The sequence below is a fragment of the Malania oleifera genome, chromosome 5 (genome assembly GCF_029873635.1).
Source record: "Malania oleifera isolate guangnan ecotype guangnan chromosome 5, ASM2987363v1, whole genome shotgun sequence".
Classification (NCBI taxonomy): Eukaryota; Viridiplantae; Streptophyta; class Magnoliopsida; order Santalales; family Ximeniaceae; genus Malania; species Malania oleifera.
In genome coordinates, this window is record NC_080421.1 from 28,296,687 (window position 1) to 28,357,634 (window position 60,948).

At 35.1% G+C, this 60,948-nt stretch overlaps 2 protein-coding genes across 2 annotated transcripts; one reads left to right on the forward strand and one right to left on the reverse strand.

The window, feature by feature from the left end:
* Positions 1-33,692: 33,692 nt before the first annotated feature.
* Positions 33,693-40,096, forward strand: LOC131154861 (uncharacterized). Its single transcript, XM_058107655.1, has 4 exons — positions 33,693-33,898; positions 38,177-38,340; positions 38,498-38,794; positions 39,219-40,096. Exons 2-4 carry the CDS (start codon positions 38,203-38,205, stop codon positions 39,882-39,884), a joined length of 1,101 nt encoding a protein of 366 aa, XP_057963638.1. The 5' UTR covers positions 33,693-33,898; positions 38,177-38,202; the 3' UTR covers positions 39,885-40,096.
* Positions 40,097-42,890: 2,794 nt separating this feature from the next.
* LOC131154862 (replication protein A 70 kDa DNA-binding subunit A-like) lies at positions 42,891-54,861 on the reverse strand. Its single transcript, XM_058107656.1, has 2 exons — positions 54,256-54,861; positions 42,891-45,633 (listed from the first exon to the last, which is right to left on the reverse strand). The coding sequence occupies exons 1-2, from the start codon at positions 54,534-54,536 to the stop codon at positions 43,260-43,262; spliced, it is 2,655 nt and encodes an 884-aa protein (XP_057963639.1). The 5' UTR covers positions 54,537-54,861; the 3' UTR covers positions 42,891-43,259.
* Between the last annotated feature and the right edge of the window lie 6,087 nt (positions 54,862-60,948).

The following is a 60,948-nucleotide window of genomic DNA, read 5'->3' on the forward strand; positions in this document are numbered from 1 at the left end:
TACCTATAACAACATTCGTTTTATATTAGATTTCAATTGTCATGCCCTTTATTCCCCAATAGCGTTTTTTTTCCTAGTGTAAAATTTATTTGTATTAGATTTCAATTGTCTATAATAACATTCATCTATATCAAGTTTCAACTAGCATACCATTTCATTTTTTTGATAGCCTTTTAGTTCTCCTAGGTGCTTAAACCTTTGGGCCCCCTTATATAGAAGAAAAAAGTTTAAAATACTATGTATTTGATATTGATTGAACTAATGACTATTTATGATTACATAATTAGATAAATTTCATATAGGTTCCAAATTTTGTTGTAGTAAACCTTTGGTTAAAGCAATTTGGCAAAAATCAATGTGCAAATTGAAGGACATGATTGGTTGTGGATTCTTTTATCCTCCATTTTCATTTAGTGGAACTGTTCTTAGCTCAACATCGTATGTTCAGTTAACCGAAACCCTACATACAAAAGGAAAAGCTTTTTTATTTTGCATTAGATGTGCAAATTTCATTTGACTCTCTGTGCAAGGTAATTCTTACTTGTGAATTTAAAATTTTTTCACTATATTCTTTTACAATTAAACATAAAATGACATTCTAGGGAGAATTTAGCTAGTCCATATTAAAGTTTAATGTTTAAGAATTTCTTTATTAATTGTGTGAACTCGAAAAAGGTTTTAATTTTTTTTTCATTTACATACTTTATCTCCAATTTATTTAAAATATAATTGATGAATTACTTTCTTTGTCTTTTTATTTTTTGCAAAGAGTACATTAAAATAAATATAAATATTGTTAGTTCCAAACCAATTTTTTTTTTTAACAAAAAAAAGGTCCAAGTTTTTTTTTTTTTAAAAGCTCATTTCTGGAAGCCCATTAAGGCTAACCACTTACAAAAATTACGCACTGCTTGTGAGAATTTAAGAGAAGAGGCAAAATAGTTTGACAATTTTAGAGTAGAGAGGGGTTGTAGAACTTTAGTTAGAGCAGTTTTGATCAAGGGGTCAATTAGAGAGTCATTTGTGGTCCAATTTTGCTGAAATTTTGATAGCACATTCATGACTCGTCGACCTTCAGTCTGAATGGGAGAGATTTGTTTTGGAACTTTGAAGACCTAGGTTTTCTGGTTGGAACAATAGCTGCGCTTTTTGGTTGATCTTTTGCAAACTTCTTGCTATTTGTTTGTGATTCCTATATATATGCATTTGGGAATTTGTTTTGCTCTAATTTTGTGAGCATTTTGTGGTGTTTGAGCCGCTATAAACTTGCCCTTAAATTATAGTGGAGTTTTTTATTGGGTCTTGTTGGGGATGTGACTCATATTATAAGTGAAACGCATGTATCGGGGAAAGCACCGTGAAGCAAGGGACCCAAAGAGAGATGCAGGGTGCAGTCTTAAGGGAACACCATCTACGGTTTGAGGTGTAACTGTTGACGATTTCAAGCAGTGCTACAGAGGTGTTCTTCTTGGCTTAAAAATCGTTGATAGTTTTGCTAGCGAACGTCATGGATTTTCGAATCTGAGATCAATAAATTAAGAGTTTTTGGAGGAATTTCCTCTAAAGGATCACTACAAAAGTGTTTTAGATAAACTAGAGGTCTTCTGTACGCATTATATTGATATATGTTCATTATTATGTAACCTTAGATAGATTAAACTTGGTGTAAGCTTCAAGGGCTTTGTAAGTTTCATTGAGATAGTGAAAACAGTTGTTGCTCCCGTGGGCGTAGGAAAATTACTGAACCATGTAAATTCTGGTGTTTTTATTGTTGCTTTTTTTTATTCTCATTGTTGAGTGATTGCTAGGTTCGTATAGTTCATCATTGAGTGCTTGCTTGCTTGCTCCATTGATTGTTTTGTGAGAGTTTGTGTGAGGTCTTCTGATGCGCACACTCAACACCGACATTCGATTTTTGATGGCTGATTTTTGAGAACAAAAATTGGTATCAGACCCAGGTGATTATTGATGTGGTGAACAACAAGTGGTATTAAATCCATTGGTTCGCAATGACTGGGATTTCTTCTGCCAGGTTCAAAGTTGGTAAGTTTGATGGAACAAGGAACTTCGGGCTATGGCAGAGGAGGGTGAAGGATTTACTGGTGCAACAAGGGATGGTGAAAGGTCTATACAGAAAGAAACCAGAAGGCATGGACGACGCAAGTTGGAAGGAGCTAGAAGCAAAAACTGTGTCACCATCAAGTTATGTCTAGATGATGAGGTGTTGTATCACGTCATGGCTTAGGACTCGCCAGCAACGGTTTGGCTAAAACTGAAGTACCGGTACATGTCCAAGTCATTGACGAACAAGCTGTATATTAAGCAAAAATTATATTGTCTTAATATGGCAGAGGGTTCAGACTCGACTCGGCATATCAACACATTTAATTAGATCATTAGTGATCTAAGGCGACTTGATGTGAAGTTTGAGGAACAGGACAAAGTGTTGATGCTGCTAATTCCCTACCTATGTTGCCTACATAGGAGAATCTGGTTACGATGCTAACTTGGGGGAAAGAAACCTTAGAGTTGGAGGACATCACAAGTGCATTGTTGGGGTTCCATCAGAGGAAGAAGGCCAGCGATGAGGGTTCACATGGTGAAGGGCTAATGGCAAAGGGTGATTAGGATCGTGGGAAGGCAAATCCTAGAGTGGATCGAGTGGTAATTAAACTCAGTCCAGGAGGAGGAAGGATGTTCGCTGTTTTAGGTGTGGGAAACTAAGGCACATAACATCGGAATGTTTGGAGTGGGAGAAGGGGAAGGCAAAAGCTCAAAAGGGTTCATCCAAATTTACTAATATATTGGAAGATGGGGACTCAGGGAGCAGTGATTGTAAGATGCTTTCTATTTCATTATGAATGGGTTCTTGGATCCTAGACTCGGGATGTTCTTTTCACATGATGCCCAATAAATCTTGGTTCACCACTTACAGATTAGTGAATCCTGGTCCCGTTCTAATGGGAAACGATGTGGTCTACAAAGTTGTAGGAATGGCGGATATCAGAATCAAAATGTATGATGGTGTGGTAAGGACATTGTGTGGGGTAAGGCATGTACTTGATCTACAGAAGAATGTGATATCATTGGGTATTTTGGATTGTAACAAGTATAGTTACAAGCCTAAAGACAGGACGATGATGGTGTGTGATGGAATATTGATGGTGATGAAGGGACAGAGAATAGAACGGAATCTCTATGCATTGTAGGGTAACACAGTTATAAGTGGAGTTGCAGCTGAGAGTTCTAAGTCAGATAATGTCGCCTTGTGTAATACAACCACACACAAAATGGTGGGTATTCTTGACCACATTGTTATGGATGTTTAGGGACCGATGAGGGCAGCATCATAGGTTGGACATGGGTACTTCATGAGGTTATCATGAAAGGTCTAGGGGTATCTCATGCGACACAAGTTGGACATGTTTTCCAAGTGTAAGTTGTGGCTGAGGTGGAGTACCAGATCAGAAGAGAGTTCCTCAGGTGAGATATTGGTGTTGAGTACGCTGGTGTTCAAGGAGTTTTGTGAGCAGGGCATGGTGTTTGCAGGGCTTACAAGGGACTTCTTGGTAAAGTCAGCGAGTGTGGCATGTTTCTAGATCAATCAATTGCCAAAGGTATCACTTGATTAGAGAGTTGCAGGAGAGGCTTGTATAGGTTATGCGGTAGACTTCTCTAGTTTGAGAGAGTTTGAAGGTCCAACAATGCACGTTTCTAGTGAGGTGGGATCTAGGCTTGGTGTGATGTTCTGATAGTGCATCTTTTTGGTATATAAGAAAGATAGGTTCAAGCTGAGTGATTCAATGACAAACAAGGTGGATATTGGTGGAGACATAGTTTTAGATGTTAAAACCATAGGACAACGTACTTAGGTAGATGAAAAGAAACGGGTGCCAGAAAGCTGCAGTAGCAGCAATGAGCATGTTGTGCAGGTGGAGTTAGAGACTCAAGGTAGAAGTGTAGGGGGTTGTAGCTCAGGAGACTTGCAGTATCACAGTATAAACTAGAGTAGAAAGAGATTGTGATGTAGGTGGAGTTTCATACTTAGGGCAGAGATGACATTGGTTATAATGCAGGGAGTTTAAGCTCTAGAGACCAGTAGGATCAAAATGGGCTCATATGCACTATCAAGCTACCGCCCTGGTATAATTTGATGTCTTATGCATCTATTACTTACTACCAGGAAGGATCCTACTACCTTTCAAGAAGCAGTGCATGGTCAGGAGAAGGGTAGGTGGATAGGTGCCATGGTAGAGGAGATGAAGTTACCATATAAGAATTAGACATGGAGGTTGGTGGAGCTCCCAAAAGGGGAGAGGGAGATAGGCTACAAGTGGGCAAGTATTCTGTTAATTTAGGTGTAATCTCGAGAGGGGGGGTGAATTGGGTATTTTCAAAAACCTTTTAGATTATTTACCACTTAATCCTTATTTCTAAATTTAATAAATTGATTTCAGGGGTTTAAGACTGATTTAAATTATTATACCAATGAATTCTTTTCACCCAATTAATAGTCAAGTGTGTGTGGGGTTATTCAATATACACATACAAAATATATATTGAAATGCGTTACAGAAAATAAAAGGAGTAAAGGAAGAGAGAAGGCAAACACAATTTTTACGAGGTTCAGCCAACCCGGCCTACGTCCTCACCTTGAGCAACCCACTCAAGGATTCCACTAAATCCCTGCTCCTTTAACCGGGATGGAGCTTCCCTTATATCCGATGCTTACAAGAGGCACAGTTTCCTCCTCACCCGGTTCACAACCCGAACCGTGATTACAATATATAATGTCAAATCTGCAAAACAACTCAAGACTCGCTTCTAACAAAGCTTGTGAGTACAATTGAAACCTAACACATATCCATATGATGAAACTTGAAGCTCAGTATGTATGTAACGATACAATCGTTAGATGAATGATATGCTTCAACAAACAGTTTCCCTTTTTATCAAATCTCCCAAAATAATGATATAAGTAAAAGCTTTGGAGAAATTAGGGTTCTAGTTCAACTTGCTAAATGCACGAATATCAAATGTGAACTTATCAAAAGATTTGTCTTGAATATTATAACAATCAAAATCAATAAGCTTTCTTCCAAACATTCAACCACAATATGATCTTTGTAATATGCAAATATGTTATATGGTTTCCAAAGATCAAAAACCTAATATACTATTTTTCAAAAAATATCCCACAATAGTATATATAATTATGAAACCTATGGATATTTAATCAAGTGGTTTTGTAATATCGAAAATATTGAATCTTTAAATGAATACACACTTGAATCAAAGATATTTAACCAATGCCTAAACTTTTCTCAAGTAGTGATCTTGTCAAAACAAACTATACGTATATGAATGCACTCAAGATCAATCGCTTAAATAATATGCAATAATATACTTTGAGATGAAAAACACTTTGAGAAAAGGTATTAACAAACAAACCGATTTGCCAAACCTCAATACCAAGTTGAATCCACAACAATCACAAGAATGTCTTTTGAAGGTCAATGTAGCCTTAACTCAGATTTGAAGTATAAACTTTGAAATCTCAATCAAAAGATTCAACAGTGTGTTCTCCCAAGTTGTGCTAATCGTACAATATGCTCAATTATTTGCCAAAGGTTCTTTCTCTTCTTTTTATTGGGGGGCACTAGGGTTCAGATGTTGATTATATAGGTAACCTTGCCCTTAGAATGAATCTTAACCGTTGGATCAAGAATTAACTCGCGTGTTCTCTCATTAAAAATCAAAATTTTAACTTTCCCTCAAGTTCAGACAACTGAGGGTTAGAGCCCAGATAACTGAAGTTCCTTAGAGTTTCAGAAAAATTAACCTAGACACAAGGTCAGACGACTGAAGTTGGGGTTCAGTCTTCTGAAGTATCGGGTTCAGATGACTGAAGTTTGAGTTCAATCTTCTGAAGTGCTTCTGCCAGGTTCTGTATTTAACCATTAATTCTTCAGACGACTGAACTTAATCTTCGATCTTATGAAGAAATTCCTCAGACGACTGAGCTTAACTTCGGTCTTCCGAAGTTAAATCTTCAGACGAATGAATGTGGAGTTCGGTCTTCTGAACTGTTCATTTCCTGGATTTTTCCTTTTTAGTTTCAAAAATCTGCTTTGCTCTCTTTCTTTGCTCTTTTATAAAATATTTTTCAAGATTTTAAAAATATCTCTAAGTCCATAAATATCCCCTAATGATGTTCATGAGATGCATGAGTCCTAAGGTCAGTCTAGGGTATATTTTGAGCCTCAAATTAAATCATATGAAATATGTGAACACATTAGTTCTAAATACTCATTCCCATTATGATCTTGAACTTGCCGCTTGCATCTTCATTCTTCAACTCTTTTAGTTCCATGGATTGTGCTAAGTTGTGTATGCTTTAATCTTCATGACTTCCATGACTTATTATCCTTCCGTTCATGCTAAAGATTGTTCATGTTCATGATCTCAATGCACAGATCAAATACCAAGTGATTTGTCATTATCAAAATAGGATTGGACTCATAGATTCAACAATCTCCCCTTTTTTGATGATGACAAATACATGAACAAAAATATAAAATGGGTTACGCCTAACAAGGCTTCCCCTCAAATAATGCATCAAATATTCAACAAGTGAAATATGCTCATGCCAAATAAAATATGCTTATACTCATACACAATTAGTTTTGCCAACCATTTTTGCCCATTTTTGCTAGCCTAATTCTTCTCCTACACATTTAAATATGCTAACCATTTTTGCCCATTTTTGCTAGCCTGATTCCCCCCCCCCCCCCTTTTGATAGCAACAAAAAGGTGTATAATAATACATGAGTGGACATAGTCATATGTTCTTCTCCCCTTTTAGATCTTAAAGTTTGAAACTTATTCAACCATCGAATTTTAAAAATTGTACTGTGAAATGCGTCTCCCTGTGTTAATTCAATTTACTTTTCCCCCTTGCTAATGTAGAAAACTGTGTTGTTGAATGTAAATTGCAATGTGAACATACACAGTGTCGCAAATTTCATAGACATGAATAAGTAAACACAGTCACTAAAGTTCAATGATTATGTGAGGATTACCATGTGTAAGTTAATATGCTCTTATCATGATATGAGTTTAATGCCAAATGTTAACTAATGTGATACCAACAGGAAACAAATAAGCCGAATTTGAAATTTTTTAACCAATTGTGAATATTAAATGGCTTTGCTCCCCTTGAATTATGTCATCTAATATAATTCTAGGCAACCTCTCGACTATGCATCAAACCTAATTCTCGCTTAATTTGGATAAATCTATCCTCCACAAGTGGTTTCATGAATATGTCTGCCCATTGTTCATCTGTGCATACAAACTCAAGTGTTACATCTCCTTTTTGCACGTGATCACGAAGAAAATGATGTCTTATTTCTATATGTTTAGTTCTTGAATGTAATATGGGATTCTTTGAGATGTTTATTGCACTCATATTGTCACATCTTATAGGTATTGTGTCATAGCTTAATCCAAAATCGGTCAGTTGTTGCTTTACGTATAGTGTTTGAGCACAACAACTTCCTGCCGTTGCGTATTCAGCCTCAGCTGTGGAAAGAGCTACTGAATTCTGCTTCTTGGAAAACCAAGAAACTAACAAATGTTCTAAAAAATGACATGTACCACTCGTGCTCTTCCTATCCACTTTACTACCAGCAAAATCAGCATCTGAATAGCTGATAATCTCAAAAGATGTATACTTAGGATACTATAACCCAAGTACCATGGTTCCTATTAGGTATTTAAGTATTCGTTTAATAGCTAACAAATGTGACTCTTTTGGTGCAGTCTGAAATCTTGCGCACAAACATACGCTAAACATTATGTCAAGTCTGCTGGCAGTCGGTTATAATAAGCTACCGATCATTCCACGATAGGACTTGACATCTACTAGAATACCTTGTTCATCTTTGTCTAATTTCAAAGCAGAGCTCATAGGTGTCCCTAGTATTTTTTTCATCTTCCATATTAAACTTTTTGAGCAGATCTCTGGTATGCTTCAATTGATTTATAAAGATTCCATATTTCGCTTGCTTAATATGAAGTCCTAGGAAGAAATTTAGTTCACCCATCATGCTCATCTCAAATTCATTTTGCATAGTGTTTGCAAACTTATTACACAAGTCTTTATTTGTAGCTCCTAATATGATATCATCTACGTCTACTTGAACTAGGAGCGTGTTATCTTTCTTAGACTTTATAAAAAGTGTTGTGTCTATCCTTCCTCTGATAAATCCATTGTCCAGTAGAAAGCCACTTAGTCTCTCATACCAATCTCTAGGAGCTTGCTTTAAACCATACAAGGCTTTTTTTAGTCTATAAACGTGATCTGGATTCTTATGGTTTTCAAAACCTGGAGGTTGTTCTACATATACCTCTTCACTTATGTAACCATTTAAAAACGCGCTTTTGACATCTATTTGATATAACTTGAAATCCTTAAAAGCAGTATAGGCTAAAAGCATTCGAATGACTTTCATTCTAGCTATAGGTACAAAGGTTTCTTCAAAATCTATTCCTTTTTCCTGGTTGTATCCCTGAGTTACTAGTCTTGCCTTATTTCTAACAACTATCCCATGTTCATCTTTCTTGTTCTTATATATCCATTTTGTTCCAATGATTATCTTATCCTCAGGTCTAGGAACTAATGTTCATACTTTGTTTCTCTCAAACTGGTTTAACTCTTCTTGCATGGACATCACCCACGATTCATCCTCAATTGTCTCACTCACATTCTTAGGTTCTTCTTAAGATAGAAAGGCAAAATGACTAATCATATTCCTAAGTGAGGATTGTGTGGCTACTCCACGTAATGGTTCACCTATTATTTGATCAATGGGATGATTCTTTGTGTACTTCCATTCTTTAGGTGGTTCATTAACCTCATTTTCAATTTGATTAGTTTCAGCAGATGGTTCCTTACTTTCATTTTTCTTTCCTGAATCATCTTTAATGGATAGTTTTTCAAATTTCTTATTTATCTCAATTTCATCTTCATCAGTCCTTTTTGAGAAGGGATTTGACTCATCGAACACTACATGAATGGATTCTATAACGGTTAATGTTCGTTTATTGTATACTCTGTAGGCTTTACTATCTAAGGCATACCCTAGGAAGATAATTTCATCTGATTTCACATCAAACTTTCCTAAATGTTCATTGTCTCTAAGTACAAAACATTTACAGCCAAAGACATGAAAATATGATATGTTTGGTCTATGGCCATTCCATAATTCGTATGGAGTCTTATTTAGAGATGGTCTAATCAAAACTCTATTTAGAACATAGCAGACGGTATTTACTGCCTCAGCTCAGAAGTACTTAGGTAGTTTATGTTCGTTAAGCATAGTTCTAGCCATTTCTTGTATAGCCCTATTCTTCCTTTCAACTACACCATTTTGTTATGGTGTTCTAGGAACTGAAAAATTATAAGCAATTCCTAATGAATTATAGTAGTCTTCCATGCTTTAATTTTTAAATTCTCTACCCCTATCACTTCGGATTTTAGTGACAGTATAACCCTTTTCATTTTGAATTTTCTTACACAGATTTATGAATTGTTCACACCTTCATCTTTGTGACCTAAAAGTAGGACCCATGTATATCTTGAATAATCATCAACTATGACGAATGCGTATGATTTTCCTCCTAAACTCTCAATTGGGTTTGGACCAAATAAATCTAAGTGTAGCATTTGAAGTGGCCTAATAGTAGAGATTTCTTTCTTCTTCTTAAAGCTCGTTTTTGCTTGTATTCCTAGTTGGTATGCATGACACATTTTATCTTTCACGAATTTAGTCTTAGGCAATCCCTTAACCAATTCTTTCTTAACAAGTTTAGATATTAAATCCATGTTTGCGTGTCCTAGTCTCCTATACCAAATCCAACTAATTTCATTTATAGCAGAGAAACACGTAACATGTTGAGAAGCAAGGTTATCAAGGCTAGTGATGTATACATTTTCATGACGATCAGAAGTAAACATTATTTTTTTTTTTCAGATTTGTTCTCTACAGTGCATTTGTCATGTTCGAATGAGACTTTATAACCTTTATCACATAGTTGACTTATACTCAATAAGTTATGTTTCAATTCATCGACTAACAACACATTATCAATGACAAGTGTAGGTTCCTTACAAACTTTACCAACTCCAATGATTTTACCTTTAGAGTTATCCCCAAATGTAACGAATCCTTCATCTTTGGATATGATAGATGCGAATTTAGTTTTATCTCCTGTCATGTGTCATGAGGATCCGCTATCCATATACCACTTGTCCTTCGAGGAGGACAATCTCAAGCACATCTGCAGAACATAATCAAATAACTACTTTTGGTACCCAGATTTTCTTGGGTCCATGGGGGTTAGTACTAGTGTAATGACCCAAATAGTAAAAATGGTATTTAAATAGAGAGGAAGGGAAATGGAAACAAAAACAGAAGGAACCAATAGACTTCATCGATGACATTGCATTTTAGGAGTAATAATTGAGGAAATTTATCAAGTCCTCGTCGACAAACACAAGTGATTCGTCGACGAGGATATAAAAGGGCCTCGTTGACGAGGATATAAGAGGGCCTTGTCGACGAAGCCAAGTTTCATCGACGAGAAGATACCGAGATAGGATTTTTTTGAAATCTGAAATTCGTCGACGAGGGTGCAAGTTCGTCGACGAACTTTCTATAGGACTTGTCGACGAGGTGACGTGTCTTGTCGACGAGGTGACGTGTCTTGTCGACGAATCGGGCTCTATAAATAGCCTAAAACTCGGATTTAATTGCAAAAAATTAGAAATCTCTCACTCCCTCTGTCCTCTCTCTTCTCTCTTCGATTTCGGGCCGGATTTTCGCCAATTCGACGATTTGAAGCCACCACGACGCTCCTGGAGAAGTTCTCTCCATTTTTACCGGAGCGGATCGTTGGTGGGAGCAAGTTGAAATTCGTCCCCAAATCAAGGTAAGGCTTTTTATGCCGAATTTAGTCTTACTGTAGTTATATGAAATGATATTCACGTGAAAATACGGAAGTTTAGTACTGAGAGTTTTCATTTTTGGGGTATTGATCAGGAAATCCTACGAGTGTGAGTTCAGGAATTCATAGGGGCTTTTTAGTTGTCAGGTAAGGAAATAAACTAAAGCAGTTATTTTCCACGTATATTATTATTATTTATCAGTAAATTAATTTTCAGGAAAGCATGCATGATATTTCAATATTATTCAGAAAATGTATGTTATTGGGAAAATACTACTATTATACGAAAAATGTGATTTTAAAATGAAATGTACGGAATTATTCAACTTGTGTGGTATGAATGTTATTTTTTATGAAAAGTAATGATATGACAAATTTTAAGAATAAAGCATGTTTTCAGGAGTTATGAAAAGATACAGTATATTATGATGATTTTGATAAGTATATGATAATTGATTATTTTTAGAATAATATGTATGAAATGATTTCGGCGCGAGGCTATATTTATGAAATGATGTTCGGCGTGAGGCCGTATTTATGAAATGATTTTCGGAGCGAGGTTGTATTTATGAAATTATGAAAAATGCTATAATATCATGTATTATATGTTATCAAAACCCGGATGTTGGTTTAGTTCAGTTTCAGGAGCTCAGTACCGTAGCTTATAGATTAGATATCTATGATCAGATTGGTGCTAACCACCCCACGAGGGGATGGGAGATAGATAGTCGATGTGGCTTTCAGTGTAGAGTGTAGACGTCCACCTAGTAGTCCGGACCAAGGTGTGACAGGCCCATCGTACTTACAGACATTTTTGACTCGGCAGTGGATGGGTAGCCATTATCGGGTCCCGCCTTCGGGCTGCACAACCTGTCATGGAGGGTAATACATGACACCAATTAGCTATTCATCCTGGGTATGTTTTCAGTATTATCAGCTATAACAGACGTTTTATGAGCGATATGATTTATTAGCAAATATGAAGGTATATGATTATTCAGTACGATATGATGAATGTTTACAGATATATAAAATGTATTATATATGTATAATTGCATTAAATGTTTATGTTGCCACACAGCTATATTTAGTTTATTTTTCCTTACTAAGAAGTGTCTCACCCCCGAATTTAATTAAATTTTCTGGAGACCCTGAAGGACCGGCGTGTCATGGCCGCCGTTGAGTTTGTTAAGTTACCCTACTAGGAGGGTAAGATTTTGTACAAGGATCAGGATTATTTTGTTGTGAGATCCTAGTTGTATTTGGAATGTTATGGGAGACTGAACATATATGTATGTTATTTTGGTGTAAGCAAACTCTGGTATTATGTTTTATGGTTGGATGGTTGTAATTTTATACTTACTGCTGCTTAGGTTTCTGTTGTTTATGACTGGTCTATCCCCATTGCCCATAGGTTGGGTTGATCATATATTTAAATATACTTATTATTTGATAAGTTAATCAGGTCGTTACAACTAAATTCTCTCTTGACTTTCCAAACTTTCTTAAGTTTGACATCTTTATTTTTGAAAGGATAATCAAATTTTATGTGACCCAACCTCTTACATTTAAAACATATAATATTTCTATGATAGTCTTTAGTTGGAACATAAGATTTTGACTCTCTTACAAAATATCCCATGTAGAAATGTTTCTATTTTAGATTTTCCTATTAAAACCAAGACTTTCCTTCTCTAGGGAATTTCTTTGAGCTCCTAGGAGTTTTTCAAAATTATTTTGACCTTCAGTGAATTTACAAATAATCTTAGTTTTATCTTTCAAATTCTTTTCTAACTCCTCAATTTTCAAATCCTTGTCTTTCATGAGAGATGCATGAGATTCATTTTGACATTCAACTTACTTCGAAAGTTCTTTCAATTTTAATTTCAAACCAAAATTTTTCTTGTTCATTTTCTCAAGCATTTTAAGGGTGTACAAATATTCCTGATGCAATTCATCATACGAAAGCATGCTAATTTCATTTTCTGAATCACTTGAATAGTAAGATGAAGCAGAGCAAAAGGATTGTACCTCGTGGTCATCATGTGCCATCAAACATAGATTCGCCATTTCATCATCATTGGATTCAAATTCCAAATTATTGGTACTGTGTGTGTCCCAACCCACTTTTAAAGCCCTCTTCTTCTTTTTCTTAGACATTTTCTTCAGTTGCGGACAATCCGGCTTGATGTGTCCAAATTATCTACAATTATAACACATGGGGGGGATCATCTTCTTGCTTCCTTCTGCTTGACTCTCCCTTTTCCGCTTTTGAACCGTTGAATTTTCTAGTGTATATCTTGTTCTTTCTCATGAACTCTCCAAATCTCTTAGTGATAAGTGCCATGTTGTCATCCGATTACGAGTCACTTCCCTTAGTGGAGCAGTGAGATAATGCCTTAAGTACTGTGGCTTTCTTTGTTTTACTTTGCACATTCTTCCTCTCATTTATTCCAAGCTCATATGTGATGAGTGATCCAATTAGTTCGTCAACAGACATCTCCTTGAGATTTCTCCCTTCTGCTATTGTAGTAGCTTTAGCTTCCCAAACTGGAGGTAGTCCCCTGAGTATTTTCATGATCAACTCATAAGTAGGGTAAGATTTTCCAAGTGCATTTAAAGAATTTGTGATGTGTGTGAATCTAGTGTACATGGATTGAATAGATTCATCAGCAGTCATTTTAAATGTTTCATACTCACTAGTGAGCATGTCTATCCTACTATCTTTTACTTCCTTAGTACCTTCATATGTAACTTCTAATCTTCTCCCAAATCTCTTTAGCAAAGTTACATGCCATTACCCTATTAAATTCATTTACATCTAGTGCACAGAAAAGTAAGTTCATCGCAATAGCATTTATTTGTACCGATTTCCAATCTTCCTCTGTATACTCATCTTCAATTTTAGGTACATTTACCTTATCAATTACTTTCATGGGAACATGATTTCCCTTTGTAACTATTTTCCAAACCTTCCAATCAACATTTAACAGGTATATGCTCATCCTACGTTTCCAATAGGTGTAATTTACACCACAGAAAATTGGTGGTCTAGTGGATTAGTGTCCCTCACCGAATGGAGTTACACCGATGTGTGTCATGTGATCTTTTTACAAATGAACAATTAAGTCTATGTAAACCCTCTCTGATACCAAATGTTAATTTAGGTGTAATCCCAAGAGGGGGGTGAATTGGGTATTTTCAAAAACCTTTCAGATTATTTACCACTTAATCCCTATTTCTAAATTTAATAAATTGATTGCAGGGGTTTAAAACCGATTTAAATTATTATACCAATGAATTCTTTTCACCCAATTAATAGTCAAGTTCGGGTGGGGTTATTCAACATACACATGTAAGATAGATATTGAAATGCATTGCAAAAAATAAAAGGAGTAAAGGAAGAGAGAAGGCAAACACAATTTTTACAAGGTTCAGCCAACTCGGCCTATGTCCTCGCCTTGAGCAACTCACTCAAGGATTCCACTAAATCCCTGCTCCTTTAACTGGGATAGAACTTCCCTTATATCCGCTGCTTACAAGAGGCACAACTTCCTCCTCACCCGGTTCATAACCCGAACTGTGATTACAATATATAATGCCAAATTTGAAAAACAACTCAAGATTCGCTTCTAACAAAGCTAGTGAGTACAATTGAAACCTAACACATATCCATATGATGAAACTTGAAGCTCAGTATGCATGTAACGATACAATCGTTAGATGAATTATATGCTTCAACACACAATTTCCCTTTTTATCAAATCTCCCAAAATAATGATATAAGTAAAAGCTTTGGAGAAATTAGGGTTCTAGTTCAACTTGCTAAATGCACGAATATCAAATGTGAACTTATCAAAAGATTTGTCTTGAATATTATAACAATCAAAATCAATAAGCTTTCTTCCAAACATTCAACCACAATATGATCTTTGTAATATGCAAATATGTTATATGGTTTCCAAAGATCAAAAACCTAATATACTATTTTTCAAAAAATATCCCACAATAGTATATATAATTATGAAACCTATGGATATTTAATCAAGTGGTTTTGTAATATCGAAAATATTGAATCTTTAAATGAATACACACTTGAATCAAAGATATTTAACCAATGCCTAAACTTTTCTCAAGTAGTGATCTTGTCAAAACAAACTATACGTATATGAATGCACTCAAGATCAATCGCTTAAATAATATGCAATAATATACTTTGAGATGAAAAACACTTTGAGAAAAGGTATTAACAAACAAACCGATTTGCCAAACCTCAATACCAAGTTGAATCCACAACAATCACAAGAATGTCTTTTGAAGGTCAATGTAGCCTTAACTCAGATTTGAAGTATAAACTTTGAAATCTCAATCAAAAGATTCAACAGTGTGTTCTCCCAAGTTGTGCTAATCGTACAATATGCTCAATTATTTGCCAAAGGTTCTTTCTCTTCTTTTTATTGGGGGGCACTAGGGTTCAGATGTTGATTATATAGGTAACCTTGCCCTTAGAATGAATCTTAACCGTTGGATCAAGAATTAACTCGCGTGTTCTCTCATTAAAAATCAAAATTTTAACTTTCCCTCAAGTTCAGACAACTGAGGGTTAGAGCCCAGATAACTGAAGTTCCTTAGAGTTTCAGAAAAATTAACCTAGACACAAGGTCAGACGACTGAAGTTGGGGTTCAGTCTTCTGAAGTATCGGGTTCAGATGACTGAAGTTTGAGTTCAATCTTCTGAAGTGCTTCTGCCAGGTTCTGTATTTAACCATTAATTCTTCAGACGATTGAACTTAATCTTTGCTCTTATGAAGAAATTCTTCAGACGACTGAGCTTAACTTCGGTCTTCTAGAAGTTAAATCTTCAGACGACTGAACGTGGAGTTCAATCTTCTAAATTGTTCATTTCCTGGATTTTTCCTTTTTAGTTTCAAAAATCTGTTTTGCTCTCTTTCTTTGCTCTTTTATAAAATATTTTTCAGGGTTTTAAAAATATCTCTAAGTCCATAAATATCCCCTAATGATGTTCATGAGATGCATGAGTCCTAAGGTAAGTTTAGGGTATATTTTGAGCCTCAAATTAAATCATATGAAATATGTGAATACATTAGTTCTAAATACTCATTCTCATGACGATCTTGAACTTGCCGCTTACATCTTCATTCTTCAACTCTTTTAGTTCCATGGATTGTGCCAAGTTGTGTATGCTTTAATCTTCATGGCTTCCATGACTTGTTATCCTTCCGTGCATGCTAAATATTGTTCTTGTTCATGATCTCAATGCACAGATCAAATACCAAGTGATTTGTCATTATCAAAACAGGATTGGACTCATAGAGTCAACATATTCGGTTGTTTTGTGTGAGTGACATGCATATTACTGGCAAGGTTCCGACTGAAGTAAATCAGTCGAGGACTCTGTTGAGAATGGAAGTTGACATGAAGGTTTTGGGTGCTGCCAAGAGCAATTTTGGGTTGGAAATTCGCAAGGATAAAGTTACAAGGATATTGGGATTTATCTTGGCGTGATTTTGTGGTCATAGCTACAAGGAGATTGGGAATATTTGAGGGTGGCTGTGTGGACAAAACTACATGGAGATTGGTTATCTCAGGGTGGTTTTGTGGATTAGGTGTTGGGGAAGTTTAACATGATTGATGTTAAACCGACCACCGGTACACCATTGGCGAATCTAAGTAAACAATCTACCGCTCAGTACTCAAGGATGGACGGTGATGTTTGGGATGTGTCAAAGGTTTCCTACACCAGTGCAGTGGGGGTACTTTGGCAGGCAACAGAGTGATCTGTCAGTGGTGAGGTTCGTAGATGGAGGCTACATAGGGGATTTGGATGATAGAAGGCTTACAATGGGGTCTGTTGTGGGAAGGCCTAATTTTTGGAAGTCTAGGGTATAGTCTCAGGTTGCGCTATTTACAACTAGATCGAAGTTCTTGGTAGCAACTGAGGCTACCAAGGTAGCATTGTGGTTTAGGGGATCATTCAAGGAGTTGGGTGTTCAGTTAGGTGGAGTTCTTGTTACCACGGTCAAGTTCAAGCATTGCTTGGACTTGGTTTACGTCTCCAAATGTTAGACGGGAGGCAGGTCCCAATCTATTAACCCGAGTGGAGCAGCTGGGTTATGCATTCAAATTTCTCCTAAGTGGTGAATATTCGCCAAGGTGGAGATTGTGGGGGATGTGGCTCACATTATAAATGGAACGCATTTACCGGGAAAATCACCGTGAAGCGAGGGACCAAGAGAGAGATGAAGGGTGCAACCTTGAGGGCAAACCATCGACGATTTCGGGTGTAATCATCAACAGTTTCAGGTAGTGCTGTAGAGGTGCTCTTCTCGGCTTAAAACCATCAACAGTTTGGCCTAAACCATCGACGATTTCACTCGCGGACATCACATATTTTCAAATTTGAGATTAGTAGATAGGGATTTTTTGGAGGAATTTCCTCTAGGGGATTGCTGCAGAAGTGTTTTAGATAAACTAGAGGTCTTCTATACGCATTAGATTGATATATTCATTATTATGTAACCTTAGATAGGTTAAGCTTGGTGTAAACTTCAAGGGTTTTGCAAGCTTCATTGAGATAGTGAAAACAGTAGTTGCTCCCGTGGACATAGGCAAATTTCCGAACCACGTAAATTCTTGTGTTTTGATTGTTACTTTCTTTGATTCTCATTGTTAAGTGATTGCTTAGTTCGTATAGTTCATCATCGAGTGTTTGCTTGTTTGTTCCATTTATTGTTTTGTGAGAGTTCATGCAAGGTCTTCCTTTGTGCACACTCAATACTGACAATTAATTTCTAAGGACTGATTGTTGAGAACAACAATTGGTATCATACCCGGGTGATTGTTGGTGTGGTGAACAATAGGTCTTACATGATTTTTTACCCTTCACATTGGAGGGGTTTTTCACGTTAAAATTGTGTGCCATTATTGGGTGTGATTTTTCGTGTGCTTTTGGCAGATTCTTAGTTGAATTTTTGCTAATATTATTGGTTGTTATTGTTGGATATTTTTCTCTTCACTAGTTTATTGGTAGGGAAAGATTTATTTGTTGCATTGGTTTAGTTTGTTGCCTTGTTTCTTTCCTAATAAAGTGGTATCAAGGCTAGGTTCATTTATTATTAGGTATATCAACACAAGTAGGATGATAAATTTAAATGGAACAAATTATTAGTTGTGAAGTAATAAGATGAAAGATCTTACATTTGTTGCTATTATAACAATTGATAATAGAGTATGCATAAAGATAACTAAATTAAGGAATAAGAGTCATTACAATTTTTTAAAAATTTTTTTTTTAAATACCCTTGAATATAGGTTTCTTCACCTTCACCTTGTTAGTAATCTTTATGCAATCCAACATATAATTAATCAAAACCTATATAAACTTTTAAATAAGGCATTGTATCCTTCAAATAGGACTTCTTGAAACATCAAAATGTCCTTTATTGGTTAATAGCGATCATAAAATTACTTTGTTCATGTTATTATTCACATCTCTCCCTTTCCTCTTTTCTACCACCACATCCCTCGAATGTCGTGATATAAACTCATGGTGCTACACCTTCCATATCACCAACCTTGCAAACATTTCATGAGACACCTCTCCCTATGCACTCAAATCAAAGTTCGATTTCTACAAAATGACATTCTAAACTACAATGGGTCGGACCATCAAGACCTAGCGATACCTTCTTCAGTGTGGATCCTCCTATAAAAACAATTAGCCAAAAGTCACTTTGAAAAATTGCTTGAAGCTACTAATGTCACATCCATGCAGCAATGCAGTAGCTCGAAGGATAGGTTGAGGGACATGATGTTTGTGATATATAAAGGGGGTTGGGATAGGACTATATATTTCTTTATATTGAATAAGCAATAGGTGAAGATGAACCTTCCTTCATTGAGTAGGTAATGGTAAAAACATATTATAGATTTTCCTAAATTGAATGGCCAACGGATGAACATGAAAGAGTTGTGTATTCAATTTTAGATTTTGGAACATATATGGAATTTCAATTTTCATGAATATATAATAAATGGCAAACTTGTTATTATAATTTTTGTTACTTTAAGGACTACTAATTTTTTTTCCTTTAAACTTTTAAATGCAATTAAATTATTGGCAAATTTTATATGTTACAAATTAAACTATTCCTAAAAGCAAATTTAAAAAAAAAAAAACACGAGTCTTCAAGTGAGCACATTGAAATGGTAACCTTACCCTTAAATATGTAGTCGTCTAAAATAAAGTCCTTTTCATCTTCACCTGACTGTGAACTCCCGCTTACTAAAATTTCACCACTCCTTTTGCTATGCAATGCCTCATCTATCAATGCATCTTTATACGCTTTGCATTCTAAGGTTGGTGGTTTGTCACTCGTTTTCGAATAAAAGATCTTCTAATTTATATTAGATCCGAACATAATGACTACATCGGATACGCAACCTTTTCTTGGTATTCCCTCTCCAAAACCAATTGAATTTAGCGATAAATGTTAAAGTCTGCTTTAAATTTCATTTTTTAATTCATGATAATTAGTCATTGAAATAATCTCGTCCCAACAATAGCCTTCTCCCCTAGAACTCATAATAAAAAAAAATACATGTGCAATCGTACAAGTAGGTTAAAAAGTGGAAGGGGAAAAGTTTTGAGAAAAAAATTGAGTCATGGAGAGAGAGATTAAAAAAGGAGAATTCGAGGAGATATTTGGGGAATGAGATTGCAATAGATTAGGAGACTATTAATATTATACATTAATCAAGTGAAATATGAATGGGTAATTTACTTTTTAAGACAAAGGTGGAACTTCAAATTTTTAAAATTTATAATGAAAAGTAGAATTGAAATATAATTTTTGTCACTTTGAGTACTATCATAATTTTGCCTTTAATCTTTTAAAAATAATTTAATTTAAACAAAACAAAAATAATGTTAAAAACATCAATTTTGAAACTTAAATTTAGTAAGACAAGTGACTAGTGTGGAGTTTGTTTGAAACATTTCATTAAAATTAACAATTAAATAAAATAAATTTATTTTTAAAAATTTATATTTATTAATAAAATAAATTAAAATTCAAGAAATGAGTTATTGTTTTGAAAATACGAGTGGCTATGACTGCAAATAAGTCGAGCTGCTCGTAAGCTACTCCATGCTTGACTCGATATTGGCTTGATTGAACTAGTTTATTAAATTAAACAAGCCAAGCTTGAGTTGGTTCATACTCAATTTGTTTGGCTCATGAGCCAACTCGTTAATTAGCTTATTTGTCAATTCACACGTAACTCGAGAACTAACTCGATATTAGGCTAGTGACAGGGCTGACTTGACCATAAGGCCATTGAGCCTTTGCTTAAGGCCCCAAAAATTATGGGGCCCCCAAATTTTTTTAATGTTAACATTATTTATGATATCATCTCTTCTCATACTTTTTTCTCTCATTGACAATGAACTTTCCCACTATTTTAAAAGTAAATGAAATTGTATTTTGAAAAGTAAAGTAAATGCAATTTAATTCTTTCTTTTTCAAGTCTCAATGTCTCATGATCGTTTGGTACAACTTTTGAAAGTTGAAATTGACTACATCTATTTTGTCTTTAAATATTTTATTGATTATTACACTGCCCCTCCCTCACACGGTCTTAGGCGCTCTCTCTCAGTCATTCTCATCTCTAACTCTCTATTACTGTCATCTCTTTCTCTCTGTCTCTTTCACTCTCTGTGATATTTTCTTTGCACTTCAAGTTTTCGATTCTCTGATTTTTTGTGATTTTGCATCTCAAAAAATTAGAAAATTTAATTTTAAATAAAAATAAAAATTAAACTAAATATAAAGAGGTTCTAATTAAAACATTTGCCTAGGACCCCATATTGTGAAGAGCCGAACCTGACTAGTGAACTAGCTCGACATTAGACTCGTGAACAAACTCAAAGTTATTTTCATTAAATATTTGATTTTAAATTTTAAACTTTAAAATATAATCCATTGAAAATTGAATGGAGTTTTCTAGTATTTTGATCGAAGAATCTAACAAAAACATTACTGTAAAGACTTTTTCTCAAATTATATTTATTAATTATCAATTATTTTAATTAGCTTAGTGACTTAGTTCGTTTATTAATTTAAAACAAATTTCAGTCAAGTCAAGTTTGAGATTGAGCTCGAGCTCAAGCTTGGCTCATTTAAGATTTAATTGAGTTGAACTTGAGTTATATGTATATATATATAAATATATTAAACAAATCGAGCATGAACAAAAAACTTTAAACTCGAGTCGAGCTCAATTCGATCTTCAATTCTCTTATACATAAATGAGCCAAACTGGAGCAGCTAGACTAAGTTCAGATCGTTTACAGTCCAATAGGTGACATGAAAAACATGACATCCACTAGAGCTACAAATGAGTCAAATCGCTCATGAGCTGCTGGTGCTCAACTTGATAATAACTTGCTTGAACTCATTTACTAAGTTAAACGAGACAAGTACGAGCTCAAATTTCAAACTCGTCAACTAGATGAACGGAGCTTGACATGATTCATACTCGATTGACTTGCGAGTCAACTCTTTTTAACAGCCTGTGAGCCGACTTGTTTATCAACTCGTTTACTAGTAGCTAGTAACTTGTGAATGAACTCAATATTAATCGCATTAAATATTTTATTTTAATTTCTTTTTACTTTAAAGAGTTATATTTATTAATTATCAATTAATTTAACTAGTTTAATAACTTAGTTCATTTATTAATTTGAAATAAATTTCAATTGGATTAAGTTTGAACTTGACTCATTTATATGTGAAATGAGTTTTAGTCGAGTCAAAATTGAACCAAACTCGAGTTGAACTCAAACCAAATTAGCCTTGGGTCCATGACTCAAATTCCACGAGTTTTTTCCCGTTTTAGCTTTTTTTAAAAAAAATATATTAAATAATACCTCATTTTGAGAAGTATTTCCCAGAATGACTCTGACATAATCTCGCTACTCCAAGTAGCGATATTTAACCAAATCTCACTACTTGGAGTAGCGAGATTTACTTTTGACTGAAGGGCTCGTGCTAATGCGTGGCAAATCTCGCTACTCCAAGTAGCGAGATTTAATTGGGATAATTAATGCTCTGCCAGCCGCCTTTCGACGCATGGTAAATCTCTGCCAACCACCTTTTGACGCGTGGTAAATCTCGCTACTTGGAGTAGCGAGATTTGCTTCAGAATAACCTCGCCCGTTCTTCCTCCTTTTTTACGCGAACAGAGTACCTGTTGCAGAGCCAAGCAGGTTACCGTTGAAGGAAGACTCCGGAGCAGGTGACCGTTGCGGGCTTCATCAAATTGAAAGTTATATAAGGAGATGGGGTAAGTTATGTTTTTCATGTTCAGTGCATAGATTTTTAAATTATTTTTATTTCATCCAAAGCTTTGATAATCGGAGAGACAGAGTTTGTGATTTGTGTAAAAAGATTCGTAGATAAACATTACTCTTAAGGTTTGTATTTCATTGTTTTGGTATTTGAATTTAATTTTTTGCCAATAATATTTTTTTTTTCCCATTCAAACTGTTGTTCAATATTTATTTTTATTTTTTTGGATTGTTGTTTCATTGTAAAATGCATTATCTTTCCTGCCCTAGAATTTGTTGAAGTTTCCTCCACTCACTAAATTTGTTGAATTTCCTTCTACTCTTTTGAATATAATTGTGCAATTATAATTAGATCATATGGTTTACTTTCAAAATGGGAAATTTTGTTATTCAATCCTTGAATTTTCTTCTACTGTTTTTAATATAATTGGGCACATCCACTAAAGTTTTTCAAGAACATGTAAATTGTATGGTTTTAATTGATGCTTTGAGTTAATGTGAATGCACATTGTAATTATAAATTGTATTGTCATTTATAGTATTAAGTGCATATACTTTTCTATGAGTTAACGAAATTTAGAATTTAAATTTTGACTTATTTTATTTCCTACACAAACTTTAATAATTTTAGCTCATTTAAGAATGTAATGCCTATGATATATTTCATAGATAACGCATAGAGTATATATATACACGTGCCTTTGATGTTTCTTATATTTAATTTCAAGCTTTAGTTTTCCTTGAATTTTAGTTTCAATTCCTAATGAATCAAGCTCATACCTTGAACCAACCACATAATAAAGTTCAAGTTGAACTGCATGTTTGAAACATTTGGGATAGATTAGAATAGAACTTTATAAATATAATATAAGGAGTATCATTTGTGAATTTTTTATTGTCAAATAAGAGGTCCTAGTGACGGGATTAAGTCTCCTCTCCCTCTCTTATGATTACTAGAATACAATAATTAATAGGATAAAAGATATTCATTTTTTTTAAGTTTGCTTAAAAAACAAATATCTTTCCTGAAATTTCAAAAATGTCACAGACGTCTCCTAAAGTATCAAAAATGTTAAAAACCTCATTTGATGTTTGTCAAAAGAAAATGAAATTTATCTTAAAAAAAAAAACTTGTCTTTTTGCAAATTTTAAAGTGAGATTTGTGCATTTTTAACAAATCTCAAGAGAGATCATTGAAATTCTTGAAATGTCAGCGGACGTTCTACAAATTCTTAAAACGCCTAGTATAATATTTAAAATTCTTGAAACCTTAGGATATGTGATTGCCTTTTTATCAAATTTTTGGGAAGATTAGTGTCTTTGTCTAAATTAATATACTTTATTAAAATTACCTAATAATTTAGTTCACCAATCACACTAAAAAACTGAAACTTGCAAAAATTATATTTAAAATAAATAAAAATAAATAAAAATATACAAAGGAAGTAAGAGCAGATAAGGTGGGGAATTCATCATGAGACAAGCCCCATATGTATAAGATCCTAGGGTGGGGGTGCCTGAGGAGGCCACAGTCGACAGAGCACCATTAAAGATCCAACGGTACGAGGGCGAAGCCGGCCTCGACTAGTCACCATCGATGACGCTGACTGGGAACACCGTAGAGATGATAGCTAAAAGGTCACATTATTAGAGGAGAGTAGTAATGAGTTTTTTCCTCCCCGAATTTATGTATTTTTCACCAATATATCGATATAAATGTAGTGTTCACATTTTAAAGCACTTGCCATAAGACGATCCCATTCCCATCTCATGAATCGGGATGTTATACGTCCTAAGTAACATTTTTCCAAAAGATCCCTTCAACTCCTTTGAGTATGGCTGTTCGGATTAGCAATGAATCCTCAAAAGGCTACTTAACAAAATTGAACTTCAAAATAAGTGGCAACCCAACCCATAATGAGGCAGAGTACGAAGTACCATTTTGGAAAAATTACTATTAAGAGCACCATTTCATAGTTCTTTGGATTCTAAGTTGAATTACAATTTTGGGAAAATCTGAAGTATATGTCATATGGGGAAAATCAATACATATTCATGTTGTTTATTCATAGACGTTGAATTCATCTATTTATTTTCTTGGTGGGAAACTTAGGTCCAAACTCTAAGTTCATTCATTCATTAGAATTTCTATACATCTATTTGGTTTATAGTTATTAGTTATTTCGTCTCATTTACACATCACTTATACATACAATTTTGTCTTGCGTAGGTTTTTTTTATTTCCCGATCGCCGATCTCAATGGCAAGAACCTCAAGCAGTGATCCAGTCACAGTATTTTTATATATAGAGGCGAACATTATAATCGCATTAGATGGTGTTAGGTATAGTATGCGGCCAGTTTGACTTATTTGAATTGGCTGTAGGTATAAATTAAGTAAATTATATACGAAGATATATAAATATTTGCATATTAATCCAGATCAATATGCATTGCGGGTGACCGCAAGATACCCTGCGCGAGAGTTAAATAATACAGCGTTCTACGAGGCTGTTCCGATATCAGATGATTATGGGTTGCGCATTGTATTGGACGCACATTGTGTCGGTGAGACATATTTAACGATGCAATTGTATGTCAAGACCATTCCTCAAGTGGGTGTAATCGCAGTTAGGCTCGCGGAGCAATTAGATGAAGTCAGTGAAGACACCGAACAAACACATCAGGTTGATGTTGGTGGGGAGGTTCGTGCTATGTCCACGTTCAATTTTAATGAATATCTGGGATCGTCATTCCAGCCGTCAGAGTACGAAGCACCTGTTCCTCACACGTTTCCGCAGGGAGGTTGCGAAGACATCCCGAGTGCGGGACCAACATCGTTGTTTGCCATTGTGAATGACGCATTGGACGAGGGCATGAACATTACGAATGATGTTCATATTGAAGACGAACATATGCACGAGCAGGAAATGGGTGAAGGGTTAAATGATGTCCCCAATGATGTGAACTTACGTCACCATGACACGGACGACGCAACGTGTGACGCTCAATTCATCGGCGAGCTTCCGATGTACGATCATATTGACCTAGCTGCTGCAAATTTAACTACAGTCGATGAGCTTCCCATACGCGTCACTCGTTGGGAAGAATCCTCTGAGTTAAGTAAAGGGATGCTCTTCGTTCAAAGGATCAGTTGATCGCCGCAGTGCAAATATATCACGCTCGCACCCACCATGACTTCCATGTGGTGCGATCTACTCCTGAGTTGTAGGTTGCTAGGTAGTCTCGGTTATGTGTTTTGATAGTATTTTTCAATATTTGCATATATTCCCGTCCCACCTCTAACATTTACTATGTGTATACACGCAGTTCGTATGGGCGCCCTACACTGATGACATTGTTGCCGACCTACCAACTGGTTATGCAGTTATGTCGGACCTCTGGGTTGCCCGAGTGCCACTCATATGTTTTCATATTGTCGAGTGGCATCTCCCAGACCGAGTGATGCTCCAGTTTGGCTTTCGACAGGGCATCCCCGGTCACTTCTGTACTTCGGGGGTCGATGTACGTGGGGAGGACTTGCACGAGATTGATGGTCGCGGTCGGGGGAACACAGATTGGGCTGCGGAGCACGCCATGTACGTGAGTATGTGGGTACATAAGCGCGAGTACATCGTCGAGGGAGTGCCGGCAGATGGCCCGATGCGTCCGGAGGATCCGTATTACATGTGGTACAGGTCGATCACATGTCGCTTTGTAGATAGGACTGCGGTGGTCTACATGAGCCTCGTACGCTTACTCAAACATATACCTAATTTGTTACCGTTTACATTAGTAGTTCAATGTTGTAAGCACTATTTTTGTATGCTGCAGGCTAACGTATTACACCAGGTCGACTCGCTATTATCAGACCCCGCTGTGAGCAATTTAGCGAGAGTTGGTTTGGACATTGTCTACGAGGACGGGCGACGAATCCCTACCCCATGCCGGACCCCGGCCCCACGAGGTGGTCGAGCAACTCTAGTACGAGGGGGTCGAGCAGCTACCTCCAGCCGTCCATCGAGTTCGGCCTTCTCACCGCCCATTGTACATGAGGAGTATGTGTTTGGGCCGTCCGCACCGTATGCCCCATCGACAGCTGCTAATTTTGCGGGACCCTCTAGTAGACCGGCGGATTATCGATCTGACTCTGCCGCGATGCCATCGATGTCGTACTTACTAGACGACCCTCTCGATGCGGAGGAGGTGGACACACCTAGCTTGCCAGCTCGAACTCATCCAGAGACTACATACGACATAGCTCCCCGTCCGCTTCACCTAGAGAGGGATTATCCAGTACGTATGGGCGGAGACGACAGACATGTAGCCCCTCGACGTGACCGGACGCCAAACGTGGACGAGCAGCCAGGTGAGGACAGACGCAGACGGCAGCCACCCCGACACCGGAGACGACCTCCATGCGGTACCGAGTAGGCGATATGTGTATTTGCTAATTAGTTCATACTTTCATTTGTACATCAGATATATGTTTACAACTTCATTTGTACATAATGTATTTATTCATTATTCATTTGGGCATAATGTATTTATTAATGACTTCATTTGTACAGCATCTATTTGTATAGAATATATCATTTGTCCTTTATTTCTACTTGTTTGGAGTATCATTTGTAATTGTTTGGAGTATCATTTGTACATAATGTAATTTTCTTAATTCTGAATCTATAGAGCAGCAATAGGTAAAGTGACAAGCAGGTATCATTTAGTGTAGTAATTTGATATATTGAATGTATATGAATCTGATGAATGTAACGTTGTGAACATACTGGTATCAATTGTATTTGAAGAATGTTTTCTTTGCATAGGTGCGTGGATGGATATGCTCAATTTGTAAATAGGACTCTGCCGAAATTAGTGTAGTATTTTGATAGGTTCAATGTATACGATTCTCGTGAATGTAACGTTGTGAACATACTTGTATCAATTGTATTTGAAGAATGTTTTATTTGCACAGGTGCGTGGATGGATATGCTCAATTTGTAAACAGGACTCTGCCAAAATTAGTATAGTATTTTGATAGGTTCAATGTATACAAATCTCGTGAATGTAACGTTGTGAAATATAATTTAGTCTCTCTATGTATGCTTCTTAGGTTTTATTTCTACTTTTAATTTCACAATATTAAAAGTAACACCAAACGGGCCCCCGAGGAAAAAGGAAAGAATTCAATTAGGTGCAATTCAACTTGAATAGGGTTGAAATGTATACTCAGTAAAAGAGCTGTATTTTGGAAAGGTATTGAATTTAGAGTTGTACTGGATTTGAAGAAGGTACAGTATAAAACTGTATAAAATTTGTCTAAATTCATCAAAATTCAAATTAAAGGTCCGAGATTCATATTCTCAAACACTATCTTAGAATTTTTTTTGCACATTTTTTCTATTTTTAAGATTGCACATATACAAAAATAAAAAATAATTAGAACTTTAAAATTCCCTAGATTGATCTGAACCCACTAAAATATACATGTTAATTTTCGTAAAATGCTCAACCACTAGATTTATGAGAAATTGCATAATACAAGTAAAATAATGACAATATTTTATGTTTGCAAGCTAGATATACAAAACTATAGTATGATTTTCCTAACGAATAAAATAGATAAAAGGAAAGTTACTGAAAGTAATAGTTACCAAGCACTATATATACATGCTTTATTCCCTATTAAATTCATACTCATATGAAGTTATTTTGATGTCCATTTTCCAAACGACGCTAATAAAAAATAAGGATACCATAATAAAGAAAGGAAATAAGATTATCACAAAAATGCAAGAATTACATAATTCAGGATTTTAACTTTGACATTTACTCTCCACATCACTTTCCAATGATTTAATGCCCCAAATAACATAGTTGTTTGTTCATTGATTGAAACAATTAAGAAAAAAAAAAAAGTGGTAGACAAAGCATTTAATTACTAAATACTTCCATTTATGCATTAAATTCATTATTATTTTTTTGTTTGCATTTAATACATCACTCGAACTATAAAACAAATCATTAACAACTTCCATCACATTATATTTTGTTAAAAAGCTCATCCTTAAAACCTAAGTGTTAAGGAAAGAGAGTTAAGAGGTTTTTATACTGGCTTTGGAACTGCTCACATAGACGATGTGGGACTCGACGGACATTAATACTCCCCTTCGAGCCCATGGGGGAAATGAAGCGACGAGAGCCCATGAGAGGAAATGAGGCGAGGAGAAGTCCAGCCCACGGAGGAGCTAAGAAGCCCAAGACCCAGCCCTGATACCATGTTAGAGAATTCATCTTGAAAACCTAGGTATTAAGGAGAGAGGACTAAGAGGATCTTATACTGACTTTGGAACTGCTTACAGAGATGATGTGGGACTGGATGCATATTAATACTCGCCCTCGAGCCCTTGAGAGAAATGAGGTGAGGAGAAGTCCAACCCATGGAGGCCCAACTCTGATACCATGTTAGATAGCGCTTCCTCAAAACCTAGATGTTAAGGAGAGAGAGTTAAGAGAATCTTATACTGACTTTAGAACTGCTCACAGAGATGATGTGGGACTAGACAGACATTAATATCTTTGAATAAAATGAACTCTCTCATGAAATACATTTTATTTTTATAATTAAGATATACATTTAAAATATCTTTTGATAAGTAAAAATATGTACTTTGTTTGAGTCCCTTCTTTAATAGGTGGATTGGAGCAAGATGAAAGATGAATACAAAAAATTAAAAGTTGACTCGTTACATTAAACTCGATAGAATATTGTTTATGAAAAATTTTGCAGTCGTGTTCAAAATTGTACATAAATTAATGTTTGAATTCAACTTTTTAATATTGTATTTAATTTTTTTAGATTTTTTAGATCTGTAAAGGAGGAAGTTCTATTAACTCCTATCGATAATGGATACATATATGATGAAGAAGTAAAAGTTAAAAAACATTAAATGCAGGATAGTGTTGTCCCAACTCTATATGCTAGAACATGTTAATAACATAGAAGAAGGAAATAATTTACAAATTTTAGCTCATTTTGTATGATTCATGAAGGGTGAAACCGTTTAACATTCGGAAATGTAAAGACAATCCGAAGGGGGATTGTCGTCTGAAGGAGAAGCAGAATCAGAATTCACTTTCTCTCAGCTACTTGCTGCCTTCTCTTCATTACCACCTACCCTGCCGAACACTGAACTACTCTTCTTCTCTAGTGAAATACATGGATTCTCTGCAGGCATCAAAATGTCCGTTAGCAGGTTCTGGCCTACTAGCTGAGGCTGCTACTTATTATCTTGTCCTCTTTTCTTTCATGCAGCTGTTGCTGTCGATTTAGCATTTGTTGCTTGTTTTCTTCTACCCCCATTCTTTCCATATTCTGGGCGACCAGCTACCACATCCACCTTAAAATCTTCATCGCTGAAATCATCGTTTTCATCTTCCCCATCAGATATCTCTATAACAGTTAACGACTTTTCTGTGCTGCAGCCTTTGATACTTTCTTCCTCACAGAAACTTGGGGAATTTCATGTTAATTCCTAACATCAAGGACAATAAGTTTTGAAATGAGCAAAAGACTCCATAAGTATAATTGTAGTAGTCATTGGAGGAGTAATGACTAGTCTATCTGATCTGAGATCATTAGGGTGTTCCCTTACTTGGACAAATGGTACGGTTTGGAGCAAATTGGCCAAGGTGATTGCTAATCAGAGATGGATTCTGGGGGATCTGAGGGCCTAAAAAAACCAGTAAAGGCTCTTAATGCATCCCACTTCTCCCAACAAAAACTGCACGACATTCCCTCGGATGGTGACCTGCAACTACTACTGAATGAAAGGAGAGGGACTGTGAAATTATAGATGGGAAAGGAGAGGGAATGTGAAATGATAGGTGGTCTGGGTGTGCTGGATCTGAAAGCCTGACATCTTTCCTTGCTCACAAAAACACTCTGCAATATCCACTCTAAAAAGGCTTTGTCTGGTCCAAATGCGTCAATCAAATCTACCTGAAAGGTTCAAGTCTGTGGGAGGCCAGGATATCAAATGATGAATTCTCACTATACAAAAAGTTCAATAGAATTAAGAATCAGATTATGTGAAGATGTGTGAACCACCTAGATGCATTGTTTCAGCTTTTTAGGAATGGGACCTCGATCATTCTAGCTCTTTCATTTGCTATAACTTCTGGATAACTAAAGGAACTACGTTTCCTTGGTCCATGGTGGTTTAGAAGAGTGGAAGTACCCCTTTACATGCTTTCACTCTTTCGTTGGGAATTATAAGGAAACTACCTACTTGTGATAGGCGTATTGGGTTTGAAGGAAACCTGTATTGTTCCTTTTGGTTGGTAAGAGAGTTGGTTTGGCCTCTACTGTTTATCTCATATGGAATGCCAGAAATAGGAAAAGCTTTGAAGGAAAATTCATATTTCCAATGGAGTTGATTGTGACCATTTAGAAACATATATACACAGTATTAGGTCAAAAGGTCCCTACATTTGTTCAGGCTCTCTTAAGATCCTGAGTGTTAACTTTATTGCTTGTAATTTTGATGGAGTTCATTTCCCCCCTATATCTGCCCAGTGTTCCATGTAAATACTCATTTTGATCAATATATTTACTTTTCGATCAAAAAAACAGTATGATAAATTGATGGATCATCAACTCTCTTTGTGCTACAGATAGCGGTAATAAATGGAACATAACATTTAAATATTTCCTACTCAATAATAAAATATATAAAGATTTTCCTATTTAATTAAATGTAGTTAATGTATATATATTTATAGTGGATGATTGTTATATAGTGTATGGAGTAGCGATATTTAACCAAATCTGGTTACTTGAAGTAGCGAGATTTGCCAAGTGTCAATTTGAGAATTATTTTCTAAAAAAATATTATTTAATATCTATATTTTAAAAAATGATAAATGGGGAAAAAATTCGGTTCCTTGTGCTGTGGTGTTTTTTGGTTCGTTCGATGGATCGTCTCGGGTGGACAACCCCAAACCCTGATTTGTCAGCTTCTGATTGGACAATATGAGATGGCTGATAGGCAACTTAGTCTTTTGGATGGTAGCAAATCGCAACATGGGATTTAAAAATTTTTATATAAACAATTACTAAATATATTAAATGTGAAATTAGATAAAAATATTGAATAAAAATGTTAACAAATATAGCATATCAGTGCTGAGCTAATTTCTAAAATCCCCTCAAAAAAAAATTATTAAACAATAGTTTTTGTTAAACTTATTTTTATTAAGCATTCACTTTTTACGTGTCTTATTGTAATTTATCATTATCATTATGGAATCTTTTAAAAAAGAAAAATTTAAAGATTAGGAGTTAGGTAGGTAAAAGAGAAATTAAAATAAATCATAATTTTGGAATTTAGAGATGGATTTGAGTTTTAATATTTTATAAAAAGGGTAAAAAATATTTCCAATATATATTGTATAATACTTTAATTAATTCTTGGCTTGTAAAGTAAAAGATAACTTGATGCTTGTACTATGGGGGGGGGGGATATCATACAAATTTGTTATGAAAAATATTAAATTCAAAATTTTGAATAGTATATGAAACAATTTTGAAATGAGGATACACTTCTTAATTTTGTTGTCTTGCCTGATCTTAATAAACATTTAAATGGATCCAAAAACATAAGGGGGCAGCAATACAATATTAATGAATTTTTTGTAAAATTATTATTATTATTATTATTATTATTATTATTATTATTATTATCCCCAAGATCCAGCACTATCTATGATAAGTATTTTTGTCATTTGACTTAATAAATGAAACTGTCGGATCATTCTAATTTAAATATTAATATGAGTAAAGATATTTTAAAAAAATAGGCTAAAATCAACAAAATTAGATTTAATTTTTTTATTTTAATTTTTAAAAGTAACTAAAACTTAAAATTGGGACTAAGGAATTGTGTTACAGATGACCTCTTCTTCCTCGTTCTTATTTAGTCTCAAGCGAGAACCACCCTTAGGCCTCCCTATTAAAGAAACTTTTTTTTTTTAAGAAAAGAATTACTAAAAAGGTGAATTACATTTTTATTGTGCATGTCAGTATAATGGATATGATCTGCAGGTCAGAATTCTGAACAGTTTCTACCATCCTATTTTTGCTAGCATCCATCAACTACGAATACTAAGAAGCAATAAAAATAATATAATGTATATAAACATATTTAGTAATTATTTCTATAAAAAATTTTAAATCCCATCTTGGGATTTGCTGCCGTCCAAAGAGACTAAGCTCTCTGTCAACCATTTGATATTGTCCAATCAAATACTGACAAATCTGAGCTGACGTGGGCCATCCAACTCTGCACATTTTGGGGTTGTCCACCCGAGACGATCCATCCAACAAACCAAAAAACACCGCAACACAAGGAACCGAGTTTTTTCCTTATTTATCATTTTTTAAAATATAGATATTAAATAATTTTTTTTACAAAACTAATTCTTCAATTGACACGTGGAGAATCTCGCTACTTGGAGTAGCGAGATTTGGTAAAATATCGCTACTCCAAGTAGCGAGATTTGTTTTTAGAAAAATAATTCTCCAGTTGACACGTGATAAATCTCGCTACTCTAAGTAGCGAGATTTGGTTAAATATCGCTACTCTAAGTAGCGAAATTTGGTTAAATATCGCTACTTGGAGTAGCGAAATTTGGTTAAATATCGTTACTTGGAATAGCGAGATTACGTCAGGGTCATTCTGGAAAATACTTCTCAGAATAAGGTATTATTTAATATATTTTTTAAAAAAAAAGTTAAAACGGGAAAAAACTCCAAATTCCACCACTAAATTATTAATTAATTTGATTTAATATAACAAATATTAAATTAGCCATGTGTCCAATGTTGTGGCTAAAAGTTTGACATGATGTGAACGTGCTAATCTAGCACTAGCACGCACGACCACAATTCTTTACAGGCACGGTGGCCGGTGTGGGTCCCACGACCCCATTATGGTGCACCTGCTGCCACGTAATCCGTATGACTAATGACTACATTGACTAGTATTTAATTAACAAGTTAAAAAAATATTAAATTTACATTTAGAATATAATACTTGAATCCTAAATTTAAATTTATATTAATTTATATAAAATATAATTTTAATTTATATTAATTTTTTCTTAAATTCATATAAATATGAACTCAAACTTTAAAATTAATATTATTAATACTATCCAAACTAATTATGCTAATTAATTTTTATTATTTTTTAATGAATATAAGATAAAATCATGGTATAATTTTAATGAAAAAGACTGAGTTGGCTGCCCCTTTTTCTTCCCTCCAAACGACGGCGTTTTTCGAAGCAAACGCCCTTCACCGTGATTGGCGGCAACAGTAAACCGTTTACCGGCTGAGCCGGTCGTCCATCTCCGGCCCTAGTTAATGGGAACTCCCGAATCCTGGCCCGTGTTTGTGCCCTCCACACGTCTCAGCACTGGGATTCGCCGGCGCCGACAGGAAAAATTTTTCCAGGTAGTTTCTCGCTTACCAAACAGCCTTTCCACACATTTTTCTAAGGTTTTTCATCGATTGAAATTGAGATCCAGATCTCTATTACCCTATTTTTGAGTTTATCGCGACAATATAGTGTTTTAGATCTAAGAAATTCTCGTGCGTGCACCATTTCCTCATTTATAAAAGGGTTCTCCAGGGATTACCATGTAATGACCTCTATACAAGGGTTTCATTCTCTGTTGTAGTTTAGATTTTTCTTTTCCCCTTTTTTGGTTTTGCTTCAAAATTTTATGACCATGATTTGATCCTTTTGTTAATATTATTGTTAAAATTTTTTCGTAGAAATTCTATCGTTAGTTTTAATTTGAATTTTCAGCTGTGATTCTTCTCTTACTCTCTGAAGGTTTGGATATGGAGCATTACATTTATCTTATTCTAACTAGCTTGGTGTCAGACACCCTGTCATAGAATCTTCTTTCTGCTTCAATTAGCGGGCAATATGATTTATAATATATTAATACAGCACATATGTGCACCCATGTATGGAGATGAATATTGATGTTAGACCCATGCAAATGCATATTTCAGTGGTTTGATTTTTAAGCTTTTTGAAAAACCACCACTGTTTCGCTCTTATTATCATTGATTATTGATGTCGTGGGTGGGTTTATGGATAAGTAGGTCCGTAATTTTGCTTCTGGATGCTATCAATCTGAATGGGTTTTTCAGTTTTTGGGTTTATTGCTTAAAAGAGTCTTGAGTTCTTAATTGAACTTTTTCTTCTATCATGAGTTGATCGGCTGGCTGCTCTTTATCTCTAATGGTTTCACGAGTATAGAGTGTCATGACTTGGTTTGGTAATTTTAGGAGTGCCACCTGCAGTTTTGTGAGTAGACTGCAATTTTCATCTAGTTATGTAAAAACTAGGTTTGAGCTACAGGCTACAGATCAAGATCAATCCTATAAGCCTTCAACATTTTTAAAATTATATTAGGCTCTTTAAAATAAGCTGGATAAATTTCATTCCAAAAGGTTGCCAATTGCATCAGTGATGTGATGATCAATATGAATTAAGTTCATTTTACACTGCTATGCTTTGCACTGTGGATCTGGGAACGATTAGAATAGAAGTGCTAGTTTTATCTTCTTCATTTAGGTTTTTTTATGTATGTATTTCAGTGATTATATTTATCCATAATGTCTTGGTTGGAGAAGATTATTTTTTGGAAAATGATGGTTTGTTATCAAATAAGTTCCCTTTTTTGAATAAGGAATTAGGAGGCTGGTTGGAAATGTGAAAATATTGGGCTCATAGTGTTATTTTTGGTTTCTCATTTGCAACAAGCATCCAAACTACTTTTTTTAAGAATCTTTGTTTCTCTTTTTTGTTTCTTAAGGGAAATTCATTAATCCAATTTTTTGCTATTTATTAGATCTGGCTTCTGGATCATCTATTGATGCAGTTCTGTTAATGTATATAGTGACAAGTATTCTTTTCTTTTAGATTCTGCTATAAAACTCAACTTGCATTTCAGCTGTTCTTTTGTTTGTTTGTTTGTATTTTTATATTTTTTTTTAAATATTATAATGTCTCTAGTGCTAGGTGAATTTACAAACGAAGTAAAACAGAAGATAGTTAGAAAGCTGCCACAAAACAGGACTGTTAGAAAGACTAGATATGCTTCCCTTTTTAATTTTGTTCCCTGGTTTTTTAACCTTTTTATTGTATGGTTGACTTGTTACTTTATGAGCTTGAAAAATATACATTGAAATGCAAGGAAAAAAAGGGGGGTGGTGGGGTGCTGCTGCCATTCAAAATGAGAGTTTCACCATTTTACTGTGTGATTGCTTGTTAGTGCTGTTCTAGCATGCGTGGCAGTATCTTGGTGCAGCTGCCATGATAGTGACTATATGCTACTCAATCACCTAAACCTGATCTGTTTACTTAACAGAACAGAAAGATTTAATTTATTTAGTTTTAGTACATTTCCACAGTGCTGTGGGCCATAATTTAACCAGTCCAACCTTCCTAGTTCTTGCACGCACTGTTTATCTTCATTTCCTCTTACATTGTGCTATATTCCAATATTTTATGTCAATAAATACTTATTGATAAACACTTGTCATTAATTAAATACTCAAGTTAACAAACAATACAACCATTTGGAGTCAAAGACAATTTCTTCTAACATATGCTGTGTTTTGGTATATATTCTTAATCAAATCAAAGATTAGCTTGTCTTTCCATGCATCCTTGATCTGCATTCCTTTTTCTATCTCTTTCCTTGTAAAGCTCCAACTTGAGAAAAATGAAAACTCATTACTTAGAATTTGCAATATCTTTAGAAAATTTGAGACTCAGAGAGCATAGTTAATAATTATATAATAATATAATTTAATAAATGGAAAATCTAGTCCCTCCACATTGGTGGGGAAGCATTATTCATATATTTCTCAATAGATGGAATACACTTTTATAATGTCAGCTTTGATATTGTAAGCATGTGTAAGTTTGTGTCGTTTTTTCCTGTTTTTTAATTTATTTATCACGTAGGGATAAATATGTTCCTTTATATTTTTTTTTCCCTCATTTATTCTATCATCATCATTATAAATTTTGAAGGAACCAACTGACTAACATCTTACAAAGTGAAGTCTTCACTAATTTGAGCTAAGTAATGCAACCTCAAATCTACCTAATTAAAATGAGAATTTCTTGAATACTGCCCAGCTTATTCTAATTGGATTTTGAAGTTTGAAAACTGTCAGTATAACTCACATCACATTATTCTATTTTTATTTTCAAAAAAAATGGTCACAATGTTTTCCTATATTTTATGATTTGCTTCTAAGTCATTGTTAGTCATTTCTTTACATTGGTACAGTGGTTTAAAAAAAAGGTAAAGTCAGACCCTGAAAGTGTCCACTACATGGCCAACTCATCTCTGCTAAGTGCATTAACTTTCAGAATTAAGAAATGCATATAAAATCTTGAAATCCGTAGGCTTAAGTCACAGAAACAGGCCCTAATGTGAGGATAAGACTGCACACATCATCCACCCATAATGTGTTAGAAATTCTTTTTACAATGGAGAAATGGCAGTGTAAAGCACACGTTTGTTGTGGTCCTTGTGGACAATGGCTCCTTTGTAAAACAGTTCATGCACTTGAATTTCGTTCTTTGGCATGAACAGTAGCTGCACAGAATATGTAAGAAATAGAAAGAAAGTTGCAGTAAGTGATGTGTGGCGCACCAATTTAAGGAAAAACCCTAAAAACACACTGTTTTGTTGTCCAAAACTAATGGAGATGCTGCTTGTATCCCCTTTATAGCTTCAAGTGTTTGACATAATAAATAGATCTTCATTGAAATTTTAACAATGATGATACAGAAGTTAAAAGCTGATTGCTAACAAAATTTATTATTATTATTATTATTGAGAAAGAAGGACAATAAAACTAGTACAGTAAACTGTGGCTGTGATTGTCAAACTAAGTTAGGTCCTTCTCAACCCCCTGAAGTAGTGGAAGGTCTGGACAGGTGAGATGTCAAGGATCTAGTCAAGTACCCCAAGTTTGCTGTAAGATGATCAGATCTATTTGGTCATGCCTGCTTGTTTACAAATTTTGGTCCAGCTTTAGTTCATTCTTTATTGAGAAAGCTGTACAAGTTAATCCAATCCAATATCCTTTTAGTCCTTTCTTGTTATTTGTATTTTTCTGCAAACACAAGCTTGTCATTTGTGAGTTTGTGATGAACCCCACTAGTTGACTCAATTCTTCCTCACACCATTGCTTTCAATTATTTTTTGTAAAGTTTTTATTTTTCTTTTTTTTTAATTTTTAATGATCATGCTGTCCCAGCTGCATGATGGTCTATATCAATTGTGCACTGCCTAATTGAGCCAAATTTGGTGTTGGTCAAGCCTGGCTTGAAAAGCTATTGAGCTGGAAGCTCCAGCTTGGGTTTGTTGACTTTGTTCAGTTGGTAAACCAGCCTGCAGAGTTTTTTCATGGAGCCAAGTTTGACCTGCTGTCTTATCACCTCTCCAGCGAAGAATTTGCCCCTTATTTCTCGTTTCTTTTAATTTTCATGCAGCATAAAAAATTTCCTTTTCTGTATTTTGTTTTTATTTTTTTAGTTGTCTGCTTGACTATATCAACCATTCTATAATTCTTAGTGTAGGTGCCGGTCACATAAAAATACTGTCTTGAACATATTATCAGAGTCTTAAAACTGCTTTTATCTGTTTGTCAAATCAATTTAAAATGTATGTTGTACTGTCTTTTCTGCAGACAAACTGCTTAGAGAAAAGAAAGTGATGGATTTTCTCTTGAAGGCAATGAATGTAGATTCATCAGACTGCTCCTTTAATGAGCAGGACATTCAGATATGTCCATTCTTGAGGAACATAAATAAGCCCACAAACTTTTCATTCTCTTCAAATATCCCCATTCCTGTAAGTTGTTCACTTGTGCAGCTTGTGCCTTTTCTACTTCTTTGCCTCCGTGGTTATATTACTGTGCCCGAGGCTTTTGTGCCTATTTCCCATGTATATAAATCTGCTGGCATTTCCATTTTCCTAGGATAACCCTTAAATTTTTCTTCATCTCCAGGTGCATGGTGCTAGAGGTCCAATATTTGAGGATGGCCCAAATTTTGATATGGCATTCAAACTCTTTCATGGGAAGGATGGGGTAGTCCCTCTGTCTGGGAGGAGTTCTAAGCTTCCAAAGTGTAATCTGGAATCTGAGCCTGCACCCCAGTTTAACCCGTTAGCAGCAAAAACTGCCACCATTAGCCTGTCTGCATTTGGACCAGGAGGACCATTCAGTTTTGATTCCTTTTCAGATAAATGGAAGAAGCAGGGAAAGAAATCCGAGTCATCAAACCAGAGAAAACCCTCTTCTCAGGTAGATACAAGAGTTTTCAAGGAACATTATGATTCTGAGAAGTAAAGTGTATAGGGAAATGGGAAACATAGTCAGTCGCAGAAGTTGCCTTTGAGCATGTGCCTGCTCCCATTTAAGTGCTAGGCAATTTTTAGAGTTAACAGGTTCTACATTTGAGGACGTGATTCCCTTTTTCAAAAAATAGATGATGCTCATGATTTTCATTATTGGTATTATCACAGTGTCTATCTTATTCATTTTTTAGAAGCAAAATAAGATAGAAAGATAATTTAACAGGTAATGACTGCTTATACAACTCACTGGGCAAATTTGTGAACACATCTTCCAGTCTGAAACACTCCCCACTTTCCCATGCTAAAAAAAATAGATAAAGCAACCATTAAAATACTTAGCTAAGCTGTCTGTCTTATTTATGAGCTTTCAGGGTGGAGATTCATCAAAACACAAGGCATTGGGGAATGAGTGGCTGGCGTCAGGTAACTGCCCGATTGCCAAGTCTTACAGAGCTGTGAGCAATGTTCTCCCTCTGGTTGCATCGGCATTTCGGCCACCACCTGGTGTGAACTTTAGATGCCCACCTGCAGTGGTTGCTGCCAGGGCAGCCCTTGCCCGCACAGCCCTTTGTAAAAACCTGCGGCCTCAGCCACTTCCCGCTAAGATGCTTGCGATTGCAATCTTGGGGATGGCAGCTAACGTGCCCTTGGGCATGTGGAGAGAGCACACTTCCAAATTCTCATTATCATGGTTTGCAGCTGTGCATGCAGCCGTTCCCTTCATTGCCATGCTTAGGAAATCTGTTTTGATGCCCAAGACAGCTATGGCTCTTACAATTGCAGCCTCTGTCCTAGGGCAGACCATTGGCTCCAGGGCTGAGCGGCTCAGGCTGAAGGCAATCACCACTCAAAGGGAAAGGGAAATGAAAACAGTGCCAACCGCAACAGCTGGAAGTGTGATTGCAGGATACATTTCAGGGCAGGTTGAGGGCATTACAGGCAGTAATTGTGGCACAGAAGAAGGAATCATTTGGGACCGCCCACTACCCACCAAGGCTGCTAGCCGCACTTCTGCACCGGCTAATGTGTGCTTCTAAAATGCGTCTAAAATGCAATTTCGGTGGGTGTGTTTGGAAAATAATAGTAGAAAATATATGCAGCCAGGTTTGATGGCAAAAGGAGGTGAGAACCTCTTTGAGTAATATACTGTATGAACTGTTTATTTATGCCCTTTGTATGAACTGTTAATCAGCCTGTGCAATGACTCCGGAGGTCATGAAGGAATATATTTCCTATCTTGAGAAGTAAATGTATACTGTACTTTATATAATGGGAAATATATATATATACACACACACAGGTATCAACAGTGCTCCCCTCTCCCGCACACTTGTTGGCTGCCCATATACTACTCTAGTATTCCCCACAGACTCCTTGTCGCAACACCTCTTCTTCATTGGAGATGCCATTAGCTCCATGGCAGTGGATACCATTAGAGGCGGTGGCGGGAGGAGGGAGCAGGCAACGCCGTATGTGATGGAGGTCTAAGCGAATAATGCGGCCGATGTTCTCATTTGCTCTTGATACCTGTTTTGTGTGCTACATATATTCTATCAATAATTACTACAAGGCCCTTAAAAAATTTGTGAAAATGAGGTAAGAGTTTTTCATGAAGATTCTTTTCAGCTTCTTTGAACCTGTCTTTTGGTGAAAAGAAATTTGTGGATTGATGAGAATTTGAGTTGGGAATCCTTGATGTTGATTTTCATGATTCTCAGAATTCTATATGATAGGCACTTGGGATACCCTTGTATCCTATTATATCCATCTCATATATTTTTGATAACCCGCATCTTGATGGGAATGACAGATATTTCATGTACTTCTCACTCCATATTTGAGTTCGGAATTGAAATCTTAAATTTAAGTGTGTGCATATGAATCATGAACAAATAAATGCTAGTGGAGATCCATGCAATTCATGAATTTATTCATTGCATACTTTATATAACTTTCTTTTTTTATATTTTTTTTCAAATAAAATTTTAGGCAAAACTATTTTTGTCTCATTTATATGAAGATAAGTCTAATTAATTAATTAATTAATAATTACTAAGCTTGTATTTTTGCTACATGCTCAACAAACTTGCCATGTGTACCCATTTAATGGATGAGACTTCTAATGAAAAATAAAATCTTAAATAGGCTAATACAATGGTGGAATGATTCTTAAAAACACATTCATTTCATTCATATTCAGTTAAGCTATGCTTTGACAATGTGTTATTGTGTTGAAATCTATATAGTATCATCTTTTTTCTTTTCCACATTTCACATTTTAATACTATTGTATATTGGCTTGTTATAGGTTGGCTTATATTTCAATTTATATTAATTTTTTATGAGAACTAATATCTTTATATATTTGTTATTTCGAATGCAAAGTCATCTTTTGATAAGGAAAAAAAAAAATTATGAGGGAAAGAGCACCCAAATCTTGACATGAAAAGTAAGTAGCAAATGAACATAAAAAAGGAGGAACCTTGGCTCAACGATAGAGTCGTAGTAGTATGGGTATGAAAGCTATATATTATATAGATGCATCATGGTCCGCTCCCTCAAATCACACATACATTGTTCATTGAGCTATTCTTTTTTTTCTTTTTTCTTTTTTAAAAGCAAATGAACATAAAAAATTACAATGGACTTGGCAAACTACAATCACCTATCAGACAAATAATGATCATGTGCCTACTCTGGCACAAATTTCCCTACCATAAGATGCGCAAGTTGGACAAGATACATGATTGGCAGCACAAATCAATTCTTATATGACATCAATTAAAAATTAGCTCAAGACATGCTCTATCTTTGAATCAACTTGTCAATTGTTTTACAATCTTGAGAGGTTAGGTAGCCCCAAGAGTACCTTTTTAATGCTTAAATTAGCTCTCATTAACATAAAATATAACAAGTGTTAAAATTCCAATAAAAAAAATAGAATCCCTTAACCTAGAGCCTAGGAGGGATTTAAATAAAAAATTAAATAATAATTTCTTGATATGGGAGAGTTATATATATATCCTCAAAATATGGAATGTTTGTCCACTTCACCACCCTAAATTTGGTCCTCATCGGTTACTATGGTGGCTTTCTTATTTAAATGCTATTTTTTTTTATATCAAAACTAGTTTGCAAATTTAATGAAAATTAAAAATAATTCCTCTATGATTTGATTCAAAAAATAAGGAAGTCCCTTATGCTTTCAATATGATAATAAGGAAGTACCTTTTGGTTTTAATATGATTACCAAGTCTCTTATACTATCCAAGAAAATGTAAAATAGTGACTATTATTTTCTACAATAAGAGGTGGTGAAAAGATTAAAATATCCACAAAGCAGCTAATCAAATTATAATAGTAATTAATTATATTAAAATACATATAATTTTTTAATTAACCATGATAGGAGTTTATAAGGTGGCTTCATTATTTGTTGCTAGCATCTCATAAGGAGGAAGTAAGCCTTAAAATTTTTATGAATATTAATCAAATTAATTTAATATCATAATTTAATTAATTATTGTATAGATATTTTAATCTTTTTAGTATGATTTGTCAATAAAAAATAATTAGACTATGATTTCACATAGTTTTAGAAAGTACAAGGACTTTAATATAGCGCATCACATTTTCCAATCTAAAATTCTCTATTTGGGGGGGGGGGGGGGGGGTGGATCAACAGCAAAAAATAAAAATTAAAAAAAAAATTATAAATTCAAATCAAGAAAATGTCAATGCAAAAACAATTAATGGGAGAATGAACCCTAAGTCCGTTAATGGGAGTTCACCCTGATTGACTGGTCCATAATGAGCATCATAGAAGAGATCAAGAAACTAGCAGCGAGATTAGCTTTTCCCATGTAGCCACACTGCAGTGAGTTAACGAGGCAGCTCTGGAATTGAAGGATGGTTTGGTATACAGCTCGAGGAAATTGCAGATTCTCACTGCCAGCTTCTGTTTCTGTTCAAAATCCTCTTTAGCAACTCAAGTGCGTTTCCAATTTAAAGTCAGATAAAAGTCAGGGCCAGAAGACAAGAAGTGAAGGACAAATAAGTGAATAAAATATTCTGAATGGAAAGCCTCAGGTATGGCAATATTTAAATCAAATAAAAAAATTTAACACCAAAACCAGAGACGCATATATTACAGGAACGAGGAAGGCATTTGAGTACCATACCCAACCCCAGTTCGTTCAGGACTACACTAAACTGGAATCCATAAAACACTCGTGCACAATTGCTTGCACATCATTTAGCAAAAGTTTGGCTCCATGACACAGGCCATGTCATCTGCAAGAAACTGTTTACAACCCTCTGATACAGAAGAAACCCAACTACCCATGAAAGGCATTCTTCGCTAGCCTAACTCATCACCTGGCCCATGATATTCACAAAAACATTGTTTTTACTCAAAATCCACCTACTTGTTGCTTTGAAACGCCCCCATATCTCCCTGTGTTAGCACCACTGCTTCCATAAACTGGAGGAGCATTCATCAACCCTGGGCAGTCTCTAGCCCAATGCCCAAACTGATGGCATTTGAAGCACTCACCAGACGCACCACCTGCACCTCCACCTGCACCAGAAGACATCCTACTGCCGTAGTCCCCTGCTGTTGAATGTCCAAGACCATTCATTACACTTGGGCAGTTTGAAGAGCTATGTCCTGTGCCACCACAGCTGTTACAGCTAACATACACACCAGCAGAACTAGATGCAGGAAGTCTAGAACTACAATACTGATTTCCATGCTGACCCACTTGGTTTGCTGGTATCACCATTTCCCTACGCACACTGCTGCTGTTTCCAATGTAGTTCACAGTAGGAGATCCACTTTGTCTGATTCCAACGTTCCCAAAGCCAGCATTGCTTATGCCAGAGGCTGGAATTGCAATTCCTTCCTTTGCGGCTAAAGAACCAGAGTCCTCTCCTTTAAGCTTATCCATCAAATCCAAAAGAAATCTGGGCTCAGATATGAAATTTATTTTCTCTGCTTTAACCACTGTCGACTTCACTCGTTGTTCATCACTGAATACCTCTTCCTTCACTTTCAATTTAAATATATATTGAGAAAAACGAACCCTATTCATGATTTCTGCAATCTCATCATCTTGTTCTTCACATTTCAAATGATACAAATCTTTTGCAGATATACCCATGATCTCTTCACCACTCTCCTGAAAAGCAGTTACCCAGGTGCAGCTTGTATGATCAGTTATCTGGAACTGGAGAATGTACCTGTAATCACACTCATCGACAGACTGATCACACCTATCACACCGCCACTTCCCATCTCCATTGTTTGTAACCTTTTTGTTGCATTGGCGATCCCCTATCATAATGGGGCAGGCTGTATAGCAAAAATTTTCAGTCTTTACAAATGTAATAGTTGCACTAACTGTGATCCAATCTGGCTTCTCTGAAGTTCCTAGCTTCTCATCTTTGATTTGAGATAGGGTCTTTCGAGCATCTGTCCTGCCCGTACTCACAAATTCCCTGGAAATCGAGACAGTAGGGGTGTTACACCCTTCACTGTTAAACCATTCCCTCAGCTTATGAGCCTCTGGAAAGTCTGGTTCTATGAACAGCTGGCTCGTAGAAATAGTGCCTACAGCCTTTCCATTAAAATCATTAACTCGGCCAGACTTCACTGCCAAGACAGGAAAAACTCCAGAATCGCACATATTTTGCATTCTTTGCCCTTCTGCATCACAAAAACTTCCCCACAGAGTTAATTCAACACTTCGGCCAGACATGTCCTTCAATTGGAGGGATCTCTTCTGAGTTTCAGTACCATTTTTCCTCATTATTGTAGCTGAGGGACTGATTGAAGACACGACACCAATCACATCCACAACATTATTGTTTGCCATGCCCTCAACATCACTGATGGGGCGAAAATGAAATTGCTGCCGTGGAATTAAGCTGTCATCCTCATAGCAAGGCTGCACTGTTGAAGTTGCCTCCAAGTGTATTTCATACTCATTAGAAAGATGGTTAAAATTCTTCTGAGCAGGTTTCAGACTTCCCTTGGAAATCAAGTACACTTTACCAGCCTCGATCTGGTTGTAGAACTGGTCAGCGACAACATTGAAGCAGGTTACCCGAATTTCCCCACCATCAGAATCAAGAAGATCAAATGAAAATACTTTACCATCTCCTCGAGGATTATTGTAGTGCCTCAGCTCCCCTTTTGCAGTTACTCTTGCCTTAATTGTCCACCTGCCCTGGTAAGGATTCAAGGCAGCAATTGGAATTATCCTGGGGGGAGCTTCATTCTTAGCTACAGGTCCTCTATTTGTGTACATTGGAGGTGGCTGCTGGTATGTTGGCCGAGGCATTCGAGCATAAGTACCAACACCCTGTGAAGCTTCTGGCTTAGGGTTACGAAAACCAATATTCTGATCACCATATGACCGAGGAATCCCAGCACCTGACTCCATCTTTGGGTGCAAAGTTGATGCATGTGTTGCAACATATCGTCCTGAGTCTGAATTGCCAGCAAAAGACCCACCATAAACAGGAGAAGCTCCAATGTGGTCCATTGTAGAGTGTTGTATAGGAACACCTCCACCTACATTCATTTTATTAAATTGTGGATGACCATTTAATGATTGAGGATTCCCAGATGGCCCTGACTGATCCATGGAAGGCTGCAATGGTGCAGAAGATCTTGAAGCTGCGACAGGACCACCAGAAGTGCCACCTGGTCCATATTGTTTTGGTTCTCCAATAGTCTCACACTTTTCCAGTATAAGATCCAAATCAATTATAATGACAATCCTGCTTGGATTTAATGAATTACAAATCATCAGTAGTTGATATGTTACCAAAATATACAAAAATAAATAACACATTGTTGAAATATAACAACTCCTAAAATTGCCAGAGCTTTACTTTCCCTTGTAACAATAAAAAATGATCACTTGGCAATAAATTTATGCCCAAGGCCAGGCTAGATTGGTAAAGTTTTGAGGTGAGATATGGAAGATCCAATGTTCAAATATAACCAATCAAATTAAAAATTTATGAAATGGTTAGTCCATGCATAGTGCAGGGGTTGCCATCAACAGGTGCTTCCCCCATGCGAGAGGACCAGAAGTATGCATCACAGTGGTTATAGCAATGGCTATACACATTTTTGTAATTTTATATTGTAGAATTTAATTTTGCATTTCCAATTCTTTTAAAAAAAATTATAGGGGGTTTTCGAGTGCAAAGAGTTTAATCTAACTTGGGTATGCAATGCTAGAAAGTTATCTTGAATATGGAAATGGCAATACACATGTCAAGTAGGCATCGTGCTCTGCTCCCTGGTTTGCATTTTAATACACATCCCAATGCTTTCTAACCCTCTCTCCCAACCCCCTAACCCCCCTAACAAAAAAACCTGGGGCCTTGCCTTTTTGAAGATCACAAGCTTCAGTTTGGAGTTTGGATAAGGCAATTGTCTGGAAAGGAATGTTCACACCCATCACTGCAATTTGGAAGCAAAACACATGGAATCAAGGCTGTTGAAACACTGCAAGTTTGAGAAGGTAATCATACGCTTTTTCGGGAAGTGAATTTATACATTTCTAGCAGCAATATGAACTTAAAAAGGGGGAATAGGGCTTAAAGCCCTCTTTGTTCCAAAACCTTGTCATGCCCAAAGAGAACAAAGACCTCATAAGCCTCAGGGAGGTGAACTTATATGTTTCTAGCAGAAATATAAACTTAAAAAAGGGGACTAGGGCTAAATGCCCTCTTTGTCCCAGAACCTTGTCATGCCCAAAGAGAACAAAAAGATCTCGTAAGCCTCTCGGCCTCCATCTTCACTCTCCAATAGCCTCTGATAATGTTAATCAGGAGAGACAAGAGGTGAAGGACCCTTTCAGTTCTTTTTATTGTCTAAGAGCATTTTTATCTCCTAAATATCCATGAGCCTACAGCATTGCAAATACATGGTAAAGATTGCTAAGATTATCAGGTTTTAGATTCTTTATGCTATTTTTCAATAATAATGTTTATATAATAAATTTTATATTTCATTTTAATATAACTAATCTTATATGTTATATATACACACACGCACACACTTTATTTATATATTTTTTAACTAAAAAATAGGGCTTCTTTAGTTGTAGAAAACAATTATCATTTTCCATTTTTTTTTTTCAATAAATTACAAAAAAAAAAAAACACAAACTTATTTTTCAATTTTGCAACATTTGCATAAAAAAAATTGGAAAACAATAAAAAGTTTAGGCACGCTATTCACTAATGCAAAATAGTTCTATTTTCCATTTCCAATTTTCTAAGTTTATATAGGAAAGTTGAAAAAACATTCTTTTATTATCTTCCAGATTTTTTATTTCTCACATAATTTTTGAAAAATTTGAAGACAATGTACATTTTTGTAATTATTTGTAAATCCAAAAATGAAAAATTAAAATTATTTTTTGAAACTAAGGGGTGATTTGGAATCATTGTCAAAAATTATGAAAACGAAAACCACAAACGAAAAGGGAAAGCCAAAAACAAAAACTTAAAAAAATGAAAAAGAGCGACCTGTTGGTTAATATTTATAAAAATAAAACAAATTTAAAAAATTATTTAAACAAATGCTCATTTTTTACCTTGAATCAAATAACAATTTAAAAGATATGATTAAGATAATATAAGTACAAAATAATACAAATTAAAAATACTATAATAAAAATAAAAAATATAATAATAATTTGACTTCATTATTATATTTCAAGATTCATCTTACAAAAATAATTTGATGTGGATGACAATTGAAAAATAGTATTAAAAAAAAATATTTTGTGAATTTTTTTATTATTTGTTTTAAATTTTTCTTGTAATTTATGGATCTTCTATTTAAATTCTATTTTAAACTAATATGATCATTTTATTTTTATTTTAATTAAAAAGTATGTATAAATGAATTATTTAATTCTAAAAATTAATTCTAAATACTGAAATATTTTGGCAACAGGTTGCCAAAATAGCTGAAAACCATAAATTTTGATTTTGAGTTTTTTTTTTTTTTTGCAAACTAAAAATCAAAAATAGAAACAAAAAACTAACAAAACAAACAAATACATTTTTATAAGTTGTTTCGCGCAGAAACAGAAATAGAAAACAGCAATGATACCAAACAGACCCTAAACAAACCTTTTATCTTTTATCATTTTAAAACAAATCTTGGAAGGATAAAAAATAAGTTGCATTTCTATATTCTTTATAAAAATAAACATGGGAAATGAAAATTGTTTCCCACAACTAAATGGGCCCTTAAATTCCCAAAAAAGCTTGTGCTTTGCTTCATCAAGAGTAAAATGCCTCACCTCACACCTTCCCATTTTAAAACACTAGGACAAAGCACACAACATTTGGTCTTCCCCACAGCCAAAATAGACAAAAGCTTCACATTCACCAAGATCAAATAGAAGTAGCACAAGCAAGAAACTATTAAGTCTTGCAAGGGTAAACAAGACGGACTAGCCTTACTGACATATACAAAGCAAATATCCTCAAAATATTTATATAAATATGATCAATGCGGCAACTATAACCCACCAACAACTTGGGTGAAAACTTAGCAAATAAGACTAGAACTAAAGAACGAGAAAAATGTTCTCAAGAAAATAAAACAAATAAATAATTTATATACTTGCAATGAAGTGCATGGCAATCCAACAATCAAAGAACATCGAAGGATTTGTGTTTTTCCAAGCCCATCACTAAATGTGCCTATCAAAATACCAAATATCAAGTTAAAAAGAAATTTAACCATCCTACAATGTATGATAAGGCACACCACAAGAAATGGCGCAAAACAACACAATGCGAAAAAACATCCAAAAGTTGAGGACATTAAACTGCAGGGACATATAAATTGAAAAAATTAGGGTTTGAGTGCACGATGCTTGCACATGCAACACCCATCAAACAATCTTAAGTAGGATGGGTCAAAAATACATGCACAATGGACTAAGAATTTTAAGTGGTCAAGAATTTCATCTGTTCTATACTATTTATTTTAAATTTGAAATCATTTAACTCTAAGATGAGCCTTTATTGAAATCTTTATGAAAAGTATTATAGAAGAGAACAAAAGCGCTTCCCTTTCTATAATTGTAAGGAAGATATATATCTAACTATAACTACAAACAAATATAACAAATCATAGAATTTTGAGAAACAATAAATATCAATCAAGTTGAGTCATATTCAAGTCCAAAATTTGTTTTTGGACAAACTTCATCTTCCTAAACAAAGCTTCATTGAAGCATTTGAAGAAATTTGATTTCCCTCTTTTTGTTTTTATGTCACATTAAAAAAAATTAAGATAAACTTCTTAACTTTCTAAAGGAGACCCTTGACAATTTGGGAAACAAAATTAATTAAACAAATAAACTAGTTGCATGAAGCTGTGTTGCAATTTTGTTAAAGCCATGTTGAAGCTGCATCACTTCCCAATCGAAGTTCATTATATATATATTGACACATAAGAAATGTAAAGTGCACGCCCATCTCTATCAAATGCTGAACACCCCGACACTCCACATAAGTGGCTAGTTGGCTCTTTATACAACCCAAGATTTCCAAGAACAGCACAAACTTCTGAGCTTACATTCAATCAAAATCTATACACCACAAAGGATAATTGGGATTCTATATGCGAACTTCTATCTCTGCTAGACTTAAGGTAACCCAACAACAAACACTACAATGAAAACTGCCAGCCCTTACCTTAAAAAAAATTGACTAGAAATTTATTAATAAGATCCTCAATTCTAATTAAACTAGTTCCTATACACCCCATGTGAATCACAATCATCCAAATTGAAGCTATATCCAAAATAATTCAGACTTGGGAAACTTAAGGAGATCGTCTAAGAATTAAAATTGCACATAACTCCCTAATTTTTCAAATTGACAATTTGACCCAAGAAGTTTCATATTCAATTGCGAAGCCACCTTTGGCACCTAAACATAAAACAAGATCAAATTGTAAACAAACGTGAAGCCCTATGCAATTGCACTAAAATTTCAAGAATCCCTTGACCTAATACTTCGAAATTGCTCTCCAAATGACTTAAAATGATTCATCCAAATACCAGCTTTCCATTCTACGTCAATTCCCTGAAAAAACTCTCAACTCTATCAAGATGGAGGAAGCACCAAGGATCCATCACCATGAATAGAATCATCTTGCTTCAAATTGGTGAGTTAGAGAACTTGAGAGGCATCAACTTATAAAGTTATACTTGTTCTTGTCCATGGAAAGGGAATCAGAATTTTCATAGGCATCATGTTAAACCCTCCAATCAACTAACCATGAACAGCCAAGGATGTTATGACAAATCTTAAGGATATGACACTATATTGTCTCCACAATTGAACCAATCTAGAAGGTAAGGAAGCAAAACTCATGGCCTTCAAGTTGGTATTGTTCACCCAAGCAATTTTGTAGGTATCAAGCCGAGGCTTAGCTTCCAAATTTAGTTTCTTCACAATTTCTACAGAAAGTACATTTATACAACTGCTAAGATCAAGAAAGTACAAATCTGGTTATGACAGATTCTAGAGTCAAAACGATGCTAGTTCATCTCCAATTTTCTTTTTATTCAACCTTGTGGGGAGAGGGTATAGGTCAGAATACAATACAGTTTTTCTCGTTGCTATTTCAGCTTCAGTTACATGGATGCTGGTAATTGGAAGAGTTGCATAGGAACACACTGCTTGTAATTGGATGGTACAAATTGCTCCTGCGTGTTTCACTTCGTCTCATCCCGTGTAATCTCACCAAATCTCCTTCTTTTGTAGTCCACCAAATTCATACAGTTCCCTTCAATTTTGATTCAGCCAAAAACAACTTTTGACCCTCACTCAAGTCATGCAATCGAAAATAGTACTACAAAGAATACACCCAATCATCAAAGTCATCAAGCGAACCATCATAATTAAAATTTGAGTCCTAGATATTAATTCCTTGGTTGAAATGGTCATTTTAGCCTCAAGAAACTCAAAGGATATATAAAACATACATATCAGAACTATAAATCACCAACCACAATTTCCAAACAATTTTCAATTTGCTCATGCAAAACTACAAAGCTAACTTTCAATTTCTCGAGAACTATATTCAATTTACCTATAATCTTGAGTATTAAGCAGAAATTAAGCAAATTCGCATAGAAAACTCACAAAATGGAACAATGGAATCTAAAACTCCAATGTGTCAATGAAACATTGATAGTCCAACTAGCATTTCATATCAAAATATCCCATTTGCTTGCAAAATATCATGTCCAAAATCAAAATGTCATGGTGCATATCTCAAGAGAAAACCCAAAATCTCATGGCTGGAACCAGTTTATAGCTGGTCTAGAAATTGCAAGAGATTCTGGCAGTCTTTCACACACATGTGGCATGCACACGGGGAGCAAATGAGGGGCTTTCACTGATAATATTTCAACTGCTAGAAGATTTGTTGGTAGTGTGGTATGTCAAAACAACTCTGTAAGGTGGGAAATCGAAGGGATTGGCAGCTAGAAATTTTTAGACAGTCCATTTGGAAATTTCTATTATCGATGGCGATAAGAGTGTTGGAAGATGATGTCTAATTGTCCGGTAAGTGGTGCTCAAAATCAAGGGGCACAATTGTCATTTTTTTTGGAAATTTTACAGTTATGAAAAGTGCTTCAAGCCTCCAAATTTACTTGACTGTTGTGTAAATTGTTGGGATTCTCTGTTTTTGGAAGAATGTTGCCCATTTTGGAAGAAAATTTGAAGTGGCTCTGGTTTGTGACAACAGTATGGTGTTGTGGTTTAAAAAATAAAAAATTGAATGACTCTTCATAACAGAGGAAGATTGCGGATGAACTGGAATTTGCTCTACTACCAAATGGTGTAGACAGCATCAAAGGATTACAGCAAGGAGAAAATTTGGAAGAAATATAGGAAAGGTGAGGGAAGAAGAATAATAAAGGAAGAAAGAGACGGGGGGCAGAAAACAACGCGTGTTCACTTCAATCCAAATTCAACAATAACAAATTCTTACATGGTTTTCAGTTTTCACCTCCAAATATTAGAAGCCTAATTCCACATGTACACCTAAAGACACATGAAATTGCAAACAAACTCCTAAAATGCACAAAAACCGACTACAAGCAAATGAAACACATAATAAATTGCTAATTAACCAATCGCATTTAAGTTTTAGGACCAAACAATCCCTTGGCCCTATTATCTGAAATTAATCTCCAAATTGGCTCAAAATAATCCACTTGCCGTCCTAGATTGAACTCCCCCCACCCTCCAGGAAGCATGAGGTGGGGGTGGGGGAATGTGTTGCACACCATGGTCATTAGAACAGAAATCAATAAAATCCTAAGCATTTCTCCTTCTGCCAAAGCCTTGAAAGCTAATAAGAAATAGTTCTTCCAAAGTGCTCAGGCTCACCCAATATTCATCCTCAACAATGTCAAAATATAATTACAATATCTCCAAGTAAAAGAACAAGTGGGCATTTGTCTCACTACTTTGCATGCACAAGCACAAAGATGAGATGGCGAAGCTTTATAAGGCCTCCCTTACAAACAATCATTAGTGTTTACCTTATTCAAGATCATGCACCAAACCAAAGCCTTGACCTAAACCTTTACCTTGTAAATAAAATATGAAAAGAGGAAAGAACACTCGATTGGGGACTCCAGGAGGTAAAAAATATACAACTATCAAGAAAACCAAATTACCTTATCCTAACAGAGATGAAAGAAGGAAGTTAAAAGAATATAGGATTGAACTTAACAAACTAAACTCACCCACTTCCAATCATTCATATTACAAGAAAAAAAAAGACCCCAAGAAAGATTAGAGTAATCTTGTTTTTGATTGGAGAAATTTAAAATAGGAGCATCATGAATATTGGAAAGATTGTATAAACAAGGAAAGGCATCATAAAAGGTCAATTCCCTATTTGCGCATCCTCCATGACAAACTCTAGACCCATTCCCCACCCTATCAAATCAAATAAAGTAGGATACATTTGAGAGAAATTTTCAAGGACTAGCATGAGATATATACCACCCCCCCCCCCCCCCCCAACCTAATCATCCAAACATTCCTATGTAGCCATTCTTACTCTTAATTACCTTATGCAAAAGGGATTCAAATTCTAAAGGAAAACACCACATGCAAATGTTTCTAAATACTAAATTCCCTATTCTCAAAACTCCTTTAGATTTAGGGGTCCTCACCATGTTCCAACTCACTAATTGATCACAAAATGTTATCCTACTCTATTGTTGCCCTTTTTCAAATAGGGTAAAAGACACTGACCTCCTTTAAGGTTTCCAAAATCCCAAGTAACTCTCCTAGGATTTCAAAAATCCCACTAACCTACCCCGAGGTTTGCCAAAAAGACCTTGAATTCCCTTATATTTGCAAACAAAATAAGCTACTTGAAGGGTATAAATGTCCCAAAAAGCCAAATGTCAAATAAGGCATGTGGGATGTTTGAAACCTTAGGGGATGTATGTGAGATTTTCAAACATCGAGGAAAGTCCATATCTTTTTGTCAAAACTTAAGGGAGGTCAGTGTCATTTGCCCTAAAATTAATTAATTGAACTATCACCAGGAAATGGTATCCTTGTTCTTTGAAAAAAAATTGTGAAGGGACCTTTTAACCTTTTTACATTGTTTCAATCCATTTGTCTCAGCTTAGAGATAGGTGGTCCTTGTTTACCGTTTTCATCTCCACTTCTTTCCTCTCCTCTCTGTATGATGTCAACTCATTTTTCCCTCCACACTTCTCCCCAACCACAAAGACCTCTTAAAAGTAACTTTTTAAAAGTAAGTTTTCTTACTTTCCAAAGAAAATTTGCACTGATCTTAAAAGTAACATTTTAAAAGTAAGTTTTCTTACTTCCAAAAGAAAAATTTGCTATGGCTCTGGTCTCCAAAGCAAAAGGAGTACCTTGAACAATATAACAAAACAGTGCCTTAATTTTTGTTCAAAATTAATTGCTGCTTCATTTTGAAAGTTAGTTCTTATCACTGTTGCCCGTAATTGGAGAAGTTTATTTGTCTCTTGAAACATACAAGTACCAACGTAGGCTTTAAACTCAACATATTGTTTGCATGTAGTGTCATCAGTAAAATCGTGATCTTGGAACAGTTAAAGGCGACGCGTGTGAGTGATAAATCAAAAGCAACTTTTAAAAAATTCATAGCCGCCTACAAATTAATGGTTGCTCTCATGCTTTTTAAAGTTGATTTTTAAAGTTAAAATAACTTTCAAACTTCCATTTCCAAAATATAAGCAGCCGTCGATTCTAAGAGTCCTCCAAATCTTCCTGACAAGATCAACCGACCAACTCGGAGGAACACACGCACACACAACTCACCTCCGGCTTTGTATGACATTGCAGACGAACTGTGTCAACTGAACAACAGAACCCTTCTGCAACTTTCCTGCCTTCACCAACTCGTTCTTCTCCGTGGTAAGCATTCCCTGCATCAGATGATTCCCGTCGGAGAGTAACAACCTGTATCGCTCTTTGGTGCTTGGCTGCTGCGTGTTCACCAGCCTGATGTCCGCCACCTGCAGCACCGGCTTCACATCCGTCGCCTGCGCATCCTGATTAGCCAGTATCTCAATCCCTCCCTCCGTCAGATTTACCGCCATTTCCACACAAACTTGCCGAGAAAACCAAATGTCAGATAGAAACTGGGAGAAACTGAATGAAAACTCGAACGAGGTTAAGAAAAAAAAGGGAAGATCGAAGACGATTCGAGAAAGAGGAGGAGAGAGGGAAGTCGTGTGTCACTGCGAATCCCTGTCAATTCAAATATAAAACCCTAGCAAAAGATATGGAAGCGCCATGAATTTAGAGGGAAACCGCGAAATCTAGGTTTTGGAACTTCTAGTTTCCCCAGAAGGGTATATTCATTTTTTTAAATTACGCGATTGCCCCTGGCTCTTCAGCAGAGTGCTTCCAGCGCACGCTGGGGAGGAGTGAGAGCGACGTGACCAGGAGATCTAACGGTTGTCGACTTGTCGCCTCAGCTTCTGGTTGGGTCCTGGGCCCGTTTTCCGTTTGGGCTTTGGGCCTGCGTGAGGGCCCAACAACTTGGTTTTTGATGGGCGGAGAGAGGTGGAAGACCCACGGTGCCTCATGCAGGATTCTTGCTATAAGTGGAAAACGAGTGAAAGCACGTGCTTTGAGCTTGAGTAACATTTTTTATATGTAAAAATATTTAATTTAAAATATTATATATATTTTTTATGCCATTATCGAACATAAGTTAATTAAAAAATATGAAATAATCAAAAATCCTCTTTAATCATTAAGTCATTTTTTCATGATAAATAAACTTTAAATTTCTAATATAATTACAAAATTATGATATAATAATCAAGGTTTATGTTTCAATTCTAAAATTCTATACACATCATATGCAAATATATATATTTATATATATAGAAAAATATGTCAATGTTAGTATTTTTTTTTTTAAACGACGATGCCCGAAACCCTTTAAACACTCAACTAATCCATCGGGATAATAAGTCCACCCCTCTACCCTTTTTTACTTAAATATCAAAGTATTATCTCAAATGAAGAGTTGTAACTTTCAATGCTCGAACTCTGGTCATTTAATCTGGAAAGCCTTGAGTTTAGATAACAAAAAAGTCTTAATGGCTTCACATAATATCAAAAGAGATTAAATTAGTAAAAAATAAATATTAAAAAAAAACATCAGTGTTGAATTTATCCATAGGCATGCACACGAACAATAAATCTAATACAATGTCTTTTTAAGCATTTTTTTTAAATGACACTAGTATAGAGCACGTGCAATGCATGTATTATACTCTGTTGTCATATAGTATGATAAAGAATGCTAAATATTTTGTATGTTTTAGTATATAAAAGTTTATTTTTAGTAAAACATTTAAACAGTATATATATTATAAATCATAATTAAGCATCGAGTATTAGTAAATACATATCTAATTCAACAAGGAAGGAAGCACCGGCCACTTACCTTGGGTTTGGTAGCTTATCCAATTATTAGGGTTTGGAAACTTGGAGTAGGATCGTAGATTTAGTTTGAGTTGATGTAAATTTGGATAAAAAACATAGTAAGCATGAAATTTTTTGAGTTGGTTTAAATTTATGTTAGATATTTTACCTTGAGCATAAATCATTTTATAAATATTCAAACTCAACTCAAATCACTAGCTTTGATACTATTTATTTGAACTGTCATGCATGCATCAATTTCACAACCAAAGTACATGGTTAGTAGTTTCAATCTTGAATAAACCAAAACTTTGGGAAAATGTATAAAAACATATTCTAACACTTGATTATGGAGTTTTTGTTCAAATCATTGGTCGCTTATGTATAAAAACATATTTTAACACTTGATTATGGAGTTTTTGTTCAAAAATTGGTTGCTTATAACACATTGAAAGTATCCATCTATGTATAATATTACTCAATAAAAAAGAAAAATGAAGTAAAAACACAACATGCATTCAAATTGAAACAAAGGTCCCTTATATAACAAATGGCGAGGACTTCAACTCCCTTGTGAAAATTTATAAAAAGTTGTAAGAAGAGGTGGTGTTTGTTGTATTTGTGTGACTCTTATATTTAGTGGAGTTTATAAGCAAAGGAAAAAAAACATATGAACGAAGTTTTTGTGTTGTGCAGTAGGGCACTTGTCGACGAATGGGTCCCATTCATTGATGAGTGGAGATACCGAGAATCAGAAAAGTTCAAACATCTAAGATACTGAGAGCAGAAATATTCAGAAATTCAGCACTCGTCAATGTTTTCTATTCGTCGACGAGTGCTCTTCGGCTACGAGAAAGAATTCAAATTTTGAATGTGAACGTTGGGACGGTTGGGTATTTGGAAGGAAGCCTCTGGCGGATTATTAATCATTCTGGACATATTGTGAAATAGAAGATCATTGTAAACCATTTTGTATTGTATACTTTCATTTTACATAGTGAAACTTTTGTCGGATTGCTTCCGTGGATGTAGGCATTGCCGAACCACGTATATTCTCCTGTTGATTCTTGTTTCTTTCAGATATATTGTGTGTGTGAATTATATTTTGGTATTTCATTGTTTGTTGCGTTCATAAATTTTGCTATGCAATCTCATACTCTTTTCATAGCAGTGTCCAATGTCTCCTTGTCGATTATATTATACTTTTACAACAAAATGAATTTGGTGAATTCTACGCAAAGGAGTTGGTATTGTAATTGCAATGTTCATGACTACATTTTATAGAATCAAGCAGTACCTACGATAAGAGGATATATGGGCGGTGATGTTTCATTCTTCATACTTTGAATGTAACAATGTAAATTTCAATAGCATATCCCTTATTTTAGGGACAATTTACATTTTAATAAATTTGAAATTTTCAAACTCATATTGATATCATCAAAATCAATTGTTGTCTCATAATTGTAATGCTCAAATACTTTTCCACAAATAATTTGCAAGAAATAATTATTACATTTATAAAATTTATTTTGATATCAACAAATTAAGGTGCAAAAATATTAAAAAAAAATTGGTACATTCAAAACATAATAAATAGTAGACAAACAAACAAATATAGTGGAAAAGTTTTACACAAATCCAAATATATAACTCAAGTTCAAAGTTGCCAAACACAAGTTTAAAGGAAAAAAATCAACTTATGAATTTTAATAACTATTGTACGCTTCTATCAAAACCCTGCACACAACTTCTTTAAGTATCCTACCGTAGTTTTTCTTTAGATCAATAACATGGGCAAATATACAACTTCAATGGTTGATTATTTGGTACAACTTCTAAAAATAAATTTCAATGAACCATCTTTGAAAAATAAGAAGATAAATATATGAAAATCTTTGTTCATTTCAATTTTTGGTAGATCTTATTTTTAAAATTGAAAACTTGGAGACAATTTCACAATATGCTTCATAATTTTTTTTTTTTCCTGTGAATCACTTTTATCCCCCACCCCTAAATGAGTTTTTTCTTTCTTCTTTTCTTAAATCTTAAAGTAGGCATGTAACCACACTTCATTAGTAATATATATTTTGAGTATATAAATTGCAATGCAAATAACATATTAACAAACTAATTGCCTAAATTATGTGTGACCAAAGGAATTTACAAACTTCAACATATTAGCTTTAAATGTGGGTAAATATTTCATAGACGCAAAGGAGCATAAGTTTGAATTCAGACAAACCTCATGGCCATGAAGGATATCGACATATCATGAATGTTGTTTAAAACAAAAACTAAATAGCTTATAGATTTGATGATCTCAGGGATAGAAAATGCATTTTTTGAAATCATCATATTTATCCTTGTAAGTTGAATCGTAACCCATAAAACTAGGTTTTTGTGTTTCTTTTTGTTTTGGATTTTGGTTGTCGTTTAGTCCACAAAAATTTGAATTCTTTAATAATAACAAAAATGTAAAAGATAAGGTCACAACAAACCTCCTTAAAATAGTGGACCTTAGTTTCCTGAAGTTAGGCATCACAACCTATATCTCTAGCACCCATAATTTTCAAACTCAAATAGGACCGATCGGTTCAGCCATGTTCAGCCGAAACTCGTCACTAGTCTAGTTAGCTCCCTAAAACTGGATCATTTTTTACTCGGCCGAATCAAACGAAACCAGTCTCAACTAAAGTTATAAGCTTATAAAGAGGAAAAGTAATGCATTGGAATGTAAACCTTCAAGTTGAACCTAGCATTGCATATGTCAAAGCAAGTACTAAAAAAACAAAAGTTTCTAGTGGGTCAACCAACACCAACTTTAGTCTGTATTTACATTAATTTGAAATAACTTTTATATATAACATCAACAGCCCCCACAAAACCACTACAATTTTCAAATATTGTTGTTTTTTTTACTAAAAAACCACTAGTAAAGGTTTATTGCTTGCAGGTAAACTCTGCAGCTAAATCCATCCAATTGCGGTTCGACTGATCGTTGAAGCAGACCTCTTTAGCAGCAGTTTTATCAACTGCTGCTGAAGCCCTCAAAAACTACTAGTAAAGAAACAAGCACAGATCATGTCAATCTGTTCTAGCAACAGTTAAAAATGCTAGCAAAAGGAAATGCAACCATTGGTAAAAATAGAAGACACAATACTTCTAGTTGCAGTTTGAGAATGTAAACTTGCTTTAGATGTACTCCTTGCCCTAAACCCATATGTAAAATCCATAACAAGTTTTAATTACATTAACAAAGAGATACTATTTATATCTGTGTCCTTGAAAAAAAATAATAATAAATGAGACAAAATTCCTTAAAATTGCTCATCCACAATAAAAAACAATGCTTCAAACTTCACAGGCATGACTGTTCATCTCTGATGAAAATATCCTTAAGCAAATGCATTTGAGTAGGGTGTCATCTTGGGAATCAAGTATTCAATCACACCTGAAATGCACAAGAAAGCAATATTGAAGAATTTTCATTATTTTCATTGTTTTTGCTGGTGCTCTAATATTAATGGATAAATACAAAAACTACTTGTACTGCATTACATAATATATAGCACCTATTAGACACACATTTAAAAAATGTTAACAAAGATCAAGAAGACAGACAATAAAAAGCAATATTGAAGAATTTTCATTAGTTTCATTGTTTTTGCAGGTGCTCTAATATTATTGGACAAATTCAAAAACTACTTGTATTACACTACATAATATATAGCACTCACTAGACGCATATTTAAAAAATGTTAACAAAGATCAAGAAGACAATAACTAAATTCATTGAAAACATCAAGCATCAAATATCATTTCAACACTCAAATTGAATTCACACGCCCATTTGTGAAACTTTTAACCCAACCCAAACCATTGCAGTTATAATTTTAGGAAAGCTTGCAAACTTACCCAAATAACAACTGCATAAACAATGGCAGCAACAAAAGCATTAAGTCATAAACTCATAGTTATTAGTAGTAGCTTAGTTTGGTTAATCCCAAATACAATCATTAACTCATCATAATCCAAAATGGCACAAGCAGCAATTCATCATATACTGAAGGAGTGGAAATTTTTCACAAACTCGTCCAAACACTAGTTGCAACAACAATGGTAGTAGCAACATTGGCAACAACAAAAGCATCAAGTCGCAAACATATTTATTAGTTGTTGTTCGTGGATGCGCAGCGGAAGCCCTTTCACACACTCACGAATTAATCAACAAACAATTAATGCAATCTTTTAATGATGAACAATACTAAAGAAGCAATCACTCAGCAATGAGGAAAACGAAAACAACGATCAAAGGCACAAAATTTACGTGGTTCAGAATTGTGCCTACATCCACGAGAGCAGTAACTCTTATTATCACTATGAACAATGTCAAGCTTACAATAGGGTTACAAATCATTTATTGTATACGAACCCTATCTAAACCATCCTTATAGCAATCCTCGGGAAAAAAAAAATCCTCCAATCCACCCAATCTACTGGCCTCCTAATTTGAATTATGTGACGTGCGTCGACTAAACCATCGACAGTGTACACTCTTCCTGCAACCTTCTCTCTTGCTCTTGCTCCTCGCTTCATGTAGCTTTCCTGGTGCATGTGGTCCAATCAAAATATAAGTAATATCCCCAAAAATCTCCACCTTGGCGAATATTCACCACTTAGGAAATCTGAAAGCATGATCATTGCTCCACCCGAGATAGTATATTGGGACCTTTTCCCATCTAGCACCTGGAGATGTTGATCAAGTCCAAGCAATGCTTGAACTTGTCCATTGTGACTAGATTCGTCAGCATATCAGTTGCATTGTCAAATGTATGAATCTTCTCAAGTAGAAGTTAACCTGAAACAATCAATTTCCTGACCTTGTGATAATGCACATCAATGTGTTTTGCCCTCACATGGTACACTTGATTCTTCATCAAGTAGATGACACTCTGATTATAACATTACAACCGAACTCCACCTTGCTGGACACTCAGCTCTCTAACCAATCCCATAAGCCAGAATGCTTCCTTGGCAGCCTCAACTACTATCATGTACTCCAACTCA

Excerpts from the sequence above, each read along its gene's own strand:
- LOC131154861 (XM_058107655.1), top strand. The coding sequence starts at position 38,203 with ATGGATTTTCTCTTGAAGGCAATGAATGTAGATTCATCAGACTGCTCC. Across the intron at positions 38,341-38,497 it reads CTTCAAATATCCCCATTCCT|GTGCATGGTGCTAGAGGTCC; the intron begins GTAAGTTGTTCA and ends CTTCATCTCCAG. Across the intron at positions 38,795-39,218 it reads AGAGAAAACCCTCTTCTCAG|GGTGGAGATTCATCAAAACA; the intron begins GTAGATACAAGA and ends ATGAGCTTTCAG.
- LOC131154862 (XM_058107656.1), bottom strand. The coding sequence starts at position 54,536 with ATGGCGGTAAATCTGACGGAGGGAGGGATTGAGATACTGGCTAATCAG. Across the intron at positions 45,634-54,255 it reads AATGTCATACAAAGCCGGAG|GATTGTCATTATAATTGATT; the intron begins GTGAGTTGTGTG and ends AAATCCAAGCAG.